The sequence below is a fragment of the Chiloscyllium plagiosum genome, unplaced genomic scaffold, assembly GCF_037043375.1.
Source record: "Chiloscyllium plagiosum isolate Xiang-an unplaced genomic scaffold, Cpla_swu_hap1 HiC_scaffold_17, whole genome shotgun sequence".
Taxonomy (NCBI): Eukaryota; Metazoa; Chordata; class Chondrichthyes; order Orectolobiformes; family Hemiscylliidae; genus Chiloscyllium; species Chiloscyllium plagiosum.
Window position 1 is genome coordinate 68,831,724 of NW_028270155.1, and position 61,195 is coordinate 68,892,918.

A 61,195-nucleotide genomic window follows, 5' to 3' on the forward strand; every position below is an offset into this window, starting at 1 on the left:
GACCGCGCAGGCAACACACCATGTGTGACTCCCAATCCGACTCGCAAAGGATACTATCTGTCCCCCTAATTATGGAATCCCCTATAACAACTACTTGTCGTTTTGCTCCCCCCTCTTGAATGGCCTTCTGCACCAGGGTGCCGTGGTCAGCTGGCTCATTCTGGCCTCAGTCTTTTTCATCCATACAGAGAGAAAATTAGATTAGATTAGATTCGATTACTTACAGTGTGGAAACAGGCCCTTCGGCCCAACATGTCCACACCAACCCGCCGAAGCGCAACCCACCCATACCCCTACATTTACCCCTGCACCTAACACTACGGGCAATTTAGCATGGCCAATTCACCTGACCTGCACATCTTTGGACTGTGGGAGGAAACCGGAGCACCCGGAGGAAACCCACGCAGACACGGGGAGAACGTGCAAACTCCACACAGTCAGTAGCCTGAGGCGGGAATTGAACCCGGGTCTCTGGCGCTGTGAGGCAGCAGTGCTAACCACTGTGCCACCGTGCCCCCCCCCCCACAAAATATCTCATACCTGTTTGACAAGGCCAAGGGCTTGAGGATCCTCCACTCCTGAGCTCAGAATCCCCCTACCTGTCTCACTTACAGTTGTTCCTGATCACTAACTGAACTTGAATTACTTAATCTACCGGTTGGACCTGTTGGACTATAACCTGGCGTTGTGTGAATTTCAACTTTGCACATCCCAGTCAAACACTGGCACCAACAAATCATGACTCAATCATTATAATAATGATGAACAGCCACCCTCAGACAACAACTCACCAGAACGAAGGACCCGATACCCAGCATGAGCAAAAGTAATGTAGTGTACAAAATCCCATGCAAGGACTGCACAATACACTATATAGGACAAACAGGAAGACAGCTAACGATCCGCATCCATGAACATCAACTAGCCACGAAACGACACGACCAGCTATCCTTAGTAGCCACACACGCAGATGATAAGCAACATGAATTCGACTGGGACAATACTACCATTATAGGGCAAGCCAAACAAAGAACAGACAGGGAATTCCTAGAAGCATGGCACTCATCCACAAACTCCATCAACAAACACATCGACCTGGACCCAATATACCGGCCACTACAGCGGACAGCTGAAACTGACAACCGGAAGCGGCAGGGACAGGCCACTATAAATGCCGGAGGAAACACCACAGAAGCGCTTCACAGGAGGCTCCCAAGTACTGAGGATGTCACCTAGACAGGGGACGAAACGTTTGCAACAAAAATTTCCAGCTCGGCGAACAGAACCACAACAATGATGGAAGATGCCATCAGCAGTGCTAACCAGTATCATCTGCTCATTATAACCTGCTCATTGCCGCTCAGTTTGGGTTCTGCCAGGGCCACTTAACTCTTGGCCTCACTACAGCCTTGGTCTGAACGTGAACAAAAGAGCTGTAGTCGAAACGTGAGGTGAGAGTGACAACCCTTGACATCAAGGCCATATTCGACCAAGTGTGGCATCAAGAGTCCGTGCAAAACTGGAATCAATGGATATCAGGGGGCAAAATCTCCGTTGGTTTGAGTCATACCTGGCACATATGAAGATGTTTGCATTTGTTGGAGGTTAGTTATCTCTGCGCCAGAACATCTCTGCAGGAATTGTTCAATTTAGTGTCAAAATCCAAACATCTTCAGCTGCTTCATCAATGACCTTCATTCCATCATAAGGCCTGAACTGGGAATATTCACCAATGTTTTCATAAGGTTCCACAACTTATATGACTCTTCAGACCATGAAGCAACCAGATCTGGACAATATTAAGGCTCGGGCTGATAAATGCAGGTAACATTCACACCACAGAAAGACAAAGCAATGACCACATCGAATAATAGACAACCACTGCCCTTGACATTTGATGGTGTTACCATCACTGAATCGCTGTAATCAATACCCTGGGGTTATCATTGACTAGACATTCAACTGGACTCACCACGAAAATACAATGACTGCAAGAGCTGCATAGACATGAGGAATGCAGCAGCGAATAACTCAGCACCAGACTGAACAAAACCTGTCCACCATCTGCAAGGTACATGTCATGAATGTGATGGGATATTCCTTAATTTACCTGGATGTCTGTGGCTCAAACAGCTCTAAATAAGCATGATATCATCCATGACAATATCATCCAAATCGTTGGCACCACATCCACAGACACCTGTTCACGAATCTGCACCAACAATCAGTAGCAACAGCGTCCACCATCTAGAGGATGCACTGCAGAACTGCATCAAAGATCTTTCGCACGTCCCAAAACCTCGATCATGCCATCTAGAACGACAAATGCGGCAGATATGAGGGAACACGTATAAGTTCTAAGCAACCGCCTGAGGGCATTGTGGATCACTGTACAGCACGTGGACAGTACATCACCAACTTCTCAAGGGCAGTTATAAATGATGGCCAGCCAGTGACACCCATATTGTATGTCCCACGAGTTATTTAAAAAAGGCCTCATGTTCACAAACATCTTTTCTCTGTACTATGCTTTTCAGGTTCTCATATAATAGGCATGATTCACATGACATGAAGCGCTCTTCTAGTGTTCTCACCAACATAGTTCAGAAATGGCATTTCCAGATTATCTAACTGTTGTGCATGTCATTCAACGGATTATTGTTTGCCCTTCATTTCAACAGCGTGGATGTGTATGCAAGTCATTTCGTTCATCTACTGCTGGTAGTAATATTTTGCAATGAACAAATTTGTTTCCTTCCAGCTTTGTCTCTGGCACAAACAGAGATATTTCAAAAGTGACCTTATGAAATGCAATGTAAGAGTAAAGTTTGCTTATTTCACCAAGGTGACATACCTGACGTGTGTGAAATTGATTGGAATTTAGCATTTCCCAATGACACTTGTAAGTTACAGAACTCAATGCACATGAAGCACATTATTATGAAGGGATGGTCATAGCATTAAGCTGTAATTTTTTCTCACCATTGTCTGTATTTCCCAATATAAATCCAGAGCTAGAATTTTGGTGGAATTCAGAACAACGATTGAGAGTTCTACAACTGATTCTCGATACCCCGGAGGTCTAACATCACAACACTTGACACAGCAGCCCCAGGTCTTTGGCAACCACCAGAATGCTTGGGTACATTAATAACTAGTGGTTGTGTGTTTCCCTTTGCACAAAATAACTGTGTAAGTGAAGATGACAGACATGAACCAAACAACAGGATACAGCGTCATTTTGCTTTTGTGTTATTCAGTAGTCAGCGCAGAGATCTACTTATAGATGTGATACTATACTAATATCTTATGACAGTAGACAATAGACAATAGGTGCAGGAGTAGGCCATTCTGCCCTTTGAGCCTGCACCACCTTTCATTATGATCATGGTTGATCATCCTCAATCAGTATCCTGTTCCCGCCTTATCTCCATAACCCTTGATTCCACTATCCTTGAGAGCTCTATCCAACTCTTTCTTAAACGGATCCAGAGACTGGGCCTCCACAGCCCTCTGGGGCAGAGCATTCCACACACCCACCAGTCTCTGGGTGAAGAAGTTTCTCCTCATCTCTGTCCTAAATGGCCTACCCCTTATTTTTAAGCTGTGTCCTCTGGTTCAGGACTCACCCATCAGTGGAAACATGTTTCCTGCCTCCAGAGTGTCCAATCCTTTAATAATCTTATACATCTCAATCAGATCCCCTCTCAGTCTTCTAAACTCAAGGGTATGCAAGCCCAGTCGCTCCAATCTTTCAACATAAGATAGTCCCGCCATTCCAGGAATTGACCTCGTGAACCTATGCTGCACTCCCTCAATAGCCAGAATGTCTTTCCTCACATTTGGAGACCAGAACTTCACACAACATTCCAGGTGCGGTCTCATCAGGGCCCTGTACAGCTGCAGAAGAACCTCTTTGCTTCTATACTCAATTCCTCTTGTTATGTAGGCCATCATGCTATTAGTTTTCTTCACTACCTGCTGTACCTGCATGCTTGCCTTCATTGACTGGTGTACAAGAACACTCAGATCTCTTTGTACTGCCCCTTTACCTAACCTGACTCCATTTAGGTAGTAATCTGCCTTCCTGTTCTTGCCACCAAAGTGTATAACCATACATTTATCCACATGAAACTGCATCTGCCATGCATCTGTCTACTCACCTAACCTGTCCAGGTCACCCTGTAATCTCCTAACATCCTCCTCACGTTTCACCCTGCCCACCCAGCTTTGTATCATCAGAAAATTTTCTAATGTTACTATTAATACCATCTTCAATATCATTAATATATATTGTAAAAAGCTGTGGTCCCAGCACTGATCCTTGCGGTACCCCACTGGTCACTGCCTGCCATTGTGAAAGGGAGCCGTTTATCACTACTCTTTGTTTACTGTCAGCCAACCAATTTTTAATCCAAGTCAGTACTTTGCCCCCAATACAATGCGCCCTAATCTTGCTCACTAACCTCCTAGGTGGGACTTTATCAAAGGCGTTCTGAAAGTCCAGGCACACCACATTCACTGGATCTCCCTTGTCTATCTTCAGAGTTACACCCTCAAAAAATTCCAGAAGATTAGTCAAGCATGGTTTCCCCTTCATAAATTCATGCTGACTCTGACCTATCCTGTTACTGCTATCCAGATGCGTCGTAATTTCATCCTTTATAATTGACTCCAGCATCTTTCCCACCACTGAGGTCAGACTAACTGGCCTATAATTTCCTGCTTTCTCTCTCGCTCCTTTCTTAAAAGGTGGTGCAACATTAGCCACCCTCAAATCCGCAGGAACTGATCCTGAATCTATCGAAACTCTGGAAGATAATCATGTGTTGATTGTGTCTTGGCTCGTGTTCAACCCTCAATCAACCTCACTGAAGTATGTTATGTGTTCATATAATGTTTCCGTCTGCGGGGCATTTTGATGTACAGCGTGAGTACCATATTTCCAAAATGACAGTAACAGCAAGACAAATGTAGACATTTCGAACATGTCAAATTGGCTGCAGAGCATTTTGATAGCTCAAGTGGACGCAAAATGCATTGCACAAAATCAATGTACAATGTACATTGAATGTACAATGCTATTTCCTAGCACAACAGGAGCATTCCTTTGGAAGGTGCAATCTAAAATATTCGACACATTAAGCTCACTGAGAAATGCTTGAGACATAATGTTAATTCTCCATTAAGACTAGACATAACTGCCCTTATTTTCTAAATGTTTCCTGGCTCAGTGTAACTTAATATTGAGAGTGATTTAGTTCTCTACATGCAGCCAATTGCGCAGTAATTACTTCGAAAGAAAAATATAGATGATTCTCTATTGGATGTTCTCACAGAAAGTAGAAGATTTTTTTCTCTAAAGTGAGTTATATTTAACATTGATATTAGGTATTTCATCTGTTTAGCTTAATTGGAAAGTTGGTTAATTCGTACTTGAACTAATTACCAATTATTTGGGTTTGATTTCCATTCAGCCTTTACTAGACTTGGAACCTGCCTTCTGTTTCTAAAACTGGAAGTGTAAGGCAATGTGAAACGTCTCTGACAAGCTCTGCCAGGAAACGGCGCAAAATGAAGCAACAGCGGGTATTGAAGTAAGGACAAACTCAGAATGACAACGATGATTGAACTGATGTCAGAGTAATAACTTCGGATATTGTATTTCAGAATCAACAGGTTGACAAATCGCTAAATATAGAGATTGCAAAACTATTGTAGAAAACTATTGTGTGGTTGGTGGATGCGAAATTACAAATACATTTCTTAAATTATACTTCTTCCGAAAGTCAAAAAAGGTAACGTGAGCGCGGTGTTAACTAGCACATCCTGAGATGCACGCAGCGTCTGACCACAAGTTTTTCTGTTATGCTATTAATCGCGAAGTTCTGTTCTCCACCCGATTGCAATGATTACCTAAATGAGAAAAAGCAAGCTAGTCGTTGTGATCTGTTTTTGTCTTTAAGTTGCAAGTGTTCATCCTTGAACGCCAACAATCCTGTAATGAAAGAAAAATGCTTAAAATGAATTCTTCTGCAGCCAAAACGTTTAACCAGAATGGAAGAATGGCAAATGTGAAGAATCTATAAAAAGATAAAGACGAATTGAGCCGAGAAAAAAACAAAGCTAAAAAAAAGACAGATCTCCTCACGCGCACTCACGTATGTAACAGTAAAGCATTTATGCAATGCATCTGTAAAGTATTATCAGGCACTTCACAGGGAATATTATCATTTTGTTTTACCACTGAGCAAGACTAGAGACTGAAGCTTGATTAAATAGCAAGCTTTAATGGAAGAGACAAACAGCGATTGTCTCTCATTGAAATCAAGAGCTTTGGATATATGTAGCTCAGAACATATCAATTAATGATAAAAATTAGAGGTGGCCAAGAGATCAGAACTACAGCAAGGACAAGATGCTAGAGGGATATGAAATCAGGTCCGAGAAATTTAAAATAAAGACATTGCTAGATCAGGAATCAAGATAGATAAACGAACAAAGAGATGATGTTTGAATAGGAATTCGCAGGATTTACTGGCACACCCACACAGACATACATAAATGTATAAGCATACATAGACAGTCATGCACACATTCACATAGGGTATAAGTATTCAAATATTATAATGTATGTAGTTATAAATACCTACAATGCAGAGCAGATGAAATGCAATAAATCAGTAGTGAAACTGAAGTTGAAAATAATACTGACGCCGAGAGTATAAGAATCGGTTGGCTATTGAAAAAAAAACAGAGCTGAAAAGTCTTCTACTAGCCTTTAATTAAACAGATAGCAAAAAAAAAAGTTTTGGTAGTTATTGGTGAAAAACAACAAATTATACTCAGAGGCACAATGCAAAACTAAGAATGTAATGAATGTTTTGACTGATGTTGACCAAAGCACATGATGACCAGCAACAATATATAGAAGTAGAGAGGGGAGAATGAATAAATTGTGTAAAAATGTCTGGCCAGGATGTTCTACAGCCAGGATTGCATATGGTGCAAAACCAGCTGGAAGGTCAAGTGGTGAGTATGACATAGAGTTTGCTAAAAATATAAACAAGTTACATGAGCGGATAATAATTTGAAAAATGTGAGATTATACACTTTGCCAGGAAGAATAGAAGAGCTGAATATTATTTAAATGAACAAAGACAAAAGAAAGCTATGGAACAGAGATTTTTGAGACTTTGTCCATGAAGCACAAAAGAGCTACGATCCGAGATCAGCAATTAATATGGAAGGCAACTAGAATGTTACCCTTTAATTCAAAGGGAATGGAGTCTACAAGTGGGGAGGTCTTGCTGAAATTAGACAAGGCAATAATCATGCCATAACTAAAAAACTGTGAAAAGCTTTAATCCTGTTATATAAGGAAAGGTATAATGGCATTGGAGAAAGTCCAGAAAATGTTGACTGTGTTCATACCAGGTCTGGAAGGAGTATCTCATGAAGACAGGTTGAGTCAATTCAGTCTTTAATCATTGGAATTTGGAGAGAGAGGTAGTCTTATTTGAAGATAGAAGATTCTTTTGGACCCATAGGTTAGATGCTTCACGATTGCATCCCCTCATGGCAACGTTTAGGAAAGAGAGCATAATCTCAGAATCAGGGATTGTACATTCAAAACAGAGATGCAAAGGACTTTCTTCTCTCAGAGATAAGTTAATCTGTGAACTCCTTCCCACGGAGAGGTGTGCAAGTTGTGTCTTTAATGATATCAATCCTGGGATAGATATATTTTGAAATAAGTAATGGAATCAAGGGTTATGGTGAAAAAAGCACGAAAGTGGAGAAGAGGATTATTAGATCAGCCATAACATCATTGAAGGTGGAGCAGACTTGATGGACAACTTCTGCTCCAATGTGTTATTGTCTTATAGGTTACGGTTTTTCATCTCTGGGCGCCCTCACAATATGAACATTTTTCTGTCGATCCGTGCCTCTGCCCCTCCCCCGACTTACACCCCAAAGTCATCAGCATAAAAAACAATTTTGCAGCCCCCTTCAATTCCGAAGAAGAGTTCCACTGGACTCCTAACATTAACACTTTTTCTCTCTCCACACATGCAGCTGGACGTGCTGAGTTCCTTTCATGACTACACATATATTGATCAGGTCAGCCCTCGGCTCTTAAATTTCTCGAAAACATTGCCCCAGCGTGCTCGGATAAGTTGCATTGATGTGCTGTCCTCTCGTGGATTTTGTGCACAGGAACTAAGTGTGTTCTAGCCCAGTCTGATATAACTTTGACATTACTTTTTTACTGATGAATTTTATTCCTTGGATTGTTAATGATCATTCATGATTAACTCGCTACAATGCGTACAATACTACATCCTTCTTCCATTCTATCCTATTTAGGTTTTACTATTTAAGCATACATGTTCCCCGTTGGAACAGAGCTCTGTTGTTGAACTTACACTGGTTAAAATCCAAAACAGGATAACATCTTCAAATCTTATACTGAAAATTCCTAAGTCGCAAGAGGAAACATTTTTCTTCACACAAAGATTCTTAGGAACCTGGAACTTGCTCTCCAAATGGCTGAAGATATGAACTTTTAAATTGTGAAAGTAGATTTGTGGTAATTAATAATATTCAGGGATCACGTCAATGGTATTAAGGTGCTGGTCAGCCATGATCTCAAAAAATGATGACTCAGAAAGAGGCTGAATGGTGTACCGTGTTCCTGAATGTATAACTCAGCTGAAGAAACAGCTGTAGATACATACTATTACATTAACACGAATGTTACAAATGTTAAAAGAAAAGATCTGTAAAATTACATGTGGTAAATCTGTAGAACCACGGAGAAATGCTTTCAGTCGCCAATTGCCCCGATAGTTCAGTATATTCACCAATTATTTGCCAAAGTAATTTCAGGAAATTGGATGAATGTTGCACTGAAATACAATACAATTCATTTAACTTGATCAATCCTCAATGGCAACATTGATTATATTACATAAACCACAATGCAAACTCCTGCAACACTGTTACTCAGCAGGCTTGTAAACATATGTATTGTCGATGACATATTAGACTTTATGTCCAGTTGAGACAGTGTATTTCTAATGTCAAATAGCTCTGATTAATTGAAGTGTGAAGTGCTTTCGGCAACTTTGTCAGACAGTTGATGCAATCTGGGACGATCATTTTGGTAAGAGTGCTGCATTGAGCAGAGGTCATTTCCAAAGTGATTTCGTCAATGTCCACAGTGTGGAGGTTACAATCTGGAAGGGGTTATTGGAAGTTGAGTTACTGTTCCACATTCAGATATTTCATACAAATATCTTTGGAAACTGGGAAAGCTGTTAAAATGAGGAAGGCCAGCAGAGTAAGTTCATTGGACACCTGCATTCAGTGGTATACCACAGGGCTTGATGCAGTGGTCCTTGCTGTTTGATGTGTACATTAATGATGTAGACATGAATGTAAGAGGTATGATCAGTAAATTTGCAGATGATATGAAAATTTGTTGGTGTGCTAAATATCCAGGACGTTAGCCTTAGTCTGCATGGCAATACTTAGAGATGGCTTATATAACATCAATGTGACTGATCACCTTCTACTACTGCACTCAATCCTCATTAAGATGGCAGCAGAACAGGACTCCTATGCCAGGGATCACCCACTCCAGTCGCATTTCTTCCCTTTTCTCAGCTTTTCATTTACCTCTTGTCCAGAACTTGGATGGTATTGGTGGCAGCAAGGAACGCCACTCCAAACTTGAGTGAAGCCAATAAACACTCAAGTGGGCTCAGTGTGGATCTGGTGGTGGCAGGGACCCAGCACAGATTTCATGGTAGCGAGTGGACCGTGCACGGCCCATGTAGTGGTGGCAGGTTAGACCCTAATTACTTTTCCAGGGCCTGGCAATAGAATCAGTAGCTGTACCATCAGCAGGAGCAACGTCAGTGAGGTAGGCCAAGCAGCGAAAGATGGCATTTGAGGATAAACGACTTTGTCGTTGTTTGGGTGGTGGAAAGGCATCGCACTGACATTGACAAGATAGGCCCAGTGGCGAGAGATGTGACACTGACATTGGTGGGTATTGGTGGGCCCATTGCAGCTTGTGATGAAGCAGTGGTAGAGGAGAATCGGCCCGTGGCAAAACATGGTCCCTAAAGAATGAAGACTTCAATGTTGGTTGTACCTATATAGATGATGGCGAGGTGATGGGGGAGGCATGGTGACATAGACATCGATGATGAGCTGGTTCATAACTGATGGACTCTCTTTAAATTATGTTATTCCATTTTTCTTCCTCTCTTTAAAATTGTAGAAAATGGTACCAGATCACGGGGACAGTGGAAGAGCTTTTCACTAACTTTTACTAATTTTTTTGCTGTAAAATACACGTGACTATATATCATTAATTAAAACAGATGGGCTGGTCACATGGGGCCAAAGAACGCAAAATCTTAATTGGATCCTGAAAAGTGCAATGTGTTCTATTTTTGGAGGACGAGAAAGGCAAGACACTGGGAAATGCAACAAATCAGAAGGATCTTCGCATGCATGTCCATAGATCCTGGAAGGCAGCACTCAGATAGATATGGTGGGTTAGAAGGCATTATGGGATGCTTGCCTTTTTTTAGTCAAGTCATTGAATGCAACATCGAAGAGAGTATGATTGAACTGTATATAACATTAGTTAGACCACAGTTGGAGTACTGTGTGTCGTTCTGGTCACTTCACTGTAGAATGTGATTGCACTCGAGAAGGTGCATCCATCCGGATTTTAGTTGGTTATGAAATTGGTTTACTTCATTTCTTGTCCATTCAAAGTATTTTGTAACAAATAATTGTTCTGTTAAGCAGTGGCTAGTATTACCTTAGTAACTGAGAAAACATTCCTGTTTTGTAAAAGTTGGTGAAATCTTAAAAAATGTCTTCCAAAGCACTGATAAGGTTATAGATCATAAGATCTTAAGAAATAGGAGCAAGAATAGGCTATTCAGCTATCGTGTCTGCTCCACTATTCAGTATAATCTTGGTTGATTTGATTGTGGCTTGAACTCCACTTTTCTACTTTCTCCAAATAACCTTTTACTCCTTTATCTGTCAATACTTTGTATAGTTCACCCTTCGATTTATTCAATGACCCAGCCTCCATTAGTCTCTGTGGTGAAAAAGAAATCCAAACTGTATTGCTCTCTGAGAAGAAATATTTGCTCATCCCCCTCCTAAATTATTAAATCAACTTATTCTTATATTTAGTCCCAAAGTTCTCTTTTGAATAAAGAGTCTTTCAAATAGCTTCATATCATTTAACTCCCAATGACCAGAGAAGATTGTTGTCCTTTGTGAGGTATGTTTGTTGTGAAGATAGAATGGAGGTAATGCTGCAGCAGCTATTGTTCTCGGATGATTTGCTTTTCACGTCCAGTCTGAAAACTATGGTCTAAATGTACATCTGCAAAGAACATTCACTTCCCCATCTTATAATTAATATGGAATTATTTATTGAGTTTCAACACCGTTGCATTCATAAAGATGTGGCACGCCTTTGACAGTATCTCAGTACAAATAATTCCCAACAATGATCATCAACATCTATTTTTTAATCAATATTCCCAAGAAATGTCATGATGCTATAAAGTGATAGCGGAGATAGCAGCATCTGCAGAATAGTAATGGAAATATAAGACCGGCAAGTGTTAGTATTAATTCAAAAAGCAAGAACATCCAAAGATATACCAGTCAGTGTAATCAACAGAACGTGTGCATTTTTTTTTTGTTTTAAAATGTCAAAACAAAATGCCAACAAATGAAACAGTTTGTGCTGTCACATGTTAAGAACCATGCCCATGTCTTCTATAAAATGATAAACAAGGGAAAGATTCTAAAAGAAACCTTGAAAGTTGGAACTGATTCTGGCAGGAATGTGAAGTGAATTGTGAGACATTTGGCAGCTGAATGTAATTCCACTGCAAGATGGCGCTGTTTCTTAAGAAGTGCACAAAATGTTATAAGTCCCCACTGTGGTTTTTTTGTTCAGCTCTCCGGTCCACGAACCGCTCCTCACCATGTCACCACCTATAAGCCAGTTGCTCTGACTCGCCTTGAAAGAGTGGGAATGTGCAACACAGCATGATTTGTTCCTTTAACCTCAATTTTGAAGGGCAGCAAAAACTGTAAAAACTAATGTAAAAATACAGATAGAGTCATACCCGTAGAGATGCACAGCACACAAACAGACCCTTTGATCCAACTGGTCCCTGCTGACTAGATAACCTAAATGAATCCAGTCCCATTTTTCCCACTTGCCTCATATTCCTCTCCACTCCTCCTATTCATATACCCATCCAGATGTTTTTTAAATGTTGTAATTGCACCAGCCTCCACTACCAGTTCATTCTATATACACACCACCCTCTGCGTGAAAATGTTGAATCTTGCCCCTCTTGCACTCAACCAATGCTCTCTCGCTCTAGACACGTCCAACCCAGGGAAAAGACCTTGTCTATTATACTCTATCCATGTCCCTCATGATTTTAAAAACTTAGGTCATCCCTCAGCCTCTGACGCTTCAGGAAAAACAACCCCAGCCTCTTCAGCCTCTCCCGATAGCTCATGTCGTCCACAGTGGGTAGCATGGTGGCTCAGTGGTTAGTGCTGTTGCCTCACAGTGCCAGGGACCAAGGTTTGATTCGAATCTCGGGCGACTGTCTCTGTGGAGTTTGTATATTCTCCCTGTGCATAGTGTTCAGGGATGTGTAGGTTAGGTGCATTAGTCAGGGAAAATGTAAAGCACTTGGGTCTGGGTGGGTTACTTGTTGGGTCAAATGGCCTGTTTCCACACAGTGGGGATTCTTCTATGAAACACATAGCCATGGCTGACTTGGGGAAAGATGGAGAAAATAAAGGGAGAAAAACAATAAAATGTGTTTAACTGTCAATGGATTAAACAATACCATTAACACAAATGGGGGCAAAAGGGCAAGGAGATGTCATGAAATATCTTTAAATGGATGGCGTGCTGGCTTAATGGTTAGCACTGCTGCGTCACAGCACTAGGGTCCCAGGTTTGATTCCAGCCTCGGTTGATTATCTTTGTGGCGTTTGCACATTCTCCTCGAGTGTGCGTGGGTTTCCTCCAGGTGCTACAGTTTCCTCCCACAATCTGAAGCTATGCAGGTCAGGTGAATTGGCCATGCTAAATTGCCCATAGTGTTAGGTGCATTAGTCAGAGGGACATGGGTCTGGTTGGGCTGAAGGGCCTGTTTACACACTGTAGGGAATCTGATTAAACATACTTTTAAATCTTTTCTGAACCCTTGCAAGTTTCATAACATCTTTCCGACAGTAGAGAGACCAAAATTGCACATAATATTCGAATCATGGCCTAACCAGATGCAACATGACCTCCCAACTCCTATACTTAGTGCTCTGACCAACAAAGGAAAGCACACCAAATGCCTTCTTCACTATTCTATCTACCTGCGATTCCACTTTCAAGGAACTGTGAGCTTGCACTCTAATGTCTCTTTGTTCAACAAAACTCCTGCGGACCATACCATTAAGTGCACAAAGCCTTGCCCTGAGTTATCTTTCCAAAATGCAGCACCTCATATTTATCTAAATTAGATTTTATCTTCCTAAAATTTCAAAAATGAACTAAATGTAGAAACAAAGTGCACGATTAATTATATTTGGAATATTAAGGCCCAATGTTGTGAGCTACAGGACAAAAACATTTTGGGCCATGGAAGACAAATGGATGCGATTAAAGAACGGACATCCAACAATTCGGATTGAATGGGTTTACAAAAGATGAGATGAGAAAGGTGTCAGAGGTTAGTAATTTCACGAGTAGAGCTGTGGTTTGAAGAAATCTGTGTATTTCTTCTGATCACATTAATACAGATGTTCCAGTGACAATAGCTGTATTAATCGCTGTTTCTACTCCATGGTTTCCAATTCCAGAAAACTTTAACCCTCCCTAACATGGCACATTGTCTGCAGATTGGTCTCCAGCTCCTCCACTCTGATCCAACTTTGAGCTGCACACACTTGCTACAAACGAGTTCACTTGGCATCACATGATGTTCAGCAGCTTCCACATGCTGTAGCAGTAACACATTATCTGACCTGTCTCATCTATCATTTATAGTTTAGGTTAGTTTATTAATTCAATGCTCTAATATAACTGCTCTTTAAACATTATTGTAAATGCTTAAATACCAGAATCAATCTTATGCTGAAACTTATTTTAAGAAAAAGAGAGAAAAAAGGCAAGAGACCCAAATACCTTACTTTCACTTTGAAGATTATAAACATTGACCAATACTATTCACTGCTTGGCTCCTTTTTATGGCGAACGAAACAACCATACATCTGTCTCATTCCTTCACTCAACTCCTTGAAACAATTAACACGAACACTCTCAACTGATACATTGCACTAAGTTGGCTATTTATACATGCTCCCGTCACGAAGCCACGTAACAAGGATCCAGATTCAGCTGTTTTTTGATTCAGCTGCATTTTCACTGCAACGTTTGATAAAAAAAAAGTGGTTTAAAACTTGCAACTGCAGAATTTAAACTGCAGATTTCAGTTCAATACAAACTGCAAACAAATTTCAAAACAAGGCTAAATAGCTGAACGATTCAAAGTTTGTGAGAAGATTTGTAGCTCGGGTGCTCGTTGCTGTGGTTCTGTTCGCCGAGCTGGAAGTTTTTGTTGCAAACGTTTCGTCCCCTGTCTAGGTGACATCCTCAGTGCTTGGGAGCCTCCTGTGAAGCGCTTCTGTGGTGTTTCCTCCGGCATTTATAGTGGCCTGTCCCTGCCGCTTCCGGTTGTCAGTTTCAGCAGTCCGCTGTAGTGGCCGGTATATTGGGTCCAGGTCTATGTGTTTGTTGATGGAGTTTGTGGATGAGTGCCAAGCTTCTAGGAATTCCCTGGCTGTTCTTTGTTTCGCTTGCCCTATATTGCGACCACTAGGACTTATAACAGCACACAAACCAACAGCCACTCTCAGACAACAACTCACCAAAACGAAGGACCCGATACCCAGCATGAGCAAAACTAACGTAGTGTACAAAATCCCATGCAAGGACTGCACAAAACACTATATAGGACAAACAGGAAGACAGCTAACGATCCGCATCCACGAACATCAACTAGCCACGAAACGACACGACCAGCTATCCCAAGTTGCCACACAGGCAGACGACAAGCAACATGAATTTGACTGGGACAACACTACCATTATAGGGCAAGCGAAACAAAGAACAGCCAGGGAATTCCTAGAAAGTTGGCACTCATCCACAAACTCCATCAACAAACACATAGACCTGGACCCAATATACCGCCACTACAGCGGACAGCTGAAACTGACAACCGGAAGCGGCAGGGACAGGCCACTATAAATGCCGGAGGAAACACCACAGAAGCGCTTCACAGGAGGCTCCCAAGCACTGAGGATGTCACCTAGACACGGGACGAAACTTTTGCAACAAAAACTTCCAGCTCAGCGAACAGAACCACAACAGTAGCTGAACGATTTCATAATTCTTCCCCAACAAATGCACTGATTCAGAACTAATGATGGATTTGTAGTTGACTTTCAGCACTTTTCCATGCAGTTCTTTAGTGGTTTGATATCACTTTAACATTTTTATGTTTGGTGCATTATTAATGCTCTGAATACTCTGAATAATAACATATTTTTGCAAGGTACACTTGGTCAATATAAAAGCAGCAGTTAGAGGAATATGAGGAGGCTTTGGAGACCACCCAAATTTGCTCTGCTTTTTAATTAGGTGAGGGCTGACCTTTTACATTAGTATCAATTACTTTTCTGATTCCTATTATTCTTTGATTCCCCCAGGGCTCAAAAATCTCTATCTTTGTCTTAAGTGTACTTAATGACAATGACATCCATATCCCTCTGGGATGGAGAATTCTAGAAATTCCTAATACTCTGGGTCAAAAGAATTCTCATCGCAGTTCATATTCCTTTATCCTGAGGTAATATTCCAATTTTCAATTCTCATGCAAACAAAACACACTCAGCATCAATCCAGTTGAAACAAATAATGTTTAATCGTTTCACCTGTGATTTTAAGTGTCCTGTTACCATATCCCTTATAACTGTTTGAAAGTTGGCTAACCTCCCTCTAATTCCCCTATATTCCTTCTTTCTCAGTTTTACAAGTGAAATTATATTTAGCAGTATGTGATCCCAAGCTGTATGGGATTTTCAAAGATTAAAACCAATACATCTATGATATCTGCATGTAACTTACAATCCAAAGCTAACACCATAAGCTCCACAGTTCCACTCAGCCTTTATTCCCATTGCATTCTCCAGTACTTTCTCTTTACTAATAATAAATTTGAAGTTCCTCACTCTTATTATTTCCCTATTTCTAATTTTACAATCCCATATTACTATTGGTAATGGAACCATGTTTATGCTTTAAACCTTTTGTTTCACTTATAGAATCATAGAGTCACAGAGACTACATCACAGAAACAGACCTCTCAGTCCAACTCGTCCATACCGACCAGTTTTCCCAGTTCCATTTAGTCCGACCTGCCAGCACCCAGCCGATATCCCTCCAAACCTTTCCTATACATATATCCATCCAGATGCCTTTTAAATGTTGCAATTTTTATGAGTCTCCACTACTTCCTCTGGCAACTCATTCCACACCAACTTGCCCACCACCGATGTCTATAGTTCCCTGGCGTGTCCTTACCACCCTTACTTTATATTAAATGCACAACTGTTTACTCATGTCTATGTTTCTCCACCTTTATGACTTGCTTGTCATCTTCCGATTTGCGAATTTCAATGCACTTGTTAGTAACAGTGTAAGACTTCTATTTCATCTTTGATTTACCCATACTTTGCCCATGTATCCAGTGGATAGTTTATTTTTCAAGTGAATTCATCTTTGTTGAAAATAATGGATCACTTTAAATGTTTAACATTGCTCATCAAGTTTCATATCTTTGTAAGATTATGTCCTAATCTGTCTTGACCAATTTATAATTCTATAATTGCCTTTCCTTATATTTAAATCCACGCTTTGAGCTTATTCCCATGAATGTCAATCTTAAAAAAGAATCATATTCTATTATGGTTACAAGATTAAAATATTTGGTGAATTATTTTGCTTGTTCTGATATGTGAGTTTGCACTGCAGAATTTGTCATTTACAGGTAAACAACCTTAACAAACCTCTGAACCATATCACTCCATCGGTTGGAGTCATACGTGCTGCAATTAAAGATAGTGGTGGTTTTTGGAGGCCCGTATTTCCAGCTCTGGGACATTTGAGCAACATTCAAGGTTTAGGTAGATGTGAGAAAGGTTTGTACCATACAAGTGCCAAAAGTGACCATCTCCATCAGTAGAGAATCTAACCATCTCCCATTAATATTCAAAGGCTTTGTCATCACGAGTTCCTGCATTATTTTAGGACTAGCAGGGAATTGTTCTTCCTTGATTAGATTAGTTAGCACCATCTATTGATGGAATCCAGAAGAATATCTCAGTATCCCACCTTTCATACATTATTGATTATAAACTAAGACTCAAACACATTTTGCAATATTTACTAACCAGCTACCTTGTAATTTGTATTGTATCTTGTGATCTTCTGCATTGGTGCAATATAATTTTATGTTTATACTACATCGTCAGTTGTGAAAGTTAGAGACTCATTCCAGGCATCCACAAACATATATAGAAAAAATCAGTATCGAACAAATGGCCTCAGAGCGCAAATAGTCTGTGATAGGTGCTTGATTATTGAAGGACTCTTTATCGATTAAGCAAAAATTATGAAAGTGAGGTCAGGATTTTAATCATGTGGACATGGCGGACATACAATTCACTTTCCAGAACAAATAAGCGAAGAGGATGTCATAAAATATTCTCTTTGAAAAGAGTCTTTTCAAGTAAGAAAATCAAACCAGAATGAACAGGATTGACCCCTCAATAAGTGACAGCTGAATAAACCAGTTAGAAGATAGGAAAGATACTATCAGTCAATGACCATTCCCCTCAAGGGTCAATCACAGATTGACCCCCACATTTCTTGGGAAAATTAACATTGAGTCTGACTGATAATGTAGTGAGTTGCGGCAAGGAAAGTGTGAATAAACAGCAGTACTGAAGGATGATTAAAAATGCAAAGCAAAATTGAAACTGAGGTTAGTACAGCCTTAAATAGAAGTAGCAGGAAAAGACTCAGTAGGTCTGGCAGCATCGGTGGAGAGAAATCAGAGTTACCATTTCGGGTGCACTGACTATTCTTCAGAATTTAGTAGGGCCTGCTGTTCTATCAGAAAGTAAGACTGCATAAATTCTATGTTAAACAGTAAATCTTTGCAGGTTATAATTACATCCTATTTATATTCCCAAGAATTAATTTGTTCTCAGCAAAGGTACGAGCAAAAATGAAACTTTGACAGCATTTTGCTTGTTAATTTGCTGCAGATGTGAATACTACAGTCTGATAGACATTCTCAATGATACCACTGCTGGATTTTGGATTTGGCACCAGATTCAGAGTAATATTGAGAAAGAGGATAGCCATGCGAATAAATTACTATATATTTGTGATGTGAAGGTGCTGATGTTGGGCTGGAGTGGACTAAGTTAAAAATCAGACAACACCAGGCTGTAGTCTACCTACCCATGTAACACCAGCTAGTTACCTGACAAGGGAGCAGCACTCCGAAAGCTCGTACTTCCAACTAAACCTGTTGGATTATAATCTGATGTTATGTGATTTTTAGCTATACCTTTATGGGCAGCTTCTTATGAGGTCAGTAGTGAGTGCTGTTGCTTCACTAGATTATTTGGAGGTAGTGGAGGGCAGACGTTTGCATTTCATGACTCTAATGTGAGATGGACAAGAAATTACAGCACATTTTATCAATAGGAACTAAGTAGCCTGCATTTATGACTCAGAATTTCAGCCTTACAATCGTGCAACTGAATTCATTGTCTTTTACAGATCACCATCAGTCTCAGCAGATTGTCAATCTCGAACTCCTTCATAGAACACATTAGTTTGCTTTGAGGTTTCCCCTGTGTCTCACCATCAGGTACAGATCTAACAATATTTAGGATAATCTAAGTAATGACCATTTGTGATCATACTGTGCATAATAATATGAAGATTATTTAGTTCTTGTTTTCTGTTACATTGACAGGATGGTTCTGCAAAGTGTTTTGGTTTTGTTATGCTTCTTGAGTGCCTGTAACGTTATGAAAGTGGTTTCCCAATGTGAATCCCTTTTTGAGAAGAATAGGGAAAGAAGAATGCTAGGGAATTCATGAAGCAGTCAGTGCATAGGAAGAGGCACATTCTTTGCATGTAGTGAGTGTGTAGAACGGACGACATAAATTCTGTGTCCATAGACATCCAGAATATAGTTGCATCAGTTGTTGCACCAGTTAAATGTGACGGACTGCCTGTGGTTAACTATCCCCTTGGATGCTTTTATTCGTTCAAGACATGTTGCAATTCTCACCTGGAGAAGTGTACCCTTCTCACTATTAGCCCCTTTTTGTCCGACTTGTACCTCACTGCCCATTAAGTACGGGTTAGTGTCCAAAACCTGGCTCAGTGGAACCTTCATTTCCAGAGTGAAGAAGTTCAAGAATTTGTTTGAACTCTGCTCTTATGAATAGAGCTAGATAAACATTGCAGCACTGAAAGGCCTATTCAGCTCATAGTGTCTGTACCAGCTGAATAAACTGACCATCCATTCTAATTGCTTCCTCCAGCGCACGGTCCATAGCCTTTCAGCTTAGAACGCTTCATGTGTAGATTGAATTTCCTTGTGAATGAGCTAAGATTTTTCATCTCTTCGATGCATTTGAGCTCTTCGATTTCCTGAAGAAGGGCTTATGCCCGAAACGTCGGATTTCCTGAAGAAGGGCTTATGACCGAAACGTCGATTCTCCTTCTCCTTTGATGCTGCCTGACCTGCTGCGCTTTTCCAGCAACACATTTTTAAGCTAAGATTTTCCACCTCAATTACTGGAAACGAACAGCAAATCCCGACACTTGTTGTCAAAATATTTTTCCTAATGTGCACTCTCATTCTACTAACAATTACTTTAGATCTGTGCTCTCTGCTTGGGGAAACAGATCTTTTTTTGTCAATGTTATCCAAACGCCTCACGATTTTGTACAGCTCATTTCAATTATCTCTCAGCTTCCTCTGTTTTAAGGGAAGTAACGTTTGCTAATCTAATCTTATAAATGCAAATTCTGGCAACATTTTTGTCAATTTCCACTGTGCTGTAAACAGAACAATTATGCTCTTCCTGCAAAATCTGTCCAAAATTTCCAGCTGTGGCTTGACCAGTGTCTTAAATAGTTCCAGCATTATATCCCTGCTTTTGTATTCAGTACCTGCTGCAATAAAGGAAAGCATTCCTTGTATTTTCTTTACCACCTTATCTACCTGTCCTGCCACTTCTGGGAATCTGTTGACATACACTCCAAGATCTTTCATTTCCTCTGCCCTTTCGATGCCATCCCATTTATTTGCTTGCTTTGTCCTCACCAAATACATAAACTCATAGTTCTTCAGATTAAATTCTATTTGCCATATTTCCAACCACTTGACCAAACTGTTGATATCACCCTGTAGAGGACAGTAATCCTCTTCACTGCCTGACTATTTTGTTATGTTGAGCGCAATTTTCTCATTTGTGCTTCCCATCTTTAAATCCATCATTAACATATGCCACAAACAACAACACGGATCTCTATGGAACACACTTGAAAATCCCTTGCCATTCATATACATAATACATATGTTGATCGTTGGTTTCTACCACTAAGTCAATTTTGGATCTAATTCAACACATTCCCGATATCCCATGGAATTGGAATTTTCTGAACAGTCTGCCCTTTAGGACCTTGTCAAATACCATACTAAGTTTCATATTGACGACATTCGCTGCACTACCCTCATCCTTCCTCCTTATGTCTTCAAAACATTCAATTAAATTGATAAGGTTTAACATTTCCTAACATAACCATGCTGACTACTTCTGAAGAATATGTGCATTTCCAAGTAATAGTTGGTTCTATCACACATGTGCACTCTAGTAATTTGCTCGTCTTCAGGTCAGACTAACTGATCTATAATTATTTGGTTTTCCCTGAATAATAATAGAATTATATTCACAGACTTCTAAACATCTGGTATCTTCTCTGTATCTAGTGAGGTTTAGTAGATGAATTTCCAAATATCTGGTATTTCTTTCCTGTTTCTTTTAACAGCCAAGATTACTTTTCATCCTGGTAATTTGATGACTGTAGGGTTTCTGGTTTGCAATCAATAACTTCCTGATTTTATGTGGTTCGAATCACTCTCAGAGCCCTGTTTCTGACATTCGACTTATTTAGGGAATGTGAAATAAAGAGGGCAGGTGTTTCATGGCAAAAGAATCTTTGTCTATTTAGCTCCAAAGAGGTAAGTATAGTACATGAAATAAGAAATCAAATACGATAAAACAGTGAACTTGACTCAATTATACGGAGGACAGTAATTAGATACACTATCAAATTAAACAGAGATCAAAATGCTCTTCAGTTTTAATCACATACACTTTCTCCAGGCTTCCTACCCTTCGGATCTCTTCACTGTCACCACTTGCCTTCCCCTCCCTGCTGGCTAGGTTAGAAACTTTGTGGCCTTGGGAGTTTCATCTCACTACTAGGGAAAACACAGTTTTAAATTACGTCCAGTTGCTAAGGTTCTTGCCATTGCTTCTCTTGGCTTGGAACAGGCCTGTATCTGGCAATGCCATTTAAACAATCGAAAGGAGAAATGAAACTTCTGTGAAAATAAAACCAGGTTTTGTCGACTTTCAGCTTGTTACAGGTGCTGGCTTGCTGAATGACATTATTTGACCTGAATTAGTAGATGAAACGCATTCTGGAATCCATCATCAGCGGATTTGTATGAACATTTGGTCCTCAGCTGGAAAGGCTGGGCTGGAACTTATTGCCATTGTGAAATTCACAAGTCTCTTAGTGTTTTAACAATCTGTCCAGTGACTATCTATTCTGACAGAAAATAGTTTGTCATAAGTAGTTTATACCATGCAAATTTTTCATCTTCTTGAACACCGCTAACCTACTCCATGAAGGGGACTAATACCACTTGCTCCACACCACTGAAGTTCCTCAGCCTTAATAATATGCCAGTCAGTGTCTTGGAAACCGCAGGGTTGGACATAACACTCCAGGCTGAAGGTAGTTCATGCTTATATAACTTACTCGCCTTATAGATGTAGGTTTGCTCGCTGAGCTGCAAGGTTCAGTTTTAGACGTTTCATCACCATACTGGGTAACATCTTCAGTGAAGCTCTGGACGAAATAATGCTGGTTTTTTTCTGCTTTCTCTTAAATGTTTGGGTTTCTTTGAGCTGTTTATGTAATTTCCTGTGGTGATGTCATTTCCTATGGTGATGTCATTTCCTGTTCTTTTTGTCAGGGGATGGTAAATGGAATCCAAGTCAATGTGTTTGTTCGTCGAGTTCTAGTTGGAATGCCATGCTTCTAGGAATTCTCGTGCATGTCTCTGTTTGACTTGTCCGAGGATGGATGTGTTTTCCCAACCGAAGTGGTGTCCTTCCTTATCTCTATATGAGGATACTCGTGAGAGAGGGTCAGGTCGTTTTGTGGCTAATTGATGTTCATGTATTCTGATAGCAAGTTTTCTGTCTTTTTGTCCAACGTAGTGCTTGTTACAGTTCTTGCACGGTATTTTGTAAATGACATCAGTTTTGCATGTTGTCTGTATAGGGTCTTTCAAGTTCATTAGTTGCTTTTTTAGTGTGTTGGTGGATTTGTGGGCTACCATGATGCCAAGGGGTCTGAGTAGTCTGGCTGTCATTTCTGAGATGTCTTTGATGTAGAGGAGAGTGGCTAGGGTTTCTGGACGGGTTTTGTCTGCTTGTTTTGGTTTGTTGCTGAGAAACAGGTTGACTAATGTCATTGATTACCCATTCTTTTTGAATCTTCTGTATCGAGGATTTTTCTCTCCTTTGTGTAGTTCCTCTGTGCTGCAGTGTGTGGTGGCTCGTTAAAATAATGTTCTGATGCAGCTTCATTGTGGATGTTGGGATGATTACTTCTGTAGTTCAATATTTGGTCCATGTGTGTTGTCTTCCTGTAGACACTGGTTTGAAGTTCCCCATTGGCTGTTAACTCTACTGTGACATCTAGCAAGGGCAGTTTGTTTTTGTTTTCCTCCTCTTTCATGAATTTTGTGCCAGTAAGGGTATTACTGATGGTTTGAAGGTTTCCTCTAATCTGTTTCATTTAGTGATGACAAAGGTGTCATCCACGTAGCGGACGCATAGATTAGATTGGATGGTTAGCAGAGCTGTTTGTTTGAGTCTCTGCTGTGTCTGTTAAGAATCCTTATATCAGCGATTCCATGTGTATTGCATTGGTTTGTACAAAGGTTTTGTTGTTGAAGGTGAAGTGGGTGGCACCACTTCGACTGGGACAACAGATACATCCTAGGACAAGCCAAAGAGCCACACACATGAGATTTCTAGAAGCATGGCATTCCAACTGGAACCTATCAACAAACACATTGACTTGGACGCCATTTACCACTGCCAGAGAAAAATCACCATAGGATATGATGTCACAACGGGAAATGGCATCACCAACCCAAGGAAACCCAAAAATACAGAAAAGCAGGAAACACCAGCAGTGCTTCGTCCGAGTCTCTCAGGATGTTACCCAGTACGGTGATGAAACGTCCAAAAATGAACCTTCCAGCTCAGTGAGGAAACCTACATCCAGAACGTCAACGTGAGCTACAAATATTCTCAAAACTTGTTTACTTGCCTTATGTTTTATGGCCCACTTGTTCTCCCACCTTGAAGATATTGTGAACACACCACAGACTTTCAATTAAATAACTCTTCTCTTTGCAATCACTAAACTTTAAATCATTTCTTCTGCTTGCTCTGTAAAAACAACATTTTGGACATTAGAGGCAAGGCAGGATTGTTGTCCGTCCCTAATTATGCTTTACAGAATGCTCATTGTTCATATTTATGTGGTGTAGGAAAGCCAGCAGCTCTTGCGATTTTCTAGTCAATGTGTTGAGAGATGTTATGATACACTGCTGGAGCCTGTGTTTCGACTACGTCTGTTGGCTCAGACACAAACAATGCACCCCAAGAACCCATGAAGTGGCAGGTGTTGGTCGAAAATGCATGATGACTTTACATTTTAACGAACTCGGTACAGAGTTCTGGAAATCGTACTGATAATTAGTCCATTATAAACACCAATCATAGCTGTGAGATGTTTAATATTGCAATAGATAAAATTCCTCTGACTTTTGACTTGATCTTATGCTGTGATATTCAGTTGACAATTTGATTGTTGAAGAATGATTGGCCAGCTCAATTTCTTCAGGAGAAAGTGAGGACTGCAGATACTGGAGATCAGAGCTGAAAATGTGTTGCTGGAAAAGCGCAGCAGATTAGGCAGCATCCAAGGAGAATCGACGTTTCGGGCATGAGCCATTCTTCAGGAATCTCATACCCGAAACGTCGATTCTCCACTCCTGAAGAAGGACTTATGCCCGAAACGTCGTTCTCCTGCATCCTTGGATGCTGCCTGCCTGCTGTGCTTTTCCAGCAACACATTTTCAGCTCAATTGTTTCCCCTCATTTAATCTAATTAATTGACGAGTTTTTCACATCTAAGCATGGCACTGTTATCCCTGTGTAGACTTACAATAAACATCTTCTGAAAAAGTTAAAGAGAGATACCACTGGAGCAGAGATAAATGTTCACACACAGGCGCAATTCAGTGTGGCAATTTTTTGTTGTGCTTCCTGCGTCTGCATTACAATGTACTATACATTATTGCTTTCCAGTGGCTTCTGATTCTGCAGGGTTTTTTTCCCCGAAGCTATACAATGTTTTCTAATGGAAGAACCGTCGACTGAAGCATTTTAAATACCATCATCGTTTTATCGTTATCACCGTGTGAATGATCAGATCAACGATGAGCTCATTGAATCGTGGATTGGACTTGATCGTCTGAATGGCGTGGTCTTATACTCTCAATAGGATGGATATGCCATAACAAAAGCGGATAGCCTGCTCATTTCACGGTGTGGGCTCTCCATCTACACAACTAGCTGCTCACAGCTTCTGTTTTTATCTCTACCCTGAGATAATTATAAAATTTCCACTGGAATGCCGCATATGCATCTTCCTCCAACACACTCTCAGGCAGTGTACTCCAAATCCTAACCAAGAATATAATTTCACGTTTTGGATATATCACTCTAATGTTTCTGTCTCGAAAATTAATTTGTAATGCCCATGATCTTTTATGCCTATCAACCAATGACATCTTTAATGATTTTGCGTCTGTTTGCACCCCATTTAGACTTCTGTACTTCCTTTAATATTTTAATTTCTTCCTTTTGAAATCAAAACATATTGCTTGCCATTCATCTACATAAGAGGAGACAGTGGCGATTGATATTATCACTGAATTCTTTACCTTGAGAACTGGATCAATACTTTCGGACAGTAGCAGTCATGAGTGATGGCGTATTCAATTTAAATTCAATCTGGAATTAAAAGCTAGTCAAATGGAGCGATTTCCAGTTGTTGTGAATACGCACGTGCTTCACTATTCCATTTTGGAAAGGAATATCTCCCACCCTGGCCTGGCTTCCAATAATATGGTTGATTCTTAAATACCTTTGCTTGGTTTTTGAACTGGTCTTGCTAGTCACTTTTTTATCTCGCCACTGTAAACTCCGACAAAAGGAAAGAAATAGATGAACCAACGCACATCAACCTAGTTACCAAAACAACAAGACAATGACAACCTCAGCACTGTACATCCACTACAAAGCCCTCCTTACATAGTTTCTTGAACAAAAATTGGGAGATGTTACCCACTGATTAGTCAAGCAACACACTGAAATACGGATTCACTTAGAATCCTATTTTATGGGTTCCAGACAGCACCTTACTCCATTTCTGTACCTGGCTTACCTGAGCAGAGATGGTGCTACAGTGATATACATTTGGGAGGGAATCCTCAACATTGATACTGCACACCATGAAGATTCAAATTTTCAGGTCACACGTATGCAAGGAAACTTTGTGATGGTTTTGAACTTCCACCTGCCACTCCTGTCGTCAGAAAAATCAGTTGTTCTCTGTGTTACGTGCTTTTAAGTGCGTGCACTGGGACATAGCCTACACTCTGGGTAAGGGATTTCGATTTCTATCATCAAGAGTGGTCTTACCAGGCCACATGGCTGCCTTGTCATTACAGATGGATGACTGGTGGTCGTTTAATCTGACAATCCACGCACCTCAGGCGAAGAGGTATTTTGTGAAGGCCAATCTTCCATGGTAACCTCAGTTGATGTAGGAATTGAACGCCCATGTTGTTACCATGACTGTATCGCAAACTAAGCAACGTTCGTTGGTTTGATATTGTAAATGAGAAAGGTGTCCTGATCGCTTGGTTGGAAGAATCTATCAAACGTATGGCCATGACCTGAGAAATTAGATAAAGAATATAGCATCCCAAACGTCTGGCAAATGGGAGATTCCTTGCTCACTACTAATTGAGCAGTTTCCATCTCAAAACAATCTCAAAGCACTGATTTCTAATAAATTGTCAACAGCAACTTTCGAGTCTCGTCTCGGTCTGAAAATAATGATTTAGGTCAGAAGCGTGGACATTTATCTCCGACCTCACCTAATGTATTCAACTGTATGCAGGACATTGAGAGTGTGAACATATTTAGGATTGGGAGCTCCAATTCCACCACGATCTCAAGCAGAAATCACTGGAACAGCAATTAGGATTAATAATCCTGCTCATTTCCCTTTTCCCGATCCAGGGCTGTCCTTGATATACTATTTTTAATCATATATGTTGTGAAGTACCGGACCCCTACTCACAGTTACAGCTGTTAATTCAGCAGCCTAAAAAACAGCAAATATTACTCACCACGCTGTTTGTTGACATTTCCAGATGGAAGCGCGAAGAGAAGGGGAATAAAGGAATCGATATTTTGCTAATATAAATTAAAAGAAAAAAGTAGTAATAGCCGAGGAAACAAAGACTAGCTAGAGAAACCCAAGGTCTGGCAACACCTGTGGGAAATAAGTAGATCTAATGTTTTGATTCCAGGGACTCTTCATCAGAACTCCAACAAATAGAATTGGGAGTTTTGTTATTTACAAAATTCAGCTTCGTGTGCTTTCCAAATCCTCTCTGAGTTCTGCTGGTTTTGTTCCAAACCTGAAAGTGCGTGTCATTCAGGGTTTGGTTCGTTATCGCCGTCCATTTGAACTAATCACATTTTGAACAATGGTAACAAAAGGGCAGGGCTGGTTTGTACCCTCGTTCTTTTCAGTAGCCTCTAGGTCTTTTGCCAATCGGCTTCCGAATTTTTTATTTGTTTTCCTACCCTTCTGTAGCTGGGAATAGTTTTCTTAAACTTGCCTTTTAAATCTGTTGTGAACTCTGAACTCCAGCATCGATTTGCCTCATCATCAATTGTAACGAGAAAAGTTTTATCTTCTTCAGTCTCTCAACATAGCTGAATCCTGCAACCTCGTTTTCATTCCAGTAAACATCTTCTACGATATTTCCATGTTCGTGAAACTCTCCCGAAACAGTGGTGGCAGATTTCACCATAACACTCCAGCTGAGACCTAAGTAGTCGAAACAAAGGTTTAGTGCAATTTCCTTGCTTTATCCACCATTTCTCCATTAATAATCTGGAGAATATGCGATGTCTTTAGCCTTTTCCTTTATCCCTCCACCCTAAAAAAGTGTATATATTTCATTGAAATCTTCTATCTTTTTGCAGTAGCAAAATTCGAGTAATTCCATTATTTCAAATTTTCTTCATAGTTTCATCTTTCGGAGGGTTAGTTCAGATTGCAGTTCTTTCAGAAGCATAATTGCAGAAACCCCGATATCTGAACTAATTAACGACACTGCTGCAAGTGCAATAATTAAACTGTGCCTAGGGCCATTCTTGGATAACAACATGAATATGTGTTCTTGCTTTTGCGAGGTGTATGATGATGCAATGAAATTGAGACTATTCTATTCTGAAGAAACGACTTTGCAGTGACAATTTGATCATGAAGAATGATTGTGTATCTCAAATAGCCCCGCCCCATTCCTCAAAGTACCCCAGCTAATAGCCAGCAATGCGTCCTATACACCAATTAGTTATCGTCACTCGGGCTTTTTATCAAATAAAATCGAAAGAGCCGCATGATATTTATTCCTGGAGCAGAGCCAAAATGGCGGGCTGTGATGCTGTTTGACGGTATCTGCTACAGCTGCTGCAAAACGTATGGTGCTCGGGCTTAACACGGAAGATATCTGCTTCAGAAAGTGGAAGGGCGCTCGCCAAGCTGTTTCAGCGCACACACAACAGTGGCGTTCATTCAACAATTTGTAAGGTGGCCTGCTTAAATGCCTGTTTACAAAAAAAAAGACGAGTGAAATTAAATCTCGGCAATTAACATTCCATCAGCTTTCTTTTTATTAGATTAGATTACTTAGATTAAATTACTTACAGTGTGGAAACAGGCCCTTCGGCCCAACAAGTCCACACCGACCCGCCGAAGCGTATAGCACCCAGACCCATACTCCTACATTTACCTCTTCACCTAACACTACGGACAATTTAGCATGGTCAATTCACCTAACCTGCACATTTTTGGATTGTGGGAGGAAACCGGAGCACCCGGAGGAAACCCACGCAGACACGGGGAGAATGTGCAAACTCCACACAGAGAGTCGCCTGAGGCGGGAATTGAACCCGGGTCTCTGGCGCTGTGAGGCAGCAGTGCTAACCACTGTGCCATCGTGTGGGCGGCACGGTGGCACAGTGGTTAGCACTGCTGCCTCACAGCGCCTGAGGCCCGGGTTCAATTCCCGCCTCAGGCGACTGACTGTGTGGAGTTTGCACGTTCTCCCCGTGTCTGCGTGGGTTTCCTCCGGGTGCTCCGGTTTCCTCCCACAGTCCAAAGATGTGCAGGTCAGGTGAATTGGTCATGCTAAATTGCCCATAGTGTTAGGTAAGGAGTAAATGTAGGGGTATGGGTGGGTTGCGCTTCGGCGGGTCGGTGTGGACTTGTTTGGCCGAAGGGCCTGTTTCCACACTGTAATGTAATCTAATCTAATCTAAACTTATCTTCATCAGAGCTGAAAGTTATCATCAACATTGCTATCAGGCGAAACTTGTATAACAATAATCTACTCAAAAAGGTTTTATTTGAGTTTCATCAAATTTACTCGACCTCTGAGCACATGACAATCTTTGTCCAAACATCGTCCAAGAGCCAGAGGTGAGATAAGAGTTACTTCCCTTGACGCAAAGACAGCTATGGACCAGATATGGTCCCAAATGAAGCCTCAAAAACATAATCAATGGGAATCAAATATTATGGAGTGGGGATAGAGGTAGAAATAACTCTCCAATAGCTCTAGAGTTATATCTGGCACAGGGAAGATAATGTTTTTTTTTTTTGGCTGTCAATCATTTCAGAGCCGAGGACATTACTGCAGGATAACAGGAGGGCGGTGTTCTGTCCCAACCATCTCACCTCCTTCATAATGATCTTCCCTGCAGCATAAGTAAAAGGTGCATGCGTTTACCGACGATTATACAATCTTCATTCCTGGTTCCTCAGAAGCTGAATTAGGACATGTTCAGGCACAGAAAACTAAAACGCCACACCGTACTGGGCTGATAAGTGGAAGCAACATGCACACCACGGAATTGCGGTCTGATTCACTAATGTCCATCAAGAAAGAAATCTGTTTTCGTTATGTGCTCTGGTCTACCCGTAACTGCACACCCACAGAAATGTGGTTTACTCTTAATTGTCCTTCGGAATAGGCAATAATTGCTTGTTTGTTTTGACAACAGTCAAGAATGTTTGCATGGTTGACGTTGGGATACTTCTAATTCCAGATTTGTATCAGCCTCTAACATCCAATTGAGGGACAACGGTCACAAATAAAAAAAAAACTTGTAGCACGTTTTCTGTGAAAAAAAATTATAGACAGATCTATTGGTGCAAAGAGTTCATTTATTGCTTCGCTCGTTCCACCTCACATCTTTGTTCATTTAATTCTGTCATTTTAACTTACGTCCAGCCTCTAGTTAAATGGATCTAAACTACTTAGTGCAGCCATTTCGCCTGAGTTCCATTCTTCCAACAACTGAAAAGAGGATGTGGTGAAAGAGCAATACAAATCGGAGGGAAGAAGGTTTGGTAGCGGTCCAGGCATATGCAAGGAGTTTTCATTTTCGAGGAAACAACTTTAGCGCTACCTGTTGACGACTGGGCGACAGAGTATGAGACTGCGTGAATTAATTAGCTTTTATTCTATTCAACGTTTTCTGTATGTTGTACAAAATCGTGAATTTACACAATAATATGGAATAATCTAAATCCGACAGTGAGACAGTAAGCCATTCGTCCCGTTGGAGTTCATTTTTCAGAGTGAACGCACTGGGCGTTTGTTAAACATAGAGCTGGCAGAACGCATTTCGAGAAGGTTGTTTGGCAGGTATAGGGCTTGAAATACATTTTTTAAAAATTCGGTCATTTTAATTCGATCGAGAAAATGGAAGGTTGAGCACGCCGTTACACGGGCTCAACCTCTAACCACAAGTTTTTCCATTCTCTTCAATCATAAGGAACGTTTATTTTTAAAAACAATTTGCAAACTTTCAAATTTGAGCAGCGATAATCGCGCATCAGAAACATAAATCGAAAATAGATGCCTGGATGGTCAGGACTCTCCATCAACGTGGAATGCGTTACAAATAATCGTAGCATTTAGATTAGGAGCAAGTCAAAGCCGGGGCACTCACACATATTAGCAAAACCACAGAGACACACGCACACGGCACGTCACTTTTATATAGCGCCTGCAACCGAATAAATTATCAAGGTAATTGACAGGGAACATTACAGACTGGGCAAAGTGATTTATTGGTGAAAATAGCATGGGCAAAGAGGAAGGTTTTAAAATGAGAGACAAAAACAGACTTAGTTCAGGATCAGTTACTAGAGATGAGCGACCGTGTAGTTCAAACATGGCCGCCAAAGGTGGAATGCAGAAAACTCGACTTGAACAAGAGAACAGAATTGTAACAGAGACAATGTCCTCGATTGGAGGAATTTAAACCATTAAGGATATTTCAAAAGAAAGATGTTACAGATTGCAAAGGCAAAGTGGCTCAATGAATAGGAAACAATGAATGAATCAGACGGGGACGGTGATACACTATAACATAAACTAAAAATCAAACACATAAAAATGAGGGTGCAGTCATAAAACTGGTTCGCCACAAGTTCAGAAACGCCTACAAATAAAAAAGAGTTATATTTATAATCACTGGAGTCAAGATGTTCCAAAGCACTTTTAAGCAAATCAGGTAAATTTTTCACATATCAAGATCATGTGAGCTTTTGCCCTTCTGCACCACGGGGTGTTTCTGTTCTCCTGAGCTCACCGTTGTATGCCAGCCGTTGATCAGATGGTAACACACTACTTCTGGTTGAAGAAACGTTTGGCAAGACCTACAAGACTAGAGCAGCAGATATTTCGGTTGATATTCCAGTGCTGGACTGAACAAATTCAGCAAGTACTGTTGTCTGAGGAGCTGTTTTTCGGATGCAATGTCAAACCAAGTTCTCAACCACCTCTTGGGTGAATTTCTGGGAGAATGTGAAAGCTCTGATGACACTACTTTGAAGTACAGTTCAGAAGTTAACCCGAGTATCTTCAACTCTTATCATTTACTCAGCATCACATGAGCAAAGGTTTACCTGGTTATTACTTGCTTGCTAATTTGGGAAGGTTGCAGCGCTCGAATTCGCTGTGGTGCTTCCTACCTCACAACTGGGACTGCACTAACTTACCTATATAAAAAAAGTTAGCTGTAACACGGGGTGTCTACCAACACCCTCGAGGTTTTCACGGAAAGGTAGACACCACGGGGCGTGGAGTGTTTATTCCTCCCACCAATTCTATTTTGATTTTGTTCCTACCTTCCCCTTTCACGTTTTGATCACGCAACGTTGCCCTTTGATGAGAAGTGCACTGCTTGTAACTGGCCACTCTGGTGTTTCCTTTCTTCCGGTTGGTGGAAAATGAATAAAGATTTATGCACCTGTTGTCTTTCACTGTGTCTCACACCTGCACACATACAACATGGGTGTTGCGGGGGAGGAGGAAAAAAAGAGAGAGAAAAAACAGGAAGGTCAGACACCCTGTCACTCTGAGAGCTGTCTAAAGAAAAGTTACCTGTAGTCACTTTGGGAATCCCAGTGAGTCTGAAAAGAGCGATATGAATATTTTTTCTGTAACCAAGCATTAGCCCAATGTCAAGGAGGTTGGCATTTCACTGTCAGGTAGTAAACTCGAAAGTTTCCTTTGGCTGTTATGTCTCCTGGAATACCGTGTTCTCTGGTAATTTCCGAAAAACTTGAAAATCATTTTAATGTCTTCACTGAATGATAAAGCGCTATTTCCTTGTGAGATCGTATTGGTCTGTGGATGTCCCCGGTGTACATGCATGCGATATCTTGCCTCATTCTTTACTTCACAATGAATGGCATTATTTTCAATTTGTGAATTATGGTTTGTCTACTAAAGGAAATTCACTGATTTATTGCAAAACAATGATGTATTGTGGTCATAATCGTGTGTCGAACCTTTAATAAATAAACATGTTCAAAAATATATTAAAAACCAGTAAATGAAGTTGACTGTGAATCTGAAGAGAAACATGTGACAATTGGCAGATGTATGCCTCTCCGCTACGTAATGATAAGCACTGGAAAACAATTTTAACTTTTAAGTTGGCTCCTAGGCGCGTTGTTTAGTAGAATTCCACTTCCAGTTTCCGCGTTATCCTTCCGCTTGCCAGGCATTTCGTGATCTTTGGGGTAAAGCTGTGTTGTTCTGCACAGGATATTTGTCGAAGTGGGTGGACGGGACATTCATTCAATCAAGTCAATCTCCAGATGAATAGGTCAAAATATGAAAGAAACAGGAACAGAAATTTTTGAAAAAACACAGCAGGTCTGGCGGTATTTGTGGAGAATAAAATGAATTAACGATTCGTGTTCAGTGAATCTTCTTTAGAACTGAAATTATTTTATGTTTGATATGTTTGTTATTCTAGAAGTAAGATATTTCACCTTACTTGTGAATATATCCTGGCAAATAATGTAGCTGATTAATGTTTGAGCTTGAATTTTATCGGATCTTTTGATATGTACAACAGTAAATATGCATGCCATTTGCAGAAAGAACAATCTGCAGACCATGAAACTTCAAAATGAAAAGCAATACTAAATGCGTACTACTTGGCCTTCAAGGTATAAATGAAGATTTTATTGTGAGAATAAAGACAACTAATCAGGCATATTTAGAATTTGCAAGGGTAAAGTGGTCTTGATCTTTGAAGTTAAAGAAAAATTTTGAGAACATGAGGGAAATCATAATTATGCAAAAATTCCAAAGCTGATATCTGCACTTAAGACTGATTTGGAAGAGCATCAAGTATCCAATATCAGTGCGCAGATGCACATTTACTAGGCAAAAGTGATGGATGGAATTGGACCATGATTAAATGAATGGAATCACATGTATTGTAGCTGATCAGTAAATTGAAATGATACAGTGCCGATGTGAAACGAGTATGAAAATCAAAGTTTGTAGCATTCGTTTGAGATGTGCCTTTCGCGTGGGAGAAGTGTGTTTCCTTGCGTATGCATGAAGCTTTTAAGTGCCTCTGTCGGGTTTTGTCCATTGCAGTGAATAAAACAAACCACACATTGCAGCAGGCGAACTCAGTCCCATATGGTTCACAACATGCAGTGTGTGGGAAATCTTGGGTGCTCCTGCCAATCTCGATGACGACATCTGATCAGCTTGAGCACTAGACTTTGGAGCTTAAGCATCAGCTGGAGACATAACACCCATTCACAAATTTGAGAGTTATACGGATAGAAATGGTTACACCGAAGCCTAAAAACATGCAGTCAGGGAGGAAATGGATGATCATCATGCAGAAGTAGGCTGGTAGATCAGGAAATCCCCAGAACATATCTCACTCAAGATTACATTTTCTGTGTTAAAAACGGTGAGAGTGCAATGAAAGCCCAGCTGCATAAGGAAAGAATGAGCGAGAGAGAGTACAATAGTAGTAGGAGATTGAATCATTAGAGCTACAGACAGGCAATTCTTCACTCATGGAGTGATTCCATGTTGATGTGTTGCCTTTCTGTAGGCAGGGCTAAGACTGTCACTTGAACTACAACAGTACCAACATAAGTAGGGAGTGGTTTGCTAGTATGTTTGATGGGTATTTACACTAATGTGCTCGGGAGATGGGATATAGAGAGGAGGTACATAGGGGGATGACCAGACAGGTATAGAACAATAATTAAATCCGTCCAGAAAGCAAATATAATCAAGTATATGTACATGGAACCGTGGGAGGCCTGAATGTCATTTATTTTGATGCAATGGCTGTTGTGAGTAAGGCAGTCAAGTTCATTGTGTAGGTTAAAGCATGAGGACATGGCTATAATGGAGACATTGCTGAGTTAAGGGTGGGATAGCTATTCAATATTCTTTAAAGAATCTTTAAACAAGATAGCGGAAGGGGCTGGAAGAAAGGAGGTGGAATTGCAACATTGGTCAAAGGTTCCATTTTTGTCATTTGGAGGAATGATGCCTGAGAATGGTAGTTAAATGTGTCCATATAGATGGTACGTAAAAAACAAATGTGTTCAAATAGGAGGTACTTAGATAAAAGGGGTAAATCTCTTTGTCTGGGTGTACTATAAATCCTAATCAATCACGGAGAAATAGAAAGTCAAATATGCAGGCAAATCTCACATAATTGCCAAAATGTTTTTGGAAATAGTAGGAGGGCATTTCAACTTCGACAATTAACTGGGGTAGAGGAAAGGCTTAGAGCATGTGGATTTCTTAAAATGTGTTCATGAGAGCTTTTCAAGCCAACACATAGAGGGTTGGGATGGGACTAGCTGCTGCTGGCTTGTTTCACTTAACATTCGGGGACAAAGCTAGACAGTGGGGCAGCATTTTAGTGATCGTGACCAACATTCAGTAAGAATTAAATAAATTATTGATAAGGAGGGGATGGCTTGGAAGAAACGTCTTTGTCACACCAAGTGTCTCAGTGGACTGGAGGATGGTTTTATTCAAGAAGGGATAAACCAGGAAATTTCAGGTCAGGCTAACATGTGTTCAGGAAAGTATTGGGAAAAATGCTGAATAACAAAATTAAATTCCACTTGTGGAGGCAAGGATCAAATACGGATAGCTAACGTGGCTTTGTTTGGAGGAGACTATTTCTGGCAAATTTGAATCAGATTTTCGAGGATGTGACCAGGTGTGTAAATGGGGGCAGTGCAGGTCTGTGGTCTACTTGCAATTCAGAAAGGTGCTTGACAAGATCTTGTATGGGAGACTAGTTGAAAAGCTAAGAGTCCTTGATTTTACAGGGCAGTTAACATGTGATAAGGATAATTACGTAAGCTAGGAATGATAATTAGAACAGATGTCTACTGAGTGTGATAAAAGAAATAGGTAGAAAAATATCAGAATAATTGGAGAATGAATTAATGGATTTTTTGAGGGGAATCTTCTGAATTTAAGGACTTACTGGCTATTTTGACCATCTCTTGGAGGAAAAGGAATAACCTTACATGCACATCAATGTCTGAGCACATTTGATAACGTAATACCTGTATTGATAACAGCATGAGTTTTAATTGCTCCTAGTTATGTTAAGACTATCAAGCTGGTTGTTCATGCCAGTGAAATCACTTTGGATTCCACTTTATTTTCCACTCATTTTAAGTACGTGTCAATTGAAATGCTGGATGGTGGGAAATAGACTGAACTTAGTTTTTGCTCGAAAACATTTGGAAATCTATATATCCAACTACACTGATAATTATTGGCATGAATCATAAGTATTTGGCTTTTTATAGTTGAATTTTATAATACAGAAACCGATGGTCTATTAGCACTTTGAGTATTTCTCCGAACAGAAAAGCAGTAATTTGGTTTAGTTTTTGTCAGTACAAGCTGTCAGACCTGCCAATAGTCTATAAATGTTTTGGATTTTAACTAAACACGAGACTGGAAGAACACAGCAAACCCAGCAACATCAGAAGGTGCAGAAGTTGCGCTTCGGGTGTAAGCTTAAAAATGTGTTGCTGGAAAAGCGCAGAAAGTCAGGCAGCATCAAAGAAACAGGAGAATCTTCAGGAAGAAGGGCTTATGCCAGAAACGTCGATCCTCCTTCTCCTTTGATGCTGCCTGACGTGCTGCGCTTGTCCAGCAACACATTTTTAAGCTCTGACCTCCAGCATCTGCAGTCCTCACTTTCTCCTAGTTTCGGGTGTAACCCTTCTTTGGGACTGGGGATGGGTTTGGGGGAAGCTGCAGACAAAGGCAGAGGGGGGATCAGAGTGGTGAAATGGGGATAGGTGAAGACAGGTAGAGTGTACGACCAAGTTGGTCAATGGACGGAATGAACCTATGACCTGATTGGTCAATGGGTTTTTCTTAAAGTTCAGTTAGAAAACATCAATGAAGCTTGCATTATCTGTACCTCTCATGCAGTGATTAATGAGAAGAATGACACCTGGTGAATGTTATGAAGAAGACGTGCATTGGATTTAATCAGTTCAGTAAGAAATTTAGATATTAAGATTAGAGTGTAGTTTGTTGGCATTGAGTATCTGTAAAGGATATTGCTGGGAAAAGGGTTGAAACTTTCTTTTTGCTATTTCCGTGAAGATCATTCTAAGTGGCTACACATATACTTTTGCTTTTCTTTCTTTATTATGTGTATGTTTTTTTTGTTAAAAGGTTCATGAGACATCTCATATGTTTAGTGACAAATATGATTATGAAACTTGAAATATAAAACTGAGGATCTATCAAGCCAGGTTTTACTCTGAGATCCGTATTATGCAGTCTTATGCAGTGACGACTCCAGGTCCTGAAGATCAGAGTCGAGAGTGTGGTACTGGAAAAAAGCCAGCTGGTCAGGTAGCATCTGAGGAGCAGGAGAATTGATGCTTTGAGTATAGGTTCTATATCAGTAATGAGGTTTGTCAGCTAAGGAGGCTGAGAGATGAATGGGAAGGTGTGGGCTGAGGGAAAAGTATCTGAGAAAGCCTTAGGTAGATGGATGTGGGGGTGAAAGTGGTAATTTGTAGAGGAGGGCGGACTGGATAAGTGGGAAGGACGATGGACAGGTAGGAGAGGTCAAGAGGGCAGTGCCGAGTTGGAAAGTTGGATCTGGGATTGGGTGAGTGGAGAGTAAATGAGACATTGGTGAAACCCACGTTGATCTCATGTGGTTGAAGGGTCACAAGACGGAAGATGAGGCATTCTTCCTCCAGGAATCAGGTGGCAAGGGTTTGGTGATGAAGGAGGCCCAGGACCTGCATGTTCTTAGGGGTGTGGGCAGAGGTGTCAATGTGGTTGGCTATGAGGCGGTGGATTTTTTTCATGCGGGTGTCCCAGAGATGTCCTCTGAAGCATTCTGCAAATGCTCATCTTGTCTCCCCAATATTTAGGAAACAACATTGGGAGCAACGGATACAGTTGATGACTTGTGTGGAATTACAGGTAAAGCTCTATCGTGTGGAAGGGTCCTTTGGGACCTTGGACAGAAGTAAGGGGGGGGGGGGGCGAGTATGGGCGCAGGTTTTGCAATTCTTGCAGTGACAGAGGAAGGTGCTGGAATGGGAGGGTGGGTTGGTTGGGGAGGCGTCAACCTCTCAAGAGAGGCACTGAGGGAATGATGTCTTCACAATGCAGATGGGGCTAGGGAAAGAAATATGTCCTTGGTGGTGGCGTCTGGTTGTATCTGGCGGAGATATTGGAGGATGGTATGGTGTATCTGGAGGTTGGTGGGGTGGAAGGTGAGGGTCAGGAGTTTCTGTCTTTGTTGCGGTTGGAGGGGTGGGCTTTGAGGGCGGAGGTGTGGGGAGTGGAAGAGATGCACTGGAGGGCATCATCGACCATATGGGAGAGGAAATTATGGTCATTAACGAAAGAGACTATTTGGCATGTTCTGTGGTAGAATTTGTCCTCCTGGTAGTAGATGTGGCAGAGACCGAGGAATTGGCTATAAGGGGTAGTGTTTTTACAGGAGGCAGGATGGGAGGAGGTGTAGTTCAGGTAGCTGTGGGAGTTGGCGGGTTTGTAGTAGGTGCCAGTGTTGAGTCAGTCACCGTTAGTGGAGATGGAGAGGTCCAGGAAGGGGAGGGAGGTGTCTAAGATAATCCAGGTGAACTTAAGGTCGGGGAGGAATGTGTTACTGATATTGATGAACTATTCAACTTCCTCGTGAGAACACGAGGTGGTGCCAATACAACCATTGTTGTAGCAGAGGGAAAGGGAGGAAATGGTGCCAGTGTAGCTGTACAAGATGGACTATTCCACGTACCTGACAAAGAGAAAGGCATAGCTGGGGCCCAAGTGGGTGCCTGTGGCCACCCCATTGGTCTGAAGGAAGTAGCATGATTAAAAGGAGAAATTATTGAGGGTGAGGACCAGTTCCTCCAGACGAATGAGAGGGTTGTGGTGGGATGACGGGAGAGGAAGGATTGGAGGGCTTGGAGGCCTTCGTCATGGCAGATAGATGTGAACAGGGATTGGATGTCCATTTTGAGGATGAAGTGTTGCGGGCTGTGGAAACGAATGTCATGGAGGAGGTGAAGTACATGGATGGTGTCCCGAACATAGGCGGGAAGTTCCTGTACCAAGGGGGCAGGACAGTATCAAGATATGTGGTGGGGCAGGAACAGGTTGAGATGACAGGTCAACTGGGGCAGTTAGCTTAATCGATTTTGGGTAGGAGATAGAACCAGGCAGTGCAGAGTTTCTGGACAATTAAATTGGAGGCTGTGGGTGGGAGAACCCCTGAGGTGATATGGTTGTGTATGGTCTGGGAGATGATGGTTTAGTGATAGGAGGTGAAGTTATGGTCAAGGGGGCAGTAGGAGGTGATGTCTGTCAGTTGGCACCTGGCTTCAGTGGTGTAGAGGTCAGTGCGCCAAACTACCACTGCCCCACCCTGCCTGCTGGTTTGATGCTGAGGTTGGGGTTGGAAGGGAGGGAGTGGGCAGCTGTGCATTGTGAGGGTGAACAGGTTGAAGTGGTCAATGTCCTACCAGCATTGGAAATAAAGAGATCAAAGGCGGGTAACAGGCCAGCACAGGGTGTCCAGGTGGATGAGATGTGTTGGAGGTGGAAGAAGGGGTCTCTGCTGGTTAGCTCTGTTCTTCCTTCCCACCTGTCCACTCCACCCTCCTCTCCAACGTATCACCTTCACCCCTACCTCCATCCAATTATTGCATTCACAGCTGTCTTCCCACCTGTTCCACTCCCCTCCCATTTATCTCTTAGTCCCCTTGGCCCACAAGCCTCATTCCTGATGAGTAGCTGATGTTCGAAACATCAATTCTCCTGCTCGTCAGATGCTGTCTGTACAGTCTTACTGTCAGTAGTTTTCATAACAATAGCCCATCCAAACCCCAAAGCTAATACTAGGTATGAACCTTAATGTGCTGTTATTAATTCTATTAATTTAATCCTTAATCCCAAAACATCGTGTTAACCCTATCCTTAAAACTAAGGAGTCATTGATAGCATACGTAACAGGGTAAGTGTCCGGGGTCTTGATGTCCCCATTGCATAAATTGGCCGGGGTCAATAGTCATTGACAGAAGGTCAACTTCCTCTTGGCAACTATTTTTCACTATGATATTGATAAATGTTTGTGCAACCATAGCGTTATAGGATGCGGCATATGATTACTTTCAGACATAACATTTGGCAAATGCATTGTCACTGAAAGAAATAGATGATCATGCATTTGTACTTAGTAAAGCTTCCTACCATTGTGATCTCTCCCCTGCCACATGTGGGTCTGTTGTAGACTAATTGCTTGAGATTAACTTTCATGTTGGAGAAAGTGAGGACTGCAGATGCTGGAGATCAGAGCTTAAAAATGTGTTGCAAGAAAAGCGCAGCAGGTCAGGCAGCATCAAAGGAACAGGAGAATCGACGTTTCGGGCATAAGCCCCTCTTCAGGAAAGCCCTTTGAAATTGAAATTTCATTCCTGAAGAAGGGCTTATGCCTGAAACGTCGATTCTCCTGTTCCTTTGATGCTGCCTGACCTGCTGCGCTTTTCCAATTAACTTTCATGTTGACTCGATAACACCATTATGATGCAATGATAAGGGCATTGCAAGGGAGATCAGATGTACTTTAATCTTTTTGCCGAGAAACCACCCAAACTGCAAACAGAATAGAGGAATGTCACATAGTAGTCAGTCTATGATTGGTTTCCCCAAATGTAGAAAAGGCCACATTATGTGCAGTAATTCAGAATACCAGTTGATAGAAATACAGGCAAGTTGTTATTTGACGAGCAGTCAGTCATAAGTTTGCTTCTTATATTAATGAAAGAACACCAAAATGTCTTTTGAATGATTACAGATAGAAATAAAAAAAGCAGAATTTGATCTGGACTTGCGCTATTGAGTTGAACTGACTTGTGAAAATCATGGCTCCCCAAAGATTATAATCACAAAGACATTTTGTTCTTTTTGGTTTGTCCCATCTGTTGGTGATGGACATGATTCACTAGATTTTGCAGAATGCCAGAAATGAGTTGAATTCATTTTTAACAAGAGATGTTAGAGTGGGTTATTTTTGCTTTATTCATGGGATATGGGCATCACTGACTAAGTTTGTATTCGTTATCCATCACAAATCACAGTTGTGGTGGGCTGACTCTTGATTGCTTCAGTACTCCCTGCTATCGTTCAGAGGCAGTTCAAGGATTTTGATCCAGGAAGAAGTGAGAGATCTGTGATGCAGGATAGTGTACATCTTGGAGAGAACTTGAAGATGGTCTGAGCATCTGCTGTCCTTGTTCTAAAAGATGGTAGAGGTCATGGGATTGGAAGGTGCTGTTGGAGGTACAACTTTCAGATAATATGCATTGTTGCCCTTGTATGTCGAGTGTGGAGGAATTGATGGTGGAAGGTGATGGATTGGATGCCAGTCACGTAGTGTGCTTTACCTTGAATGGTGTTGAGCTTCTTGGTTGCGTTCAGAAACATAGTAAGTTAGAAATTAGGTGCAGGAGTACGTCATTCGGCTCTTCGAGCTTGCACCATCTTTCAATATGATCATAACTGACTGCAATTTCAGTATCCCATTCCAACCTTTTTCTATACCACTTGGTCCATTTAGCTGAAAGGGCCATTTCCTTCTTTAATATATCAAATGAAGAGGCCTCAACAACTTTGTACGGTAAAAATTTGCACAGGTTGACAACTATGAGTCAATAAATTCTTCCTTATCTCAGTCCTGAATTGCTTACCCCTTATTTTTAGAATTTGATCCCCTAATTCTGGACTTGGCCACCATAAGGAACGTTCTTCCTGTACGTAACCTGTCCAGTCCCATCAGGATGTGCCCATAATGAAGGAAATGGAGTATATTCCATGACTCTCCTGTCTTATGCCTTGTAGATGGTGGAAAGGTATTGGTATGCCAGGTATGTTACTCACTGAAAAACCCCTTGCCTTTGAACTTTTCATGCAATGCCAGTATCTATTTAATATGCCCAATTCAGTTTCAGGTCAACTGCAAACCCTAAATGTTGACATTGGGGCTTTCAATGATGGCAATAGCAATGAATGTTGAGGAATAATGATTCATTCTCTAATGTTTGAGCTTGAATGGCACTTTTGTGGCACGAATGTCATTTGTCAAACATCAGTCCGAGCCTAATACCATCCAGGTATTTTAAGAAAAACAGAAAAAAGAAAAAACAGAAATTATTGGAAAAGCTCAGCAGGTTCGTCAGCATCTGTGAAGAGAAATCAGAGTTAAATTTCGGATCTGGTTATCCATTATCAGAACTTATTCTTTTGCATTGTTTTACCATGCAGATCTTGCTGCATATGGACATGTGCCATATGATTTTTGAATTCGGTTGAACATTGCGCAATCACCGGCAAACATGCTAATTTATGACTATTTGATGACAAAGTAATTGAAGCAATTGACGGTGGCTGATTAAGACATTACAACACTGATCGACCTTCCTGCTGGTTATGACTCCAATTCCTGGTGTCTTTTCCCTCTGAATACGATTGATTCTAATTTTGCAAGTGCTCCATAAAGCCAAATTTAGTCAAAAGTTAACTTAGTGTAAAGGGCAGTCACTCCCACCTCATCTCTGAAGTTCATGCCTTTTTTTTTCATGTTTGAAACCAAATCTCAAATCAGATTAGAACTTGAATTTCCTTAGTCGGGCCCAAACTGAGCACCAGCGAGCAGCGTAATTTTAAGCAAGTTTCTTACTAAAACGCTACCCCCATTCAAAGGGCTGTCTTGGATATGTTTTGCTTTTTGAGGACATGGTGCATGTTGGCAAATTGACACATTTCAGGCCATATGCCAATGATGTAGCTGCACTGGAACAGATTGGCTGGGACAAATCTAGTCTGGTCAAAAGTTTTCATTTTACTCATGGTTATCAGGGCAAATAACCTGTGCTGTATCCAGTGCCTTCATTTGTTTGTTGATGCCACATGGATGGAATAATATTAGTTGAAGATTGGAATCTGTGATTCCGCAGATTTAAAAATGAGTTAGTGGTGTACCTTGCCCTCTTTTGATTGAAAATAGATTCAGATACGTCAGCTTTATGTTTTATACTAATGTTCTGGGTTACCCCTTTGTTGATAATAGGGCTGGCATAACATTTTCAATTTCCTCCTGAAAACTCATGCCTCACCCCCACGAAATTGCCAATATTGAAATAGTTCTTCCATAAACCAGACAGAAAGCGCCCTGCTCCCTTGTGGTGGTCGTGGCTCAGTGGTTAGCCCTGCTGCCTCATAATACCAGGAACCTTGGTTCGATTCCAGCCTCAGGTGACTGCCAATGTGTAGTTTGCACATTTTCCCTGTGTCTGCATGGGTTTCCTCCTACTGTCCAAAGATGTGCGGATTAGGTGAATTAGCCATGCTATATTGCCTGTTCATGGATGTGTAGGTTATGTGCATTAATCACGGGTAAATGGAGAGTAAGAGGTGAGTGGAATGGGTCTGCGTGTGTAACTTTTCGGAGGGCAGTGTGGATATTTTGGGCTGAAGGACCTGTTTGCACACTGTAGAGATTCTAGACTGGTGACCAATATGCTGTGTGAGACTCACGTAAGAGAAGATACAAAAGTCTAGAATAAGTATGTGAAGAGTGAGTCCTAAACTGTAGGTTGGAGAGCTGTATTTGAGAATCTCCTACGTGCCCACAACACTGAAGGTGAATATTAACATTTCATCTTCCCTTGCCATCATGCATATGAATTGCTTGCAATGTTCCAGATTAGTGGTACACAGTTAGCTACAACAAATGAAACAGCGATAAATATGAATTCTATGATATGTGATTGGATATCCTCGACTTCTATCCATAAATAATTCATAACTTCAGACTGCTTTTCTGGAATTTCAGGTTTTCTCGTTCTTTATCAGCTTTAAATTTGTACATATCGCGTATTTTTCTTCCTATGTTAGGTTTGATTTTTTTTTTGGAACTGGTTAACTTCAAGTTGCCAAACCAGCTTGTCATCTCTACTGCTTTGATCAGTCTATGGAAGTAATGTTTAATATCACCTGTTAGTCTATTGTCACTCCCTACTTGAGATAATCAAGATTTGGAGATGCCAGTGTTGGACTGGGGTGTACAAAGTTAAAAATCACACAACACCAGGTTATAGTCCAACAGGTTTAATTGGAAGCACACTAGCTTTCGGAGCGACGCTCCTTCATCAGGTGATAGTCTATCACCTGATGAAGGAGCGTCGCTCCGAAAGCTAGTGTGCTTCCAATTAAACCTGTTGGACGATAACCTAGTGTTGTGTGTTTTTTAACTGAGATAATCTAGGTTGTAAGTAGAGGCTGTGATGAAATTTCTTCTTATTAGTTCTTAATTTGGCAATGTTTTCTAAAGTAGTGATCTCTCCCACCCAGAAGGATAAGAGCAATGGATGCCTTGTGATTTCACCATATCTATACTGACTTGAAATTATATTACTGTCTCTTCACTGTTGTTATTAACATAATCAACCCCCTTTCCTAATAGCATTATCTTAGAATCATAGAATCCCTACTGTGTGGAAACAGGCCATTCAGCCCAACAAGCCCACCTCAGTTCTCTGAAGGGCATCCCACCCAGAGTCACATCCTTACCCTATCTCCATAAGTCTGCAGTGTCCGTGGCTAATTCACCTAACTGGCACATCCCTGGACACCATGGTCAATTTAGAATGGCCAATCCACCTAACTTTCACATCTTTGGACTGGTGGAGGAAACCGGAGCAAATCCAGACTCCACACTCGCAGTTGCCCAAGGTTGGAATTAATCCGGGGTCCCTGGCAATGTGAGGCAGTAGAATTAACCCATGAGCCACCATGCCGCCCAATATGCACCAAACCACATGGACTGCAGATGTTCAAGAAGGCAACTCAACATCACTATCACCATCTGAAGATCTGTTAGGATTAGCAAGAAGTGTTGGCCTAGTCAATGATACCCACATGCCGCGAGAATATATGGAAAAAAAACTTTAAATTATCGCAATTTACAGTTACTAACGGCAACATGCATTCTATCGAGTCTAAAGGCTTTCCTTGGGGCAATTTAGTCAGTTCAGTCCCACTTCCTAATTTAAACACTGTAACCTTGTAGTTTTATTTTCAAGCGTCCATACAATTTCGTTTTGAAATCATTAATGGTCTCTGATTTCACCACCCTAGAGAGTTGCGTGTTTCAGGTCAATATCACTCACGTTAATCAGTGCTTCCTTGCAATTCTCCTGCATCTCTGTGCCAAAACGTTAAATCTGTGTCCCCTTGTCTTTGTGCTGATAATTAATGGGAACACATTTTCCTTGTCTATCCTACCTAAACCTATCAAAATTTTGATTGTCCCTACTATGCCATATCCTCAATGTACTTTTGTCAAGGTCAACACACCCAGTATTCCAAACGTATCACAGATCTACATTTCCAATCTGAAGAACAATCCTCTTATATTTGATGTGAATTCACTCAAGAGCCCACTTTTGATAAATTGTGATGACCACAACTGCATTCAGTACTCAAACTGCGACCCAACCAAATCTATTAAGCTTCAACATTATTCCCTTACTTTCGTACTCAGTGCCTCAAATGCTGAATTCAAGAAAACATAAGGTTTGACAACTATAGTCTTACTTTTTACCACATTCAAAGATGAATTCAGGAGCACCTTCAGCGCCCCACTGTTGTTGTACTCTCTTTAGAAAGGTGCCAATCAGATTATGTTGTTTCTCCTTACCCATACTTGAAAATTCATCATCTCCACTTTGCTAAATTACACATGCTATTCATTAGTCCATATCCTGTTATAATCCATTAATATCATCTTCTGTTTGCTGCTGCAACTTTGGCTTCATCATCAAATTCTCAAATTTGATTCTGTCGTCCAATATCTAAGTTGTTTGCATATAACAACAAAAATGTACGTTATTGACTGATTTATTTCACTGGTTTTGTTCCTCTCCGTGTTTCGATCTTCTCTCTCTTGATGTTATGTTGGTGTTCTGGTTAAATCTTGATATTAAAGGTGTTTGTTTGCTATTATAACCTATTTAGAGAAGCAGGCTAATGCTTAAATGAAAATAGCACACAGAGGAATGTCATATAGCTTGATAAATTTATTATTTGTAGCTGGTCTGTACTGCTTGCAGAATCTTTCATTCTCGGTGGAATATATCTTTGTTGAGAGTTTAAATGTGTAGCACTACTTTTCACAATCTCTCTTATTGAGATAACTTCCCCATTCAACTTAGACAGTCCTGACTTTGCATTTTTGCAATTGTCTTTTAGTTAAGTTTCCGACGCAGGTTTTAGATCTAAGATTCTTATTTTCAAATCAAATGTGAAAATCTTTACAGTATGATCACTTTTCCTGGTTGTTCATTTATTGCAACATCATCAAACTTTTCTCATTCAATGTTATATGTACTAATCTGTTTCACAAAGTATTGTTCTTAGAAATTGTCATGAATATATCCCATGAACTGCTTCTGATGCCAAATAGCCCCTCATTCTTTGCAACTTCAGAGAAGGGAAATTAAATTTATTCAGCCTCTCATCAATGGACACCCAGCTCATCTCAGGGACAATTTACTGAAGGCTCACCATGCAGTCTCCAATATAAATACATCCTACCTTAAACCAAAAGCAAAGAAATGTAGAGACTGGAAAGCTGAAACAAAAACAGAAATTGCTGGAGAAAGTCATTAGGTCTAGTAACATCTGTGGAGAGGAAGCACAGTGAGCATTTCGAATCCAGTGACCCTTCATCAGAAATGTTTCATCAGAAATTTCTGTTTTTGTTTCGCCCTTCTTTAAACTATTAATGCAAACTGCACACAATTTCCAGACGTTGCCTCACCAAAGTGTGGCACAACTGCAGCAAGATTTCCTTATTCCTTTTGCTCCAAGCCTCTCAGAATAAAATTCACAGTGTCATTAACCTTCTCAATAACTTGCTGTACCTGCATGCCGACTTTCTGTGTTGCTTGCATAAGTACATCCACGCGTCTGTGAGCATCAGCATTTACAGCTGCCAAACTAATGTGTCCATTTCAATTAAGAGTAAAATCACCCACAACTATTGCAGCACTTTTATTGTCCGATTCATGGCATTTCTTGACTCCTATAAAATTACCTGCTGATCGATGGACTATAAACTACTTCTATTTATAACTTCTTCTCCTTGCTATCTTTTATCTCCATCCACACAACTTTTGCATATTTATTTTCTCATGAAAAATAATTTCTCATGACTGTACTGATTAATCATTTATTAACAGAGCCAACGCATCTCGTTTTCCTTTAATGCTATCCTGTTGTAATGTCACACACTCTATAACATTCAATATGCAGTCTTGGTTACCTTGCAAACATGTCCCTACATTGCCAATCATATCATAGCTCTTTTTTTTTGGATTCATGTGATCATTTCATCAAGGTCGTTACGCATTGCCTTCATTCAATTGAGGAGCCCTTAATCTAACTATCTATATTTTCGTATTGCTTTGCATATCAGAAAATGGAAATATGCATTCTCTGTCCCTTTATCAAAATCATTTGAATAGATTTGAAGTACCTCAGACCCTTGCATGCAGAAATATCAGCCTTCCAACTTCAACCGTTTCAGTTTGTACACACTGTTTGCTTCCTATCTATTAAACAATCCTCTATCAATGTTCATTTCATATCCTGATCTCCTTCAGTTCTTGGCTGTCATTTGACTTTTTCGCATGCCATTTAGAAATGCCTCCACACTGTATTTGCGATTTCCCTGTCTTTAACTTTGCAACAGAAAGCCTTCAGACGCTCCAACATATTTGTCAAACATGGTATCTCTTTTGTCAAACTGTGTTGACTTACTCTAATCATACTACAAACGTCTAACTGCATTGTTTATACTTTTATAATATATTTCAGAATTTTGATAAAAAAACGTGGTTGATCTAACTGCTCTGCAGTTCCCTGTTTCTTTCTCCTTAAATGTGAGATTGCATTTTCCAGCTCCCAATCTGATGTGAATGTTTTTTGCAAATAAGAAATTTTGTTTGAACATACCCAGGATAGATTTCTTCATCCATTGCGAAAAATTCTGTCACCTCTGCTTCCGAGGCACCAACATTTACTTTAGCAAGTTCCGTTCTTCTATATACTTTTAAAAACTCTTACAATCTATTTTTATATTAATAGCTAATTTACTTTTATTTGTTCCCATTTTATCAACTTTTTGATGCTTCTTTGTTAATTATTGAATCTCCCTTACTTCTCAGTCTCGTTTCCGATCTTTGCAAAACATAAGCCTCTTTTTAAAGTCTTAAACCACATTTAACTTTCTGAGTGAGCCATGGATGATGTTTCTTGCTGAGTTTTTATTAATCAATTAATTGAATATTTTCTTGAAATTATGTCTTTAAAGCCTACCCACTGTATATTCAATTATCAGTATAATACTAATTAAATTAAATAATCACCTATTTTCCCCTCATAGTAATGCATTGATTTTGTTCAAGTTTGCGATTCTTTTCTGTGATTGTAACCATAAAACCTACTACGGACTTCAATGGATTTATGATCATTTTTCCCCAGCAGACATTACAATGTTATTGCTACCTAATAATTCATCATTAGAAACACTGAATTTGCGATCACCTCCTTCAGAGGCAGTTGTAAAATGTATTGCTGCATGAAACTACCACAAAAATAAATTCTACAAGCTACTGTTCCAGATTATCGTTAGCAATTCGATTTACACTGTTTACGTAAAGATTAAATTAAGTTCATGATAAATACGTTTCCTTTGTGACAAGCTCCAAAAGTTTAGCTCAGTGCTTGATCCGCAGCATACTTTCTGTTATGGGCCCTACAAACTGCTCCCGCTATCACTCTCTGACTCCTGATATTTCCATTTACCGGGGAGAGTGATTCTGTTTCATGATATTCTTTCTTACTTCGTTGCATTATCCCTTATGATCAGAAACACCCTCCTCTTTTATAATTCTGAGCTCATTTTAAAATGTATGTACCATGGAATGTTTATTTCTCAACCTTCATCACCTTGAAGCCATATCTCAATAGTAGTGTTCAAAGCAAAACTATGTACTACAGCTATATTTGTGTAAACAACACGTATTTCCTTGAAGATGCATCATACGTTTAGAAAAGAGACTTTAATTTCACAGCTTTACTTCTTATTCCTACATTGAATTTATTCACATATATAGAATTAATTCTAAACTCGCAGTCCCATACTGCTTATTCTTTCTTTAACCCACATATCTGCATGTTTCTCATGTTTCGACGTCTTATTCTACCTCTCTGGATGGCTACATCTTGCTTCACTACATTCCTCTCATCAGTATTCCTGACTACAGCTCTCATTACATCTTTATCCCACTATAGATGGTCCCACTAGCTTAAGTATTGTGCACCGAAATGAAATAGTTCCTTGCTTCCCAAATAATCAACATCCCTTGTAGCAATGCATCATTTGAGCTATGCGTTGAAGTCTCTAATCTGCTGTATCCTATGCCAGTAGTCACATGGCTCAGATAACAATTCCAGAGATTATAATTTGATACTTGCTCCATTTTTAATTTAGTCCTAAAAATCTATCAGCATAACAAGATTCTTTGTTACACGTGTCATTGGTTCCCATGACACATAGATTCTCCTCTCTCATTCAAGGTTCCTTTTCAGTTATGAAGTGATGATGTCCTCAACTTTGGAACCAGGCAGACAGCACAGCATTTGGAGCTCAAAGAGTCAGCTGTTAACGGGGAGAATAATTTCCCCGTCTGTGCAATACAAGTGCTTCAAATTAGCAACTTGGCACCTGGAAATCTCTCTCTTCTTTTAAAGAAGTTGAAGTATGAAGGCTCAGAATCAGCAGTCTCCCCTCCTTTATGTGCCCGAAGGCAGGTTCCAAGTTAATTACCAAAGCACAGCAAAATGCTGTTATTATTTCTTAAACAATGGGCCGGGCAAGGAAGTTGGTTCTGAGTTTACCCCCATTCAGAATACATACGCAGGTAAAATGCAACAGCCAGTAAAGAGTGCAGAGGTGATTTAGTTTGGTATCTGGGATGAAGGACTTCAGTCATTCTGGGTAGATTAGACAATTCGACTGTTTTCCGCAGAATAGTGATGGACAAGGGACGATTTCTTAATGTTGCTCAGAATTATGAGAGGTTTCAATAAAATAAGTCAGTAAAATATGTTTACAGTTGTGGATCTGTCAGTAACCAGAAGACACATTTATAATTGCTAATCGAATAGCCCTGGGAAGATAAATATTTATTGTATTCAAATCTCTGCTGTAGTTTAAAATACACTTCCCGAATATCTGACAGAACAGACCCAATGGAAGTTTTAAAAATGAGGTCGAGATTTCCCCATAGCTGCAGAAATACAAGTCTAACGACAAAGAGTGAGGAACTGGGCTGGTGAATAGTTGTTTTCAAAGAGCGAGACGTTCATAAAGGCCCCCTTCAGTCTATAAATGAATAAATCTTCTCAGACGATTGCAATAGTTCTTGCTATTTCTTCTGACTGTTTTTCCGTGTAAAAAGACTGTCATCTTACCGGCTGTTGAGCTTCATCCACTACCGCAGCATGTCTCTGAACACCCAAAGGAATTAAAAGATCTTTAAATTGAATTTAAATAAAAAAAACACAAATATAATAATAAATATATAAATATGCTGGAGCTTATTCAGAGGAAATTCACTCGATTGACAACTGGAATGTGCGTGGTCTTATGGGAATCAGTTGGATGGACAAGGCTTCTTTCCATTGGGGTTTGGCTTGATTGCAGTGTATCAAATCCTGAATCATTTTTGACAAGGTGGACATAGGATGAATGTTATCACGTGGGTAAATCGAGAGCCGTGGGAAATAGTTTACCAATTAAAAGTTGTCCTTTCTGGACAGAGATGTTGAAGCTTGTCATTCGTCTTAGAAGATTGTACCAGTTTGGAACTCACTGCTCCAGAATATGGTGGTGGTGGTGTGATTGAATATTTAAAGGCAAATGTACCGAGATTCTTGTCTGACAAGGGAAGTGAAATGTTACTGGGGGATAGTTGGGAATGTGGAATTCCAAGCACCAGCTGATCACCTTATTCAAAGTTGGAGCGGCTGGAAGGTCAACTTGTGCTTTTGATTCATATGCTTGCTTGTGTGAATAATTTACTAAGTGCTCAAGCCACACCAGTGGCCTGCATTACCAAGAGTTACAGCTCAATAAGGAGTATGTTATCTTTGTAAATCCGATTTTGGTGCTACTCACAACAGAGTAGACTTTTGTTTGCATTGCGAAATTTTTTCGGCGATACAATCTGAGAGAATGGAAAAGCAGTTTGGATATTTTGATATCACTTCAAAATGAATATAATTACACTTCTAACTTTAGAATCGGGAGGTCATGTATAAATCGAGTAAACAATTCGAAAGAGGGGATGAAATAATCCAATTTATATTGTCATGTCATTTTGCTAATCACATTTGTGATATTAGCTTCATTCGTTAACCATGTAGGAAAGTGCTCACTTTTCCTCTATAGCTAATCACGATTCGCCTCCTTTTTACGTCTTCGATAAAGGATCATTGGGTCTTGGGAACTAAAAATATTCAGTAAAATAACAAATGTTCTTACCCGCTTTAACACGAATGTTGTCAAAATGATTATCAATAGTAGAATTGCCAGCATGCCACCTGCCCATCTGGAGATCAGCAGATAATCTTTACCTACATGATCAATATTATTTGAATAAAAAACTGCACAGCACAGTAAGATTTAAACACTGAGCATCATGGTCAGGCACAGGAGGGCGAGCTGCAAAGGAGTGTCCCTGGACGATCACGTCCAATGAATGTAAATAGCGACTGATCCCCTTTATTTCAATGTGTGATGTGTGTACAAAGATTATAATGTCTATCATATGACAAATCAGTAATACAATTTATAGAGGGAACAGTTCCATAAAGATTCGGGAATTTTCAAACTGGGTTGTTTCTAAAGGGGAAAGACATTTTATTAAACTCGCCAATTTACGTAGCACCTGCTGCAAAACTGCCAAATTCTTACTTTCGTCAGATTTAATGCAGATCACCTCCTGTAACATTTGGCAATTGATACACACATCTTGCATTTACGTATCATGACAAAGTGTTCAATGCACTCCAGGGGAACGTTATCAAACACAATACAGTCACATAATTCAGATAAGAACAAATGAATCAGAAACAGAAATTTCTGGACTCAGCCGGTTTGGCAGCACTTGATGGCGAAAGAAAATTAGTTAACATTTCGAATCCAGTGATTCTTCTTTTGAACTGATAGCAGCTAGGAAAAAGTGGTTTTAGGAGTGGGGGTGGAGAAAGGAGTGAGCAGATAGGCAGAGATGGAACCAAAAGAGAGACAAAATAACATTTGCACAGGGAAAGGGAGATATGACAACACTCCAGGAAGAAAGAAAAGCTGACAATGTAGACCATAACGACATGCTAATGAGTTGGATGTGCTGAAAGCAGCTCATGTCATTTGCAGGACCTGGGATGTGAGGGTGGGCAAAGGACATGAAAGGCCCTACAATTATTGAATTCGATACTATGAGCCCAGAGAGCTGCAAGGTCCTCAAGCGGCAAATGAGATTATATTCTTCCAGTTTGCGCTGTGGCTTGCTGGAAAACTGCAGCAGGCCCGAGACAGAAATGTTGGCCAGGGAGCATGGTTCTGTCTTGAATTGACAGGAAACTGGAATCTCAACGTACTTTTTGAGGAATGAATGAAGGTTTTCTGCAAACCAATTGCCGACTCCGTGTTTTTTTTGCCCCAGTGTGCAATGGACTGCATTATGGACAGTGAATATAGTAGACTAGATTGAGGGAAGCATATGTAAATCGTTGCTTCACTTGGAAAATGTGTCGAGAAAGTAAATGGACTGGGCATCTGGCAAACTCCCCCACACCGCCATCAAACTCATCATCTGCCAACCTTTAGGACTGCACCTACCTTTGGTCTTGAATCCATCAACATGTCTACCAGGGCGGACCAAATATTTCTGACAGTTCCTGCCACACAGACCTTATCTCTTCCCATCTTGATTCAATGTTTTCTCTCCTTCGCCAATCCCATCCCACTCACATCCATGATACATCTGATACTTTAAATCAGTTTCAGAATTTCCAATTTGTGGCCAGCAACTGCTTCATCTTCACCTTGCTGGAGCAGATAGGGTGCTTCATTCAAGCATATTTGAAGACTGTGCAATTCTCAGTTGTTTCAGGTGTACACTGTGATTGCGACTGAGAAAGGCTTTTGCCCCGCTGACATCCTTGCAGGACCATTGCAGCTTGATTTCCTTAACAAGGTACGCAACCTAGCCAAGGCTTTCTGTTCAGTCACAGTGCTAATGTTCATGCAACAATGTGAAAAATGACCTACACCCTGTCCACAATAAGCAATTCAAAGGAAATATGGGTAATGTACATCCCATTCTGGTTTCTGCAAAGATATGGAAGGTGCCATGGACAGTGCTGTCAGGTGAAACTTTCACAAGAATAACTTGTTCACTGAGGTTCGATTTGAATTCCACTCGGTGTTGTGTTTTTTGTTCAGTTGTGGAATGTGAACGTACCTAGCTGTCCAGTGTTTATTGTCCAAGCCTCGATACCCTTCGAAAGGTGATGGAGACCTACCCTCTAGAACTGCTGCAGTCCATTTAATATAGGGCGACCCACAATGTTGTTAGAGGGGGAATTCCAGGATTTTTACTCAGTGACTGTGAAGGAACTTCTGATTGCACTATAGTACTAGTTCAATTATTGATCAAAGAGATGAAGTCTAGATGTGAGGTGAATGTGTCTGCTCTTAAAATTAAGGCAACATTTGACCAAGTATGGCATTAAGGAGTCCTAGAGAAACCAATGTCAATGGGAATAGAGTGGGATGGGGAATGGGAGGGCTGGCAGTGATGGAAGTGGTTAGAACTTACTACTGGTTGGAATTATATCGAGGAGAGAGGAAAATGTTTTGGATATCAATTATTTCTGTACTATGCATCAACAGAGCAGTATCCTGCCCCAACTATTTTGCCTGCTTCTTCCTGACCTTGCCTCCAACATAAAGTCGACATTCAGGAGGATGGAAGAACATAGCAAGCCAGGCAGCATCAGGAGATGGTGAAGTCAACGTTTTGGGTGTAACTCTTATTCAACACTGCGGGATTGTTGTAGTGGGAGCTGCAGATAAAGGGACTCACTGAGTGCATATCTGAGAGAGGCAGATAACTTCTTCAAAGTGGACATCCTTTCAGAAAGCTTCGTAGTTGAACAAACTTGGTTAGAGACAAAAAAAAACTGCAGATGCTGGAATCCAAAATAGACAGGCTGGAAGAACACAGCAAAGTCTCCTCAAAGGATGTCCACATTGAAGAAGTTCTCTGCCTTCTCAGACGTGCACTCAGCATGTCCCTTTTTCAGCAGCTACTCCGACACTCACCCCCAGGTCCTGCAAGGAGGTCGGTGGGGCAAAAGCCTTTCTCAGTAGCAATCACAGTATACACCTGAAACAACTGAGAATTGCACAGTCTTCAACTATGTTTGATGTGAAGCACCCTCTCTGCTCCAGCATGGTGAAGATGAAGCAGTTGCTGGCCACAAATTGGCACCTTAGGTTACACCCAAAACGTTGACTTCTCCAGCTCCTGATGCTGCCTGGTTTCCAACATAAAGTCAACAATCTTCAGTACCATTTGCAGCTCCTCAGAAAATGAAATAGTTCTTGACCAAATGCAGGAAAACCAAGGCACAATTCCATCTCCAGCTGATAAGTGAAGAGTAACATGCACACCACACAAATGACCATTTCCAGCCAGATAGAATCTAACTGTCTCCCTTAATATTCACTGGCATCCCATTGCTGTACTTCCCATATTCGACATGCTGAGGGTTGCATTGATCAGAAACTGAACTGGGCCAGTCATATACTTAACCAAAACAGAGGCTAGGAATTCTGCATCCTCTTAATTTCCACGAAGTGTATCTATTGTCTGCAAGGCAGAATTGATGAATTTGATGGGATACTCATTACTTGCCAGAATGAATATATATTAACGACACTCAAGAAATTAGATGTCACCTGGAACAAAGAAGCCCATTTGATTTGAATCCAATTCACCACGTCAAATATTCACCCCCGGACCACACATTGACATTGCAGCAGTGTATACCATTGACTCTGGCCACTGGTTGCTGGTGTCCCCACTTTGTGCCATAGGTTCCTGGCATCATCTCTCCGGCTGCTGCTCACAAGTGTTCCAGCATACTTCACCATTCAACTATATCATGGTTGAACTTCCTCAGCACTATTTTCTCGCACTATCTATATATCATTTAACATCTGGAACAATCTTGATCTCAATATTTTATATTCTTAGTGACCGAGCTTTCCCAGCAGTGTAAGGAGGCGGGGCTGGGTGGCTGATGGGAGTTGGCGGAATTCCAACATTCTGGTTGAAGAATTTCTCTTCACCTCAGTCCTAAATGACCTGCCCCTCCATATTGTGAAATAGTGTTCTCTGGATCTCGACCATGCGCCAGGGAAAATGTCCTTTCCTCATTTACCCTCGCGAGACCTGTAAGGATTTGTATGTTTTATGACACCCTTCTCCAGCCTTCCCAGACAGCACCGATTGCAAGTTTTAGTGTATATAACAAGAGCAACTTGCAATTATACTGACTTTAACCGGACAAAAATTAATTCTCAGGCATTTCGCAGAGCATTACCAGCCAAACATAATTGATCTTAGGACAGAGAGAAATAAGGATAAAGGAACTTCTTAAAGAAGGAACGGCACAGTGGGAGACTGAGAGGCCGCAATTTTCCAAGTTTAGAGGATAGGCAACTGAAGACGTTGTTGGTGGAGATTAGCTGGATAGGATAAACGATATACATGAACGGGTTGTATCTGCACATTCATTTCATTAAACAAAATATAATTGCCGAGTTCTGAACGTTTGAGTAGTTTTCGCAACAATTTCCCATTTCAGGTTATTTTGGGAATCTATTCACCTTCCTGCACCCGCAAGCTATCTCCCAATATTTTACTTTGTTTCCATTTTGTGGTATTGAGAATGAATACCGGTCACATTTATGTGATACGCTCGTTTTAGCGTTAGTTCAATGCCTTAAAGATACAGATTTAAGTCCATCACCACCCATCACACCCCCAACTCCCTGATGGGAATATTTTCAATCTTACCTCGATTAACAGTGTAGCTGACACTGGCGAGCTCTTCAAGACAGTTATGAGATGCCTGGCAGGTATAAACTGCACCGCTCTGCACAGGCTGCGCTTCTTCCAACGAACTAGTAACCTCATAGAGCCCGTCCAAAGTCTTGTTTTTCACAGTTTGTATTCGGGCCTGAATTTCGACGCCATCTCTTAGCCAGGAGATTCTTAAATCCTCCGGGTAAAAGGTTGTAATTTTACATTCGAACTTCCAATAATTCCTGGAAATCCCTTCCACGGCAACGATTTTCCGGTGTGTTGGGGAAACTATAACAGAAAGTAAAACATTTTTTGAAAGATCAGCTTACATTCTCTTTTGTTCCCCTTCCCTCCAGAACGCACCTTTCCTCGCCCCATGTTTTGCTGTTCCGTTCCGAGTGCGACAATTGTTTTCATTGTTATCCTATTTTAAACTTGCTTTATGCATTTATTTTTAGAAATGCAGGGCAAAACTTTGGTATGCTTTTCAATTTGTTTACAACGCGGTTGAACACGGGTAGAAAATCTTTTATAAAACGCAGGCCTTACATAATCCCAAAGGATTACCCTTCTGTAAATGAATTCGATTTGTTCAACATGTTTATTTCTCCCCCTGAAGGAGATTATGGGGGTGAAGCAAACTGTTCCAATGGGTAGGTCATTGGACCCTTTGAGTCTGATCCAACAGTTGATAAGATCATGTCTGTGCCGTTTGAGTTTCTGATTCATATGCCCGTCTTCACCTGAATCTCCCCGAAAATATCAATTCTACATTAACCGTTTACTAAAGCGAAAACGTGCTCTCTCGATCTGCAATCAGTGCTTAGCTGGAAGTAATGTCACTGAGTTTGTATTGTCCTGCTGTTCATTACAATCAATATCCGTACCATCTGATCCCTGTCTATTTATGGTTCCTGCATTTTAATACCTTAAATGAGTAATTAAATGAGATATTTTACTCACTTCCAAATTCATGCTAGCTTTTATTGCGAGCAAAGGCTGAGAATTCTGACATTTTCCCCAGGGATATGCTTCAAACAGCATAGAATCCCGTGGAGAAAGTAAATAGTATTATTTTGATCTCCTGTCGTAAGTCCTTTTGCAACGAAATAATAAGTTATAAACACAAGGAGCGCAAAGTGTTTTTTTAAATATATGTTTGTTTCAGTCCTTAATGCACTTCGTGCCTGCATCAAAGAAAGTCCAGTTGGCGAGATACAGATGACCAAACAAAGGCAACGGTTAACTTCCCTGTCCTGCAAACTTAAGAACTGGGGATCAATCAGTTGATCTCTCACTGTATCACATGATTCGCTTGTTTAAAAAAATGGCGTTTCAAGCATGTTAGTATTGGAAAAATGTGCAGCCAAACGCGAGGCAATTCTGACCTTGAATTTCTCTCATTAATAGAATCATAGAATCCCAGCAGTGTGGAAGCAGGCCATTCTGCCCATCGCGTCCACACCACCACAACTCACTCTGCTGCTCACTTAAGTTATGGTTGAATTTTATCTCAATTCCGTTTGTCCAATTTTATTTAATTGCGTTGATTCCCAGCATTAATTTCCCTCGATATCCATCTCAGAGTCTGATCAATTCGGTACAGTTCGAAAAGTTATACGATTTGAATTAATACTGAATGTACATTGCGGGTGCCGATTTCGTGGTCTTTAGACACTTGTATAAAGAAATTATGTAGGAGTTGTCAAAATTATTCTGATGAAAGATTATGACTTTAAACATTAATTATGCTTTGATTAACAAGTAAGTCCAAGGGTATCAGGTGGAGAGGAAAGCGAGTTGAGACTACAATCAGACCAGCCAAAATTTTATTGAGTGACTGAGTGAGCTGGAGGGACAAATGGCCTACTCTAGCTTCTAATCCTAATGCTTGTATAACCTCTGCAGATGCTCTGACACGCTTCAAATAACTTTTATTAATATTTCCCGTTTCCAATACCCACAGTAATTTGTTTTTGCAATAACATTATTTCCATTGTTGTATTTTAGCACTATAGTTAGAGATAAACCGAGCATCTTAACTCGTGACACAAGAACAGAACCGTCCTGAAGAAGGATCATTGGACACAACGTTAGCTCACACAGATGCTGCCAGACCTGCGGCGTTTTTCCGGCAATTTCTATTTTTGTTTCAGATTTCCAACATCCGCAGTTCTTCGTTCTATCTTATTCCATGAATTAATTTCGACCCAAGATTTAATTAGTCATCCTGTTTCACTATCTTGGCGCAATGTCAACTATTTTTGCAACAGAAAGTCACTCGTTGGATTAACAGCACTGTGCTGTGTCATGATCATGACAGGCGATGGAATTGATCGTGAGAAGTGCCGTTTAACGGGCGAAAGCGAATCAACAACCGTTGTACAGCGGGGTCAATGGAAAAGAGATGCCCCGGACAGTGCGAAGCGAATACGCTGTTACTGGATTTTCCTCTTATTGTAAAGCCTCAGATCACATAAATTGCACAAAACAACTGAAGATTGCCTGCCCCTGGTAAAGTGTCACTTACCACACACAGTCAGCAACGAGCCACTTCCAGCTCCAATGATGGTTTGCTGACGCCTGAGTTTGCAAAAATACATTCCGGAGTCTGCAACAGTGACATTGAGAACATGAAGTGAGCTCCGTCCTTTCTCGACATTCATTTGCTTTCTGCTGTCCGGTTCTAGAAGCGATTCCTCATTGCGTCTCCACCAAAATATCTCAGGAACGTCTTGAAATATGGGAAAAGTGCAGAACATGGAAACATTGTCACCTCTGGCCGCTTTCAACTGTTTGGGAAACTGATCTACTTTGCTCGAAGTTACTTTAGTGACTATTTAAAAAAAGAACAGAAACCGTGACACTCGTTGTAGAAGCAGAGAAGGTAAAACAACAGAGTAAAGTACAAGAACAGCTAAGAATAATCACGTACATCGAATTGCGGAAGCAAAATATCTAACTTTGCAGTGCATAGTAGCTGTAAACATGAAATGCAATCAAAGTTATTCTAAAAGGACAGCTCATAATATTTAAGGGTCACAAGAGTGCCAAGGCATACCCAGAAGAGCCATGAGCAGAACCGCTGCTCTCGCCGACATATTGCTGATATGGAAACAGAGTTGGCTCCTTGCTGTAAATGAGGGTAGTATTTTGAATGGTTGGGGGTGGGAGGAAGGGGAAGTGGGTGTCAAAGATAAGAATATTAAACGTGAGAGCATGCCATGAGATATCACTTGACTATTGCAGCGCACTGGATGTAATTGTACTTCTCTGTGGGAATTTGTTAGGTTGGAGGTCCCTTCCAAACCCCCTGCTGAAACATTTCCATCTGATGATCAACGGTTTTGTTTTATTTTCAGTCACCACGGAGACACTACCTTCCAAAAACCCCCTTTGTCAGCGTTTACCTTTTATCGTTAGCTTAATGCTGAAAGTATCGCTTCAGGCCGCAGTACTCGGCTCTTTTATTTAAGCCATTCCTTTCCACGTAAGTAACTGTTTATCCTCGGAGCTCTGAGTTTCCCGCCATCCTCATCTTTAACAAGCTCCGAACACCCGAGTGTCCAGGAGGAAACACTGGAATGAAAATTATATTCATTTCCATTTCTCCATTTCAGAATTGCTGAGAACAGTTGGAGCTTTATTTTAACCAGATTATAAACAAAAACGACTTGTTTTCAAATCGTTTTGTGTTGAAGCTATATGTCCACGCAATACACAACAAATAAACACAGCATTGTGTTCAGTGATACCTGGAGATGGAACCGTGAGGAGAAACAAGCTTGGACAATGCCCATTTAACTGGTCGGCATGAGAAAGGGATCTTCTGTGAAAGTAAAACCAAGTTTTGTCGACTTGATACATTTGGATTGTTGGAATTATAGTCCTGGATATGGAGGCTTGACACTAAATATTATATATTTGAAATACATTTATGAACACTCCGTATCTGTTGAAAGAGTTTTATGATTCACATTGGGGTTAATGATTGGAGATTTGATTATATTTCGTCATACAGGAATAAGAGTTGTCTGTTTAACTCTCCTAGTTTTTCTTCCAATTCACGAAGTCACAACAGATCTGAAATCTTATATCTTGCACTTGATATGTGATCAATTGTCATTTCCCTGATGCATATAATATACCAGAGCTGGAAACGCTCAGCAGGTCAGTCAGCACAGGTAGAAGATTAATTTGACTAACATTTCAAGGATTGCAATATTTCAATGCAACCTCGCAAAGTTCAAAATTTTAGTACTTTGAGACAGAGCAGAAAATAGTGAAAAAGATCTATGATAGCAGGAACACAGAAGGTACGAAAAGATTGGAGAGTTACTCGTAGACAGTCAACCAGAGCGGTGATGGGTGAAAAGAAACAATGATCAGAACATGCGCCCTTGAGAAGGTACGCTGCTGTAATATGAGCAACAAAATGCAAGATTGCTTTCAAAAATTGTTAAACTCATTGTTACGTCCGTAAGAATATAAAGTCCCTAACAAGACAATAAGGTACAGTTCCTGCAGCTATCAATGAGCTTTACTCGAACCTAGCGAACATCGAGAAGTGAGTGTGAAGGTCTGATATCTACAGGTAGCTGGAAATCGTGCTTACAAGCATTTGAACATTCACATTAGCCGTGTTTCTTAGAATAATCGAGTCCAGAATAAAATGTTTGACTTTTTTGTCTTCTACAGTTGAATAGTAATTCCAATATTGAAGAACTTAAGATTTAATATTATTGAATGTAAAACAGTATTTTTTTGTACGAGTATTGTTTCAATAAAAACAGCATGGTGAAAAATACCTCATCCATTACTCCGAGGAATAGGAGCAAGATTTTCTCGATTTCTGAACGCATGATTATCCCTTATCCAATACTGCTAAAACAAAATCTGGAGATTATCTGCATTAATTGTGGGTCTCTATCGTTCACAATTTGTTAACAGCGTATGTTAATAGAGACTACACTATAGGACAAATCCAGCAGAGTTGGCAGAGCTCTTGTATACAGTCAAGCTAGAATTGCCCTGGGAGTCCTCAACTTTGACTCAGGACCTCATTGCTTCAGTTTAAGTAAGGGCAAGGAAACTCCTGCTGATTACCATGTACCATCATCT

At 40.6% G+C, this 61,195-nt stretch overlaps 1 protein-coding gene across 1 annotated transcript; it reads right to left on the reverse strand.

The window, feature by feature from the left end:
• Positions 1-45,610: 45,610 nt before the first annotated feature.
• Positions 45,611-59,175, reverse strand: LOC148147399 (tyrosine-protein phosphatase non-receptor type substrate 1-like). The gene is made up of 5 exons (XM_087995617.1): positions 59,136-59,175; positions 58,605-58,910; positions 56,066-56,362; positions 50,385-50,446; positions 45,611-45,697 (listed from the first exon to the last, which is right to left on the reverse strand). Exons 1-5 carry the CDS (start codon positions 59,173-59,175, stop codon positions 45,611-45,613), a joined length of 792 nt encoding a protein of 263 aa, XP_087851743.1.
• Positions 59,176-61,195: the final 2,020 nt, after the last annotated feature.

Excerpts from the sequence above, each read along its gene's own strand:
- LOC148147399 (XM_087995617.1), bottom strand. The coding sequence starts at position 59,175 with ATGTCGGCGAGAGCAGCGGTTCTGCTCATGGCTCTTCTGG. Across the intron at positions 50,447-56,065 it reads CAGCTACACTGTTAATCGAG|ATCTTTTAATTCCTTTGGGT; the intron begins GTAAGATTGAAA and ends TTCAATTTAAAG. Across the intron at positions 45,698-50,384 it reads TGGATGAAGCTCAACAGCCG|ATATTGGACGACAGAATCAA; the intron begins GTAAGATGACAG and ends CAAACAACTTAG.